This window comes from Balaenoptera acutorostrata, chromosome 2 (genome assembly GCF_949987535.1).
Source record: "Balaenoptera acutorostrata chromosome 2, mBalAcu1.1, whole genome shotgun sequence".
NCBI classification, from domain to species: Eukaryota; Metazoa; Chordata; class Mammalia; order Artiodactyla; family Balaenopteridae; genus Balaenoptera; species Balaenoptera acutorostrata.
In genome coordinates, this window is record NC_080065.1 from 7,434,766 (window position 1) to 7,506,854 (window position 72,089).

The window sequence follows — 72,089 nt, forward strand, 5'->3', positions numbered from 1 at the left end:
TAGAACATATGAGTCCCGGACCGTCGCCGAGCCCAGGATGCCCCGCTGCAATGACAACAGATGTGAGAGCAAATTAAATTTACAGCTCGCCTGTGCCCCTTTCCAGGGGCGAGCTCTCAAAATTGGTCGGTTTATGCAAGTGATTAAAAAGTGTGGAATGCCTTTCTTGGAAATGATTATGCATATTTAAGAGTCATTAGGATGTCAGAAATACATAGGTGTGAATGTCAGGATGAAGGGATGCTTGCTTCAGGTGAGTGTGCTGCCAACAGAATCCCCTGATGCAGAAGGAACAGGGACGCGGAGAGGGTAAGGGCTGTGCAGGTGGTGCCGTGTCCAGGTTAACTCAGTGCGGGGATGTCAGAGCAGCACCACGGTGGCACTGAGTGATTAAGGGAGCTCATTTCTGTGCTTCACAGCCCACACTGTCCTCCAGCCGAGGTGGGGAGACATCATGGGTGGTGTAGCACTGTCTGGGCCAAGACAGCAGAAAGAGGGGATGCCTGTACCCTGGAGTAGGGTCAAAAGGTTTCCATCCCTTTCTCCAAGCTCAGGGCACAGCAGCTCAACGGCCCCATGGGGTCTCCATGCCAGCACCTTGTGGTATCAACACAATCACTCTGAGGCTGCAGATGTGAACTCTCAACATTTCCTATGCGTTCAAAAATAACCCTCTTTTGAAATACTTTCATTGGTTTAGCGCGATGGGAGGTGGGGCCTGGGAAGTTCCCACTCTGGTGAGTTCCAGGGTAGAAATATTTCCCGAGAGGGTGTCCGAGCAGTGAGATTTTGGGCCAGGAAAGTGAAGGTCAAAGGCAGAAGCACACTCTTCTCTTGGCTGTGAGCCGTGGTGGGCCGGGTGGTGGGACGGTTGGCTGCACCGGGCCGTCTGGGGACAGCTCCCTGCTGGGACAGTCTACGTCAGCTCCTTCTCTCCCTCACACCCTTGCTCTCCAGCTCAAGATGCTTCAACCCAACTCTCAACATGGAATTTACAGAGGATACAGTCCTGAGGGTCTCCTGTTGCCAGTGAACTGGTTCTGGAATGAGGACAAGACAGCTTTGGAGTTGGGTGCTGGACCATCGTGGAGGAAGAGGGGACTGGCCTGAAGGCTTGGCCTGGGGTCCAGCAGCAGCTCTGCTGGGTGGTCTGACGGGATGGGGAGGTGTTGCTCTTTCTCTCACCCCTGACGGCAGACACTCCCAGCCTGCTCCTTGTGGCTGAGAGGTTCCATGGTGGGGACAGGTGGCCAGACGGCCGTGCTCACCTCTGGCCCTTGCAGACGCAATGCCCCACCTCACGCTTTGGAGACTTCAAGGGGCAGGTGCACTGGGATCCTAGCTGCTGCATCGCTTGGGCGCTTGAACTTCCCAAAGGGGTTGGAGCTGCCAGGTCTTCACTAAGCAGAGCTGAGATGAGGCTTGAGCTCTGCCAGACAGAAGGCGGTCTCAGGCACTCGTTGGCACTGCAGTTGCAGGAAGGGTGAGCATCAGTACTGATGATGCCAGTGGCCAAGGGACCCGCCCCCACCAGCTCTGTGTCCATACTGACCTGCATCCTGGACCAGCATGTTCCCTCGTCCTGGATTTCAATCCTCAGTCTCCGTGGAGGGAGGTGGGGCAAGGATGCAGGGCACGGCTCTCATCCCCGGATTCCTGTTGTCTTCCGTCTCTGAGCTCTCACTGCACTTTCTGCAGGGTGGCAGCTTGTTCTGCAGGGACTCTTCAGGACACATTCACAAGTCAGCCCCATGCTCTAGTGACACAGCAGACACACGGAAGGACTGCTTCCTGCCTCCTCGTGGAAGCCAGCACCGGGTGCAAGAGGATAGGAGAAGCCAGGTTTAGGCGTTTAGGGATCTCAGGAAGGGCTGGAGCAGCTGTAACAAAGCACCAGAGAAAGAGCAGCTTAAACAGCACAAATCTATTGTCTCACAGTTCTGGAGGCTGAAAGTCTGCAACCAAGGTGTCCGCAGGGCTGGTTCCTTCTGAGGCTGTGCAGGAGAATCTGCTCCAGGCTTCTCCCCTAGATTCTAGTGGTTTATTGGCAACCTTTGGAGTTTCTTGGCTTGTAGAAACATCATGCTGACCTCTGCCTTCGTGTTCACATGGTGCTCTCCTTGTGTGCACGTCTCCATGTCCAAAATTCCCCTTTTTATAAGGACATCCGTTATATTGGATTAGGACCCCACCGTACTCTACTGCGACCTAATCTAAATTTAACTAACCACATCTACAAGGACCCTATTCCCATGTGAGGCTCTGGGCCTGAAGACCTCAGTGAATTTTGTAGGGATATGACTCCACCCATAACAGGCCAAGGGCAGCTTTTAGGGCTGGGAGTTTCCTACTCTCAAGTGCATCAGTAGAGAGAGAAATGACATCACTTTTAATTCCCATAAGAGTAGAAGTGAGGTCCAAGGTAGATGAGCTTCCTGGAAGTGAAATAACTTCAATTTTTAAGGAGCTGATTGGAGGATTCTGGGATCTTACACTGTTCTCCGAATAGAGTAGCAAATTACTCTGGAAATAGTTTAAGTATGTCAGCAACTTCCTCATTCAGATTAAAGAGAAGACCAGCCTTGAGAATTGGAGTTCCCTTGCAGAATTCCTTGAGAAATGCAGTTTTATCTTTTCAGCCTGTACACAGCCCAGCTCCACAGGACAGAGGCCTGGGTGTGCAGAAGGTGTTGGAGAAAACAGGAAGGAACGAGGGCTTGTAATGGTTCTGTCAAAAGCGAATGTTGAGAACTGATTGAGGAAATGAGATTTTCAGTCACTTTGGGTAATATTTTAATTTTTAATAATTTGATAACTGCTTTCCTCATAGAAAGTGGAAAATGTCAAAATACTGGACTCTTGGACTTCACTTTTCATGAGCTTTAGTTGTATTTTTTCAGTAAGTCATACAGATGCTAGGATGGAAGGAAAGTTGTGAGTCCTTGCAGGGAGTGGGACAGAGGGTTATTGCATAAGGAAGTTCGCTGGCCGTGAACTGGAGCTCAAGATTCTCCTGGAAGCGTCCTGCACCTTTGCTGTGAAACAGCCGTTGGTTCCTTGTCTCCTTTCTCTCCTCTGTCCCACACCAGGTAGTCAGAGAGCCTCACTCGTTTTAGTTAACATTGCACATTGAATCTGTAGCTTACCTGGTTTTCTTTCCTTAAATCTCTACAGAAGATATCGTATATATGCTTCTAAATCAGATTCTATAGACACGCATGAGCACCCACTATGCAGTAGGCGGCCTTCTGGAGTGTGAGGATGTGGGCATGAATGTGACGGATTTAGATTTACTGGGGAGAGTGCAGCAGTGTGGTTTGTATGTAGGTCAGTAGGACATAGGGGAGAAGAGAATAATGCCCGTGGGTGAGGAGGGAGTTTGGCAGAGTCAGGAAGAGTGGATGATGGCTGAGTTGGGTTTTGGAAGTGAGTAAAAGGAGGGAGAGCATCCTGGGGGCTCACCAGGGTGGCCTGGACCAGAGAAGAGAGTGTGAGTGCTCCAACATTTATCCAGTGAGTGCAGGTTAACTCAACCCCTAAGAATGTTCCTGGGTGAGCAAGATATTAACAGATCAGGCTCCAACACACCCATCCAGGGTGAGAAGCAGGGCATGAGGAATCATCCTGTTTAGCTTTGATCATGTACCCTTGATAGAGGAGTATGTCAACTAATCACCTTTCTGTTTCTCTTTAGAAATGCTGCTCCATCTTACAAGCTCTGAACACTGTTATTAATTTCCATTCAAGCCACACCTGGAACTTTTTATCCAAGCATCATGAGACACTAGACAGCCACTGAGCTTCCCCCTCTGTGGGATGGGGTCTGTACCTTCTGCTGGTGGCAAAGGTGACAATGCCCATGCCTTTTTCTAAGAGCTCCCTCAGCTGGGTGGCTTGGGAGAAGAGGTGAACCCACACTCCCTTTGGGTACTTTGTAGCAATTACCTGATGGAAGTTTGAGTTCATCTTCTAGCAAGAGAGTGGGGGGCCCAGGGCTTCAAGCAGCTTCCTCTCCCCTGTGCAGAAGCCCCCCTCATGAGGGTGACTTTTCAGGCATCTTGCAGAGAAGATTAACTGCCAACGTAATAGAGGCACTGCATTTAATCATTTTCCTAATTAATGCATTTATTGCAGCTCCTTGCTGCTTTTGGGACTGAACATAATGAGCAGGAAGGAAGTGAGTGTCACAAGGATCCCCAGCATTTTCACCTAAAGGTTAATTAACCTGGATATTACCTGGGGGATGACGCCCGGCCTGCGCTGGCGAGGGCCATCGCAAAGATGGTGCTAAGCACATGCCAAGCCTTCATGTAGAGCAAGGTCACAGGAAGTGAGAGCTTTGGATGTTGGGCTGTTGCCTTTGAAAGAATGTTAATGTGGATATTGATTTAATTCAATGCTGAGCACATTACACTTGGAAGCTTCTAGTAAATGGGACATGAAAAAAAATAGAGTTGCTGAGCAGAACTATAAACTGAAAGGTGCTTCTATGCTGGAGCTTGAATGAAAATAGACTTCGTGTTAGTTTACATATTGATCTGGATTCATATGCGTCGTCAGCAGCTGCCCTGGGGCAAGTACCTCTTCAAATAAAGACACTGACAGACCTTGATGGTGAGCCCTTCCCACAAGCTGGTGGAGCTTCCTACGGTGCATTTGCACGTGGTGTTGCTGATGGTCTAGGTTCAGCTTTCAGGGGGTGCAACACCCCAGCCCCATAAAAGCCCCTCATGCTGTTTACCTACAGCAGTGCTGAAGTTCCTGTGGTCCACCTGAGAAGCTCAAGAAGAGAAGGAGTCTTGAGTCTCTGGGAAGGGGTTCCCACTGGACTAAAAATGAGTTTATTGTGGTGCATAATAGGATTAGGAAGAGCAGAAATAGGAACATCTCCCCCACCAGCCAACAAAATTAGAAAACAGGATGGGGCACATGCACAGCCAAAGTCTTTAAAATAAGCAACTGCGCTTATAAAAATGTTATCGTAGAAAAATAATCACAGATATGCATGAGTATTTGGCCATAAAGATACTCATTATATGAATTTTAGTAAAAAATTGGGGACAGCTATAGTGTTAGGATTTTTGTAAGATAAACCACCAAATGTACAGGTTTTCCACACCAAGCAATTCTCCAGTTCTCTGTGGATAGCAACCTACAATTCAGTTTGATTCTGACACTAACTACTGAGAGCTAGCACAGGTGAAGGGCCAGACCCACAAGGCTGCGCCCACTTCACGTACAAATTGCAGGTCCCTGTTTGTCACCTGTATTCTGACCAACTGGCTGTAAATCGGGGTTCCCCAACCCCTTCCTCAAGTTTGGTAATTTGCTATAAAGGCTCACAGAACTCAGGGAAAGACTTTACTTATATTTATCAGTTTATTATAGAGGGTAGAATTGAAGATATAATGAACTGCCAGATGAGGAGGTACACTGGGCGAGGTCCAAGTGTCTGAGCACAGGAGCTTCTGTCTCTGTAGAGTTGGGGTGCATCACCCTCGCTGCATGTGGATGCATTCACCAACCCACAAGCTCTCTGCACCTCGTCAGTTAAGTGATTTTTTTAATGGAGGTTTCATCAGGTAGGCACGATTGATTACTAACTCAATCTCCAGCCCCTCTGTCCTTCCTGGAGGGTGAGGAGGTGGGCGGTCAGGCTTCTAATCAAAGCTTGGTCTTTCTGGTGACCAGCCCACATCCTGGAGCTATACAGGGGCTCACCCAGAGTCACTGCATTAGAACAAAAAATGTTCCCACCACTCATGAAATGACAAGGGTTTTAGGAACTCTGTGCCAGGAATTGGAGGTAAAGACCAAACACATATCTCCTGTTGTGTCACAGTATCTATCACAACAGCCTAGTGCATGTTATCTGTGTCACACTGGGCCAGTGGCCACCCTGTATCTCAGTTTCCCCACCTGCAACTGGATAGTGCTGCTTTGAGCTTTAAGTGAAATGATGCATGTGAAGTGCTGAGAACAATGCCTGCCCTGCAGGAAGTCTATTATTATTGCTGTTGATATGATTGGTTAGACAGAGGGTGACACAGTGACCGAGGACTGAGTTGTCAAAGTGATGCTGATCCTTTGCTGAATAGAAAAAGGCTCACATTTTTAAGTGAAAAGAGTAATTTGATAAATTTGATAAGAAGGTAAATTTGACAACAAAGTAAAACATAATTATATTTTCAGACAAAGACATGTTTGTGCATATATACATACTATAAAATATAGTTATATATATTTATTTATACATATATATAAAAAGAACCACTGCTAACATTTTATTGTTTCAACTTCATATATATATTGCATACTTTATATAACATATATATTATATATATAAAGACTAAATCAAAACACTGTTAGCAGTGGTTCTTTTTAGATACGGGAAGTAAAACTGATTTTAAATTTCGTCTGTGTGTTTGCCACAGTTTCCAAATTTTCTATGGTGAAAATACATATTAATTTTCAATTAGAAAAAGTTCTTAATGTAATATCTGTTTAATTTAACTCAACATCAGATTCTGGAGCTTAGGATTGAAGCTAAAATCCATTTATTGTGAGAGAATACTGCTCACATATTTATACATAAACATATAGCCTAAGTTCTGTCTTCATTTGTGTCTAGTGATGCCACCAGGTTGAAGACAGGAGAGTGAGAGGTTGGCCTCTCGGAGAACTGGGGCAGGAGTTGGTCTGCATGCTCCTAACCTGCTCAATACTGAACACGTGTATCCACGTCCCACCGTGGGGACTGCTGGCTCTCACGACTGAGTGGAAGTCCTACAGTCCCAGGGGGCAGTGTGGCGCTTCTGGGGGTCAAAGGGATGTGGTCTGGGTGAGAAGGAGCGTGATGCTGCCTGGTCCATGTAATGGGTGTTTTTGGTCCTTTGACAGTAGCTTCTCAGTGGTTGAGAGAAGTCAAATGACATAGAAAGGCATGAATGAAGGAAAGTAAGGCACTTAGCATCACTTTTCAAGTTATTCATAAAGCACTGATTCATTAAGTGCTAATAAAGTACGCTGTTAATATTTTTTCTTAAAATTTAGTTTGCAGTGTTCAAGGTGCTCAGGGCTATTTCTTTATTTAAAAACAAAAGCAACATCTGAATGAGATCTAAAGTTTAGAAATACTAACGTTTTTTTCTCTAAGCTGATCACAGAGGACAGACTTTATTTAGCGGGATGGATGGCGGGGAGGGGCAATGAGTAGAACCAGATACAGGAAATAGGAGTGTAAACAGAAATTTAGCAAAATTAGCCTCCCTGTTGGTTTAATCCTCATTAGATACAGTTCCTAAATGAAGATAATAAAGTAAGAATAGATTTTCTCTCCTCTTCACTTATGTTAAATAATCACATCCTTAATTTAGGGTCACATGAACAAGACGTAAAGTGAATCAGTGAGAAAAAAATCAGTGAGTGTGTAAGCATCATTTTATAAAACCTTCTCTGCAAAAAACCCATCACCTTTGAGATCTTCCAAAGGATCTCATTTCTTAAAGGAAAGAATTGACAGGTGTAGAACCCCAAAGCACTCATCCTTGGGACATTGCTCTGGCCAAAGCAGGTTCTTGGTACAGAAATAGCTAATGCATCATGCTTTTATTTTTCTAGCCTCTCAAAATTAGGAGAGGTTGTCCATTAGTTTAAATATTTGAATTTATTTACTTCTCTCACATATTTCTTATGACTATACTCTTTATCCAAGTAACAAGTGTTTCACAATTCTCTTTGGGCTCAGTCTGGCTTAAGAGTGATGGTAGCCATAGGCCTCTCCTCAGCTCTCATTGGCTGCCACCTCTGTGTGGCCTTTGAGAAGTCAATCTCCTGTCTCATCCTTGGTTTCTGTACCATGAGCTCTTTGGGTTTTCCTTCCTTATCTCTATTGGTCCTTCTTAGGCTTGCTCCCCTCCTCTGTTCCCTATGATGGGGTTTTCTCCAGGACTCTATGCCTGAGCCTCTGGTCACCTCTCTGACATCTCACTTCATCCAGTGCAGTCAGCTCCCTCCTGTGTGGATGGGTCTTCTTGATTTCTGGCCCCAGTCTTTCTCCCCAAATCCAGGCCTGCACTCATGTTATCTAGTGAATACCTCCACTTGGTTCCCACTAGTATCTTCAACGTCACCAACCAAAATGGAACCTACCCATTCTTCTCATCTCTGCTCTTCCTTATTTCTTACCTGTTTATGTCCATGCAAACATCCTCTGATCCTCCAGAGTGTTACTAGTTACATTAGTAACTATGATGCTTTTACTGAATGCCTACTATGATGCAGGTCTTGGGTTAAGTCCTCGGGTTATCTGCTTCTCAAGCTTGTGCTTGCTAACACGTTATACAGCTTCTTATTTATGTTTGAGTAGGAAAGAATTCTTTCTATCAAATTTCTTTAAATCACTTTGTGATTTAAAGTCTTTGCTTTTGGGCTTCCCTGGTGGCGCAGTGGTTGAGAATCTGCCTGCCAATGCAGGGGACACGGGTTCGAGCCCTGGTCTGGGAAGATCCCACATGCCGCGGAGCAACTAGGCCCATGAGCCACAATTACTGAGCCTGCGCGTCTGGAGCCTGTGCTCCGCAACAAGAGAGGCCACGATAGTGAGAGGCCCGCGCACCGCGATGAAGAGTGACCCCCACTTGCCGCAACTAGAGAAAGCCCTCACACAGAAACGGAGACCCAACATAGCCATAAATAAATAAATAAATAAGACTTTCTCTCTATTTCACTGTCTTTAAAAAAAAAAAAAAGTCTCCGCTTTTCACTATTGATGATTAAATTCTAAATACTCGGCTTCAGGTGTTAGCTACTTTGGCCCTTTCTCTCCCATCTCACCTTTCTGCTTAATCCATGCTCTGGTCAAATTAAACAGTCTGTTACTCTGCACATGCCATGTGGGATCCCATCTCTGAGATCTGACTCACTTGTTTTTTTTTGCCTTTCCACCTGCATGTCTAAATACTTCTTGTTAATCAACGTACCTAAAAAGGCATTTCCAGAAACTGCTGTCTGATCTTTGCAAATGAGTCTCATGTCATCTGTATGCCATGTTCTTGGAAGCATCAAGACCTCTCTTGTATCACTTGCCATCATCTCCTTGGCGTCAAGGAGATTCTCTTGTCTACTTAGACCTAAGTTACTCAAGAGTAGAGTCTGTGCCTAATTCATGTTTGCATTATTGAGGGAGAGCTGTCCTCACTCAAGGATTTCTTCAATGAGTAGCACTGAGAAATGATTAGGTTAATACTGTACTTAGGTCATCAGGCTTACCAGTTAAGTGTCTCAAGCCTCCCAAGATCAGACACTGAATTATACAGAAATATAAAAGTACAATGAACAGTTTAAATATACATATTCTATTTGGGGAAGGTACTTTTGGTTAAGATGTGAAGTGTATGTTTGGGCTGTGAATTAACAAGGTCCACTGATGTGTTTTAATCATGCCTTTCTGTGTTTAAAATAAGAGAACAATTGGAAAACAATTGGGACTAGTGTTTTCTCTCTGAGAACCAGCCCTTCACCGCCTGTGTTAGGATTCTGAAGCTGGTCTCCATCTCTAACTTTCACATGTCTGACAATGCTCAGTGTTGATCACAACCAAGACCTGGGACTGTCCCTTGGCTGGTACCTGATTCAACAAAGAAAATATGAAACTGCTGTTCTCACTATTGTCTGTTACTTAATAGTCCCTTTAATGATAAGAAGTGGGGGACTTGATGGGACTAAATTAGCATTTAAAAGAAGAAAATCTTGACATTGTGATTTAATGAGCTTAGTGAAGCTATTGCTCTGAGCATTGTTGCAAAAATGATGTGAAATGGAGAAGAAGTTTGCAGCAAATCTGAATATATTAAATTCATTAAACACTTGTTTAGCCACATACATAGAGCTATATATTTAGCCATAAGGACAAAACTATTGATGACACAGATGACAAGGTTAAGACCACAGCTGTGGAGTTCAGTGCATGAGACTGCCGCAGCTTCCTTATTTTGCTGTGTCTCAATTCTCTCATCTGCAAAAAGGAACATTAGCATCAACCTTGGCAGGTTGTTGTGATAATTCAACAAAATAGTAAATGGCCAGTATGTAGCTCTGTGCCTGGCACATGCTGGGCACTGAAGGAATAAATGAAGGAATAATGAAAAGAAAATAATATAATGGTTGGGAGGGTCATAGGTAATATCATGTGAGTATCAGGCTAAGGGGTTATACATTATCTGACAGACAATGAACAGTCATTTGTGGTTGTTCAGCAGGGGGTGACTTGTTCAAAACATGATTCTATGATGACTAATTTTGTACTAGTATAAAAAAGTGAACTGGAGGGGAAAGAGGATCAATACTGGACACAATTGCAAAAGTCGATGCATGAGTAATGAATGTGGCAGTGCAAAATCAAAACAAAATGCAGATAGAAGAGAATTTAACAGAGGAGATCCTAAAATTGCTTGGTGAAAATATGAGAGGGAATCACTAAGGAAACACTTTCGATTAGGAGACCAAAAAAGAGTGAAAAATGGAAGTATTTGGAGGTAGAGTTAACTGGGGAAATGCTAAATTCAACTTTCAGAGTGTATTGAGTTAGACATGATTATGCAACATCATTGGAAGTGAATAGTAGAAAGTTTGGAGGGGGGGACTAATGATTAGGAGAGATTCCAAGGAAGGATAGTCAGATTTAAATTTCAACTCAACAGTTGGAGCCACATGAATAAATGGGAACTCTAAGAGGGAAGAAGACAGAGCAGAGCAGAGGCTAAAATGACAACAGTGAAGCTGAGGGGAACCCAGAGAGAGAGAATTGCTAGAAAGGAGGTGGTGCCCCAGTACTGTCCAGGCTATGAAAAGAAGCTCAGAAGTGAAGACTAAGGACAGGCCACTGGGTTGGTCAAAGAAAGGATTGGGAGCTGCAGTGACACTCCCAGTGCTGTCCTGCTGGACAAGAAGATACAAATTCAGATGGTGCTACATTGGGGAGAGAGGCTGAGAGGCCAGGAGCTGTCCCAGGTGCTGACCTGGTCTCCAACTGCTGAGGTTTATGGGCATTGGTGCACCTTTTGTTGTAGTTGTGGTGGTTGGTTCTTTCCTACGGGTGAGCTCTGTGACTTTGAAGGGGACACCAAGTGATAAACTTTTTTTTGAAAGCACCTATGGAAATATTCCCAGTGCTCTGCTGAATTTCCGAAGTAGGAAAATAGGTTGGGCTCCATTACCCTTTTAGAATACTGAGCTTGCAGCTAGTTTTCCCACCTGTGATACACTTGGATGAACCTTTATAATTGGACTTTAAAAAAGAATACACTATGAGGTGTGAGGTTTTTTGTTCTTTTTTAGAACAGTAAGCCCACAAGAGCAAATTCTTTTTAGAATTTAGTTTCAGTCAAGAGATTAATGACTGTGCTATATTGGGACTTGGTTCCTCTTTTGCTCTGAATGGTGATTCTATCTCTCCCCAGAGATGGTTCTCTCCCCTCCCAGATCCAGGAAACTCCCCAGGCCTTCACAGCAGCTGGGGCTCTGTTGGTTTCTGCAGGCTTCTCCCATTCTGTAGTTGTTCTGATGTATGAAGTGCTTCTGTCTTTGAAGACTGGTTAATAATCTGGATTCATAAAAGTACTGGCAGTGGGGAGTGGGCTATAATTCGTTGATAACTTATTCTCTTGATACTTTATAATAATACTCTCATACTCCTCCTATGTATGAAGAAGCTAAAAAGACGTAAACACCAGAATGAATAGCGGTAGTCATGTTTATCTTCCCTCCGACAGAAGTGGGATCAAGTACAACTTAGTGGTTGAGGGCTTATGATGCACTTTCATTCCCCAGAAGGCCGAGTGGATTTGGGTGCGATCAGGAGGGCTGGAACCCAGGCAGTACAAGTGTGGGGAGGTCAGAGAGTGCAGTTTTATTTAAAGTGCTCATTGTATGCAGCACAGTAACAAGCTTCCTACCTGATCTCCTATGGGAAGTGGTGCATCTGGCTTGCTGAAATTAGTGGAGGGGATTGTTGAAAAAATGAAACCCAAAACAAATATCCTATGTGGTACTGTGGGGTCTTGTTCACACACTAGGTGATCAGGAAAAAATTTCTACTTGACCAAAGGTATCCAGATAAAAGAGAGAAGGATAAACTGGAAATATCATCCATGTCAGGCTGAGATGGTCGTATCACAGAAACCATTCATGCAAAAACAGAGGAGGAGACCAAGGAGTAAGCAAGTGGAGTATGACATACACAAGGTATTTCATGTTCTGGGCTCTGCTGACCCTTTCACTTCATCTACTATTAGTTTCCCAGAGGCATCCTGGGTTTCAAACATCCCAGAATTTGGGGTTCCTTACCATGGGTAGAGTTTGTTCCTACTAGTTAGATGGAAATTTCCTGTCTATTTTATTGCATTGCCATCACAAGGGATAAATAGCTCACCGAGCTGTGCCTACATTTATTACATCATGTACTTCTTGCATCCTTCTAATGTGATTATTGTACAAAGACCCAGACAAATTACTGTGTCCTCCAAAATTCCTTGTGTTGTACTTGCCTACCATATGCTGAGAAGCAACACTTTCTATCACAAGTGACATTATCCAGTGTCACATTTTGCCTTATCTCTGAAGACACAATGGTTGAGTAGCTGCTTCATTGTGGGCAAGATAGGAGCCAGGCCACCATATTCTGTTACCATGGTTAGTACAGGGTGCTTTTGGATGCATGAAGGGCCATACAGATGGCTGGAATTTCAGGACCAGCCAGAGGATGTTCAGGTGGTATGTAATGTCCATTGGCTGCATCTCAGACTTTTGGTACTAAGAACAGAGTGATGCTGAGAGCAGGCAGGAAAAGCCATCTATGTGAATTCTGCTTCCAGCTGCCTGCAAGACAGGGGCAACTAGGTATGATGGGGGCGTGTGGTCTTTCTCCATGGAGGTCTCTTCCTGTCAAAAGAAGTGGGATGGATATTTTGGTGGTAGGACTGTAAATAAGCAGGTATTTTCATGATTGGGAGAGGAGTATGTCTTGTGAACCTAGCTGGCTTCCCTCCCTAGGGCCCCTCCCCTTCACTTGTCCCATGGGCTCCATACTTGTATGCTTCTTTCTGGTCATGACCCTGGTGAGCAAGTGGAACTGAGTGGTACCAGTTGGGCAGCTCTTTGGGCACACAGACTTCTGTGCAGTCCTCTCCCCACCCCAGGCAGATTGGAGAGCATGATGACCAAAGCCTAGATTTTGGAAGGGTCATTCTCAGTTCTGTCCCTTCCTGGCCATCTCACCATGAGAAAATTACTTAACCAGTCAAGGTTTCTAGTTCCTCACCTGCCATTTGAGAAAAATTCTACCACTATCTTGGTGGTGGTATAAGGATAAATGAGATGGCCCATTTAGAGATGCTTATCCACCATTTATCATTAAAGTAATGCTGTGTACTTTAACTTTCCTCCATCTGTCACTCACTGTCCCATCGTCACCGTCCAATGGATTATTTTTTAACCTGTGTAAATAAAGCTCTACTACCTGGTTGTTTAACCTTATTAAACTCTCATCATTCTTGACAGTAGCTACTTCAAGATGAAAGACGCCCCCTCCTCCAAATAATTAATCACAAATGTCAATTCAGTGTTACCATTGAAATACAAATACTACTTCTACCAGTTTGCAATTTTAATCTCATCAGTGATTTTTTCTTTTTAATTAGAGAAGCTCAAAAGGAATAAATTTTCACCACAAAAAAAGAAATGGTAATTATGTGACACGATGGAAGTGTTAGCTAACACTATGGTGGTAATCATTTTGCAATAGGTAAGTGTATCAAATCAGCACATTGTACACCTTATTTTTTTAATTTTTATTCTTATTTTTTAAAATACATTTATTATTTATTTATTTTTGACTGCATTGGGTCTTCGTTGCTGCACGCGGGCTTTCTCTAGTTGTGGTGAGAGGGCGCTACTCTTCGTTTCGGTGCACAGGCTTCTCATTGCGATGGCTTCTCTAGTTGCGGAGCACGGGCTCTAGGCATGTGGACTTCAGTAGTTGTGGCATGTGGGCTCTAGAGCACAGGCTTAGTAGTTGTGGCACAGGGGCTTAGTTGCTCCGCGGCATGTGGGATCTTCCCGGACCAGGATTCGAACCCGTGTCCCCTGCATTGGCAGGCGGATTCTTAACCACTGTGCCACCAGGGAAGTCCCTATTGTACACTTTAAATTTACACAGTGTTATATGTCACTTATATCTCAGTGAAGCTGGAAAAGATACATTTTCTGTCTGTTGCTTGCAAGCCTTCTTTGAACTAAAATTAAAAAGATTCCCAACAGACTAGAGAAAGAACTCAGAGAATAGTGGGGTCTTAGAATAGAAAGGAATCTAGGAAGCATTGTCCAGGCAATCCAGGCTCACTGTCCAGGAAAAGAAGGAATCCTCAAGGCCATAGGTCTTGATCTTGTCTGGATGTTAGAATCACCTGGGAACCTCTTAGAAATCCCAGTGCCCCGGCTATACCCCAGACCCATTAAATCAGAGCAATAGCATTTAAAGGACTCAGATGGTCCCAGTGGGCAGCTGTCAATTCAGAGGCCTGGTGATTCAGAGATGTCTCAGCTGATGGTTACTCTATCCTTGATGCAAGATCCCAGTGGTGAGGAACTCAGCATCTTATGAGTTGGTTGATTACTTGGTTAGTGTCTTAGAAAGCTCGGCCTGCTATAACAAAACATCATAAACTGGGTGACTTATAAACAATAGATATTCATTTATCACATTTCTGGAGGCAGAAAGTCAGGGATCAGAGTTCCAGCATTGTCAGGTTCTGGTGAGAGCCCTCTTCCAGGTTGCAGATGGCTGCCATTCCACTGTGTCCTCACATGGTGGAAAGAAAGCTCACTCTCTCTCTGGCTTCGTCTTTTAAGGGCACTAATCCCATTCCTTATACGGGCACTAATCCCATACTCTTCCCAAAGAGTAAAACACTCATTACCAAAAAACCTACTGTGACCTGCCCTATCTTGCTCTGATCCTCCAGAGCCACCATGCACTAAGGAAACTGGAAGTTACCCATGATCATAGGAAAGACAGATTCCTTCCATTAGGCTGACCCTGGGAGTGGGCCTGCAAGTTGTGACTTGAGGTGGGAGTGGGAAGCAGGAGGGGACCCAGAGGACAGGAATTGACCAGCTGGTGTTTGAATTTCTTCAAACAGGGGTCACTTCTTTTGGCTTATCCACAGGGTGTCTCTGGCCTGAACTCTGAGAATGCCAATAATTCAGAATACTAATGCTTCCCAGGTAAAAAAAAAAAAAAAGAGGAGCAAGGTGGGGACAGAGCTGAGTGTTGACTTCGTCACAGGTGTGCAGGTGACAGGGCCAGGGAATGGCCACAGAGCTCAGGAGAGTGATTTCACCAGGAGAGTGAGAGAGCCCTAAGGCCAGTGTCCAAGGACCAAAGTGGGATGAAAAGACCGAGAGCTCATCTGGCATCAGAGAAAAGAGGAGGAGGTCCAAGGTGGGGCACTTGGGAGAGGCTAAGGCCACATGGATAAGTGGCCATTGGTTTGGCCATTCCTGTGGCATCTTAAACATTCAACACTTGAAGTCAAAAAGTTAATCCTGTTATCTATTTCTCAAAAAAAGAATTTGATTCTTTTATTGAGAAAAGATTAAGTAGGAAATGGAAACAGGGATGATTTAAAATAAAAAGGTGGATGAAAGGAAAGGACATGAAAAAGGACATAGGTTGGGGAAATAGAAGGTCAAGGAGACACATTTCCTTCTCTACTTCTTTCCAATCCTAACCCAAGAATCTATTCTCACATCAGGTTGGGCTGTGTCAATGACCACCAGGACAAATATACCTAGTCCCCACTAAAATAGCAATAACATCTTTAATTTGCTGTGTCTTGTTCTGGAAGAATTGTTGGTTAAAGAATGTTTTAAGAAAAGTGAAGAGGATAATTTGAACTAAAAATCAAAGAAGAAGAAGAAGGGTGGGGAGGGGAGTGATAATTAGGGAGTTTAAGATTGACATGTACACACTGCTATATTTAAAATAGATAACCAACAGGGACCTACTGTATAGCACAGGGAACTCTGCTCAATATTCTGTAATAACCTAAATGGGAAAATAATTTGAAAAAGAAGAGATACATGTATATGTATAACTGAATCAATTTGCTGCACACCTGAAACTAACACAACATTGTTAATCAACTATATTCCAATATAAAATAAAAATTAAAAAAAATGAGTCCCTTTAAAAAAGTAAAGTAGTTAACCAACAAGAACCTACTGTAAAAAAAAAAAAAGTAGCTAATCTCATGATAAGAAATGTAGCAAGAATCCAAATGGAATAGATTATGCTTTCAAAATATAAATGTGACAGGGATCTTTCCACTTAAAAAATAGCAAAGAAGCAGCTCTTTGTTTGGACAGTTTGGTTGCCAGCCCTCATTGGGAAGTGTGAGTGGGGAGCTAATTTACTCAAATCACCCATTCAGAGTCTTCATCCCATATTTGTGCCTGAGTAGCCCCTACAAGTTTGAGAAGAACTGGATGCCATGCACAGTGACGTGCCCTGGGGACAGTGGGCTTGAAGGGACTTCGGATCAGTCCCAAAGGAGCCCTGGGTGTTTGGAACTCGGGACAGATGTTCAGGTGTGGAGACGGTTTAGGGCAGCTTGATCTGTTGTCTCACGCAGCTTCCCAAAGTGTCAGCTCCCATGGGGAGGTGATTTATCTGTTGTGACAATCTGGCACCAGAGCTGTTTGCTGATCCTGCTGAGCAAGGTCGACGAGGATGCTCGCTGGTACATTTGAGATGAGGAGAAGTTTTGTAGTCTGTGGCTAGGATTGAAATGGACTTTGCATTGGAAGCGTTAGGAAAGATGCCTGGTATTTGCCATTGCTTTGACAGTGAATGGGAAAAATAATGACCGCATGGAGCTCAGACTGCCCATGACAGCTCTGGTCCGATTCATTTCTTTTTGGATCTTTTTCTTTGATTAGGAGGACAGTGTGGTTGCTGCTTCTGGAGCCACTGTTGGGATCTCAGGGCACCAGCCAGCACGGTAGTCTGAGGGCCACCATCAAAGACACATTTACAACCAGCAGAGACTGAGAGTGATGTGTGAGTGGTGATTTAGTAGTGAACCAACCAAGAGAGGTGGAGGAGCACATGCGTGATAGAACAAGCCCTTCATTATCTGACTGGTCTCCTCGGAAACTCATAAAAAAGAGAAATTAAAACACACTTTCCCACCAGGCTGGCTATCATCTAATAAAAAATATTGCCTAATGCTTGGTTTCGGTGCCTGCCCCCCTACAAATGATGTGCAAACCATGAATAAAGTATTGATTTAACTGCAATGGATCCCGTCAGTTGTCTTGGGATTTGTACACGTTAGATAGAGTCTGACACATTCACAATAAGGAAAAATGCTTCCAAGGAGTGCAGGATTCTGCAGGAAGACCTGGACAGGAAACTGACAGCTGCTCCCTGGTATGAAGGACTTAGAGAGGGCAGGCCAAGGTGTCCTTGTATAGGGGGCAGATCCGTTCCCTAGTCCTGGTGGCTTTTCAGAGATTGATGCAGCGGTAGGGACATCAGCAATTGGTGTCAGGAGGGGGCAGTATCGCTCCCTTTCTGGTCGCCTCCTCTTGGCTCCTGCTGGTGCATTGCATTGACCTTGCACCCATCCATCTGCTATCAGGCAGACTCTGGACAAGTCCATGTAAGGTAAAGTGGCCGATGAAAGTGTGTTGAGCACAAGGTGACTAGCACAACTCATTAACTCTGTCATCAGTTACAGCTCGAGCTGGGGAGCCATGTGGTCAGGAACTTGGCTCACGTGACTCAGACCCTCCACAGGCACAGTGCTGGGAGACTGTGGCTCGGGTATCTGACCTCATCGCTTCTCTGTTCTCCCATCTGTGAAGTGGGGAGAGCAATAATTTTCCTGAGTTGTTGAGAGGAGCGACGTGGGACATTGAACTGTAAAATACGAAGCATGTGGTTAGTTCACAATAAATGGGAGAGGCTGCTCTTGTGGTCTGCAGGCTAGAGAAGAGGGTGGTTTCATGTAATGGAGCCCAGGGCAGTGAAGGTGGCCATTCGTGGACAGTTTGTGAGCATTCAGGATGTGTCATGCACTGAGCTAAACTGTGGGAAGATGCCCAAGAAGAAGGCCCGAGTGCTGATGTGAGGGAGCTGCGTGTTACCAGACAGCAAGAGGTACACTGTGGAGATCATGATGCCTGGGATCCTGGGGCTGCCATGACAAAGGACTACACACTGGGTGGCTGGAAACAAGGACATTTATTCTCACACAGTTCTGGGAGCCAGCAGTCCAAGATTAAGGTGTTGGCAGAGGGGTTCCTTGTGAGGGCCATGAGGGAGAATCAGCCCAGCTTCTGGTAAGGGCTCAGCATTCCCATTCCATGGCTTGTAGATGCATCGCTCCAATCTCTGCCTCTGTTGTCACATGGCCTTCCCCTCTCCGTGCCTTCCTTTTCTGTCTTGTATAAGGACACTTGTCACAGTGTTCACCCCAATCCAGGATGGTCTCATCCCAATATCCTTACCTCAGCTACATCTGCAAAGACCCTTATTAGGGTGCTGTTTGGAGGTTCCAGGTGGGCATATCTTCTGTGTGGGCACCATTCATCTCACTGCATGTGGGTGCAGTGGAAGCACCAAGGAGATGCTGGTTTCTCAGAAAGGCAGCCTCTCAGCTGTGGAAGTCCGTGGGGGGTTGACAGAGGTTGGAGAGGGGGTGAACAGGGTGTTGTGAGCAAGTCACACAGAGCACGCAGAGGCCAGGAGGAGAGGAAGGGTGTGGAAGTGAAACACTCCCCTTAAAACAACTTCTTTCTCCAACACATCACTGTGGGAAATCTTAGCGCTGCCAGGAATCTTGGGAGATCTTATTTTCTACATCTTGGTATTAGATTTGGCTCACACTTTTCTGAATTTTGGGTATCAGCCTGGGATGGTGGCTTTTGGAGGCAGGGAAGCGAGTTTGCACCTGGGCCATTCCTGGGAGAAGTCCGTTGATCTTTCTGAACTGCAATGATATTCTCCTGCAAAAACAGGGATCCTTGTACAAACATTCCGTTTTGCTGGAGTATTACATGATATAATGAAGGAAATGTTGCTGCATGTCACAATAGCTCATTTCAAGGCTATTTCCTTCCCTCCTCTTGCGTACTCTCATAGGTCAACTCTTAGGCAGCCCCTTATATTAAATTGTACTTTAAATTAAAAAATTAAAATGTAGCTATTTCCAGGAGAATGTTTCCTTGTGGATACAACCTGCTCTGTGCAACCTAATTTTATGACTTTTAGCTTCATCCCGTGAACTACTTTCTGAACCACTATTTAATGATCAATAGACAAAAAGGGTCACATAGCTGGCTGAGCACCCCACCTCCGTGGGCACAGGGGTGGGCTGTAGGGGGAAGGTATATTGCTGTGCTCACAGGGACTAGCTCAGTGAGAGATCTGTGCTTCTGGGGTAAGAATATCCTCACTGTTCATCGTAAACACAGGCCTTCCTCTTTCCTTCTGTAGAATGGATGGTTCTGCCTCATACCCACTTTCAGGTCTCATTTTCTTCCCTTATGATAATGTCAACCATGTCTCCTGTACTTGTTTTAGGGAAGAGTCCAGGAATGTTCCTTGTTGTGCACAAGGCATCTGATTTGTGCTGAAAATGGGAGAAGGTGACCCCAAATTTCCTGGGAGGATAGGACCCTTCTTTGTGGACAGTCCTTATTCAGGTTTGGCCTTAAATGACCCATCGTGCAGATTCCTCCTCACCTAGTCCTAGACTGTGGCCCTGCTGTGTTTGCTTTGCTCTCCCAGGAGCAGAGGGTCTGTCTGCGGTCACACAGCAGCACACTGTGACACAGAACCTACCTGATAAGGTGTCTTGGAGACTCTGCTGCCCAGTTCATACCCACTGCCTGTTTATGTGGTCCAGATGGTACTTCCCCTGCTAAATGGTGAATATTAAACACTGGACAGAGTCTAAAATCTTTGAACTTCAAGATAAATGTTATCTTGGTTGGAGCTGCACTACAATGAAGTATTTTCTTCCAGAATTTCTCAGCTGGCCTTGGAAATGTTTAAAAGAACACTGAGAACAATGCTTTAAAATTGCCTATAATATGGCATCATCCTAATGCTCCTGATGATGACTCGTGTCATTGGATTTTGTCCTGTTATGGGTTCTGTGCGTCATCTGATGTGACTTGTTCTAAGTTCCATTGACCCTTTAGAAAATTCTGAAGTTGCTTTGTATTTTTCAAGGTCTTTGAAAATTAATTTTTTGACTATCAGTAATCCTGTCATTTTCTGAATATAGAAACATTTTTGATATTACAGAAAACACATTCTCTGACTCTGTGACAAATATAAAAATTCAAAATCAATAAATAATACCCTGGTAGAAGACCTATGCATTAGAAATAACTATTAAAAAATGTTTTATATATCTCATTGATCAGAAAAGGAAATGAAACAAGAAATTTGGAACCAAACTATAATGGAAATGTATATATTGCAACTTTTAAGGTACAGTTTAAGAAGTTCCTGCAGGGAACTTGATTGACTCAAATCTGTATATCATAAAAAAAGAAAGATGGAAAATTAAAAAGCCAAGTATTGAACTTAAATTAGGAGAAAACAATTAGTGGAATAAATTGATGGAAAGAATAATAAAACAAAAGATAAGAAATTAATGAAATATACAATAAATAACATTACAGAAAGTCAACAACAACCATAAAAATCTGGTGCTTTACAAAGAACGTTTAAACATCAACTAATCTTGGGCAAAATCAATCAAGACAAAGACAGTTGTAAATTAATATTAAGAGTAAAATGGGGACATAATACAGACAGAGCAGAGTTTAAAAATTATAAGCCAATATCAACAGAAAATTTTATGGCATTGACCAAAAACCCCACAAAAGCCAAAAACTAAAACCCCAAATTGACACAAAAAGATATAAAAACCCTATATAGGCCCTGAATTAATTCTCAGGGCTACCCACAAAAATGTATCAGGGACAGTTGACTTTATTGGCAATTTTACAAAACCTTCATGAATTAGGTAACTCCTATCATGTACAAACTGTTCCAGAATACTAAAAGAGCAGGAAAATGTCTCAACAACTTTTATAAATCTAGGATAGCCTTGTTTCTAAATGAAACACGGAGAGTATAGACAAAGAAAAGAGTCAACAAAGATCATAGATGTAAACATTTAAATAAGACATTAGAAAACAAAATTCAGTAATGAATAAATAAAAAATGATAAATTAAATATATGTAAAAATTTTTTAAATACATGCATGCATGTGTATGCATAGACACACACACACATATACACATACCCCATTAAAGTGTATTACATATGAAGTATGGTAAATATTAGAAAATTGTGGTTATGCTATTACAAATAAGTACATATTTTATTTTATGTTATTTATTTTTTAAATTTAATAAAGTTTTATTTTTCAAAATGTACAGTTGGTGGGACCTATTCATGCATCTTCACCAGAAGTTGGGGCAGCTGACCGCCACAGCAACAGTCAGCTCTACCCACCACCAGAGCCTCCCATCAAGCCTCTTAGATAGCCTCAACCACCAGAGGGCAGACAACAGAAGCAAGAAAAACTACAATCCTGCAGCCTGTGGACCAAAAACCACAGTTACAGAAAGACAGAGAAGATGAAAAGGCAGAGGGCTATGTACCAGATGAAGGAACAAGAAAAAACCCCAGAAAAACAACTAAATGAAGTGGAGATAGGCAACCTTCCAGAAAAAGAATTCAGAATAATGATAGTGAAGATGATCCAGGACCTCGGAATAAGAATGGAGGCAAAGATTGAGAAGATGCAAGAAATGATTAACAAAGACCTAGAAGAATTAAAGAACAAACAAACAGAGATGACCAATACAATAACTGAAATGAAAACTACACTAGAAGGAATCAATAGCAGAATAACTGAGGCAGAAGAACGGATAAGTGACCTGGAAGACAGAATGGTGGAATTCACTGCTGCGGAACAGACTAAAGAAAAAAGAATAAAAAGAAATGAAGACAGCCTAAGAGACCTCTGGGACAACATTAAACGCAACAACATTCGCATTATAGGGGTCCCAGAAGGAGAAGAGAGAGAGAAAGGACCAGAGAAAATATTTGAAGAGATTATAATCGAAAACTTCCCTAACATGGGAAAGGAAATAGCCACCCAAGTCCAGGAAGCGCAGAGAGTCCCATACAGAATAAACCCAAGGAGAAACACGCCGAGACACATAGTAATCAAAGTGGCAAAAATTAAAGACAAAGAAAAATTATTGAAAGCAGCAAGGGAAAAACGACAAATAACATACAAGGGAACCCCCATAAGGTTAACAGCTGATTTCTCAGCAGAAACTCTGCAAGCCAGAAGGGAGTGGCATGAAATACTTAAAGTGATGAAAGGGAAGAACCTACAACCAAGATTACTCTACCCAGCAAGGATCTCATTTAGATTTGATGGAGAAATCAAAAGCTTTACAGACAAGCAAAAGCTAAGAGAATTCAGCACCACCAAACCAGCTCTACAACAAATGCTAAAGGAACTTCTCTAAGTGGGAAACACAAGAGAAGAAAAGGACCTACAAAAACAAACCCCAAACAATTAAGAAAATGGTCATAGGAACATACATATCGATAATTACCTTAAACGTGAATGGATTAAATGCCCCAACCAAAAGACATAGACTGGCTGAATGGATACAAAAACAAGACCCATATATATGCTGTCTACAAGAGACCCAATTCAGACCTAGGGACACATACAGACTGAAAGTGAGGGGATGGAAAAAGATATTCCATGCAAATGGAAATCAAAAGAAAGCTGGAGTAGCTATACTCATATCAGATAAAATAGACTTTAAAATAAAGAATGTTACAAGAGACAAGGAAGGACACTACATAATGATCCAGGGATCAATCCAAGAAGAAGATATAACAATTATAAATATATATGCACCCAACATAGGAGCACCTCAATACATAAGGCAACTGCTAACAGCTATAAAAGAGGAAATCGACAGTAACACAATAATAGTGGGGGACTTTAACACCTCACTTACACCAATGGACAGATCATCCAAAATGAAAATAAATAAGGAAACAGAAGCTTTAAATGACACCATAGACCAGATAGATTTAATTGATATATATAGGACATTCCATCCAAAAACGGCAGATTACACGTTCTTCTCAAGTGCACACGGAACATTCTCCAGGATAGATCACATCTTGGGTCACAAATCAAGCCTCAGTAAATTTAAGAAAATTGAAATCATATCAAGCATCTTTTCTGACCACAACGCTATGAGATTAGAAATGAATTACAGGGAAAAAAACGTAAAAAAGACAAACACATGGAGGCTAAACAATACGTTACTAAATAACCAAGAGATCACTGAAGAAATCAAACAGGAAATCAAAAAATACCTAGAGACAAATGACAATGAAAACACGACGACCCAAAACCTATGGGATGCAGCAAAAGCGGTTCTAAGAGGGAAGTTTATAGCTATACAAGCCTACCTAAAGAAACAAGAAAAATCTCAAGTAAACAATCTAACCTTACACCTAAAGAAACTAGAGAAAGAAGAACAAACAAAACCCAAAGTTAGCAGAAGGAAAGAAATCATAAAGATCAGAGCAGAAATAAATGAAATAGAAACAAAGAAAACAATAGCAAAGATCAATAAAACTAAAAGTTGGTTCTTTGAGAAGATAAACAAAATTGATAAGCCATTAGCCAGACTCATCAAGAAAAAGAGGGAGAGGACTCAAATCAATAAAATCAGAAATGAAAAAGGAGAAGTTACAACAGACACCGCAGAAATACAAAGCATCCTAAGAGACTACTACAAGCAACTTTATGCCAATAAAATGGACAACCTGGAAGAAATGGACAAATTCTTAGAAAGGTATAACCTTCCAAGACTGAACCAGGAAGAAACAGAAAATATGAACAGACCAATCACAAGTAATGAAATTGAAACTGTGATTAAAAATCTTCCAACAAACAAAAGTCCAGGACCAGATGGCTTCACAGGTGAATTCTATCAAACATTTAGAGAAGAGCTAACACCCATCCTTCTCAAACTCTTCCAAAAAATTGCAGAGGAAGGAACTCTCCCAAACTCATTCTATGAGGCCACCATCACCCTGATACCAAAACCAGACAAAGACACTACAAAAAAAGAAAATTACAGACCAATATCACTGATGAATATAGATGCAAAAATCCTCAACAAAATACTAGCAAACAGAATCCAACAACACATTAAAAGGATCATACACCACGATCAAGTGGGATTTATCCCAGGGATGCAAGGATTCTTCAATATACGCAAATCAATCAATGTGATACACCATATTAACAAATTGAAGAATAAAAACCATATGATCATCTCAATAGATGCAGAAAAAGCTTTTGACAAAATTCAACACCCATTTCTGATAAAAACTCTCCAGAAAGTGGGCATAGAGGGAACCTACCTCAACATAATAAAGGCCATATATGACAAACCCACAGCAAACATCATTCTCAATGGTGAAAAACTGAAAGCATTTCCTCTAAGATCAGGAACGAGACAAGGATGTCCACTCTCACCACTATTATTCAACATAGTTCTGGAAGTCCTAGCCACGGCAATCAGAGAAGAAAAAGAAATAAAAGGAATACAAATTGGAAAAGAAGAAGTAAAACTGTCACTGTTTGCGGATGACATGATACTATACATAGAGACTCCTAAAACTGCCACCAGAAAACTGCTAGAGCTAATTAATGAATATGGTAAAGTTGCAGGTTACAAAATTAATGCACAGAAATCTCTTGCATTCCTATACACTAATGATGAAAAATCTGAAAGAGAAATTATGGAAACACTCCCATTTACCATTGCAACAAAAAGAATAAAATACCTAGGAATAAACCTACCTAGGGAGACAAAAGACCTGTATGCAGAAAACTATAAGACACTGATGAAAGAAATTAAAGATGATACCAACAGATGGAGAGATATACCATGTTCTTGGATTGGAAGAATCAACATTGTGAAAATGAGTATACTACCCAAAGCAATCTACAGATTCAATGCAATCCCTATCAAATTACCAAGGGCATTTTTTACGGAGCTAGAACAAATCATCTTAAAATTTGTATGGAGACACAAAAGACCCCGAATAGCCAAAGCAGTCTTGAGGCAAAAAAATGGAGCTGGAGGAATCAGACTCCCTGACTTCAGACTATACTACAAAGCTACAGTAATCAAGACAATATGGTACTGGCACAAAAACAGAAACATAGATCAATGGAACAAGATAGAAAGCCCAGAGATTAACCCACGCACCTATGGTCAACTAATCTATGACAAAGGAGGCAAAGATATACAATGGAGAAAAGACAGTCTCTTCAATAAGTGGTGCTGGGAAAACTGGACAGCCACATGTAAAAGAATGAAATTAGAATACTCCCTAACACCATACACAAAAATAAACTCAAAATGGATTAGAGACCTAAATATAAGACTGGACACTATAAAACTCTTAGAGGAAAACATAGGAAGAACACTCTTTGACATAAATCACAGCAAGATCTTTTTCGATCCACCTCCTAGAGTAATGGAAATAAAAACAAAAATAAACAAGTGGGACCTAATGAAACTTCAAAGCTTTTGCACAGCAAAGGAAACCATAAACAAGACGAAAAGACAACCCTCAGAATGGGAGAAAATATTTGCAAATGAATCAACGGACAAAGGATTAATCTCCAAAATATATAAACAGCTCATTCAGCTCAATATCAAAGAAACAAACACCCCAATCCAAAAATGGGCAGAAGACCTAAATAGACATTTCTCCAAAGAAGACATACAGACGGCCACGAAGCACATGAAAAGATGCTCAACATCACTAATTATTAGAGAAATGCAAATCAAAACTACAATGAGGTATCACCTCACTCCTGTTAGAATGGGCATCATCAGAAAATCTACAAACAACAAATGCTGGAGAGGGTGTGGAGAAAAGGGAACCCTCTTGCACTGTTGGTGGGAATGTAAATTGATACAGCCACTATGGAGAACAATATGGAGGTTCCTTAAAAAACTAAAAATAGAATTACCATATGACCCAGCAATCCCACTACTGGGCATATACCCAGAGAAAACCGTAATTCAAAAAGACACGTGCACCCAAATGTTCATTGCAGCACTATTTACAATAGCCAGGTCATGGAAGCAACCTAAATGCCCATCAACAGACGAATGGATAAAGAAGTTGTGGTACATATATACGATGGAATATTATTCAGCCATAAAAAGGAACGAAATTGAGTCATTTGTTGAGAAGTGGATGGATCTAGAGACTGTCATACAGAGTGAAGTAAGTCAGAAAGAGAAAAACAAATATCGTATGTTAATGCATGTATGTGGAACGTAGAAAAATGGTACAGATGAGCCAGTTTGCAGGGCAGAAGTTGAGACACAGATGTAGAGAATGGACATATGGACACCAAGGGGGGAAAACTGCGATGAGGTGGGGATGGTGATGTGCTGAATTGGGCGATTGGGATTGACATGTATACACGGATGTGTATAAAACTGATGCCTAATAAGAACCTGCAGTATAAAAAAACAAACAAAACAACTAATACTAAACTTTCATTGGGTTATTTGTATGGAAATATGTTAATATAAATGTTTCAGACATTACATGAAATTTCTAAAAATCTTATATTTGTATTTGTATGGAAATATGTATGGAAATATGTTAATATAAATGTTTCAGACAGTACATGAAATTTCTAAAAATCTTATATTTGTATTTGTATGGAAATATGTATGGAAATATGTTAATATAAATGTTTCAGACATTACATGAAATTTCTAAAAATCTTATATTTGTATTTGTATGGAAATATGTATGGAAATATGTTAATATAAATGTTTCAGACACTACATGAAATTTCTAAAAATCTTATATTTGTATTTGTATGGAAATATGTATGGAAATATGTTAATATAAATGTTTCAGACATTACATGAAATTTCTAAAAATCTTATATTTGTATTTGTATGGAAATATGTATGGAAATATGTTAATATAAATGTTTCAGACATTACAGGAAACGTCTAAAAATCTTATATGTTCTGGTATAATGTTATAAGTAATAATCCTAGTTATTACTTTAAAATGTATATCTCAGAAATAACTAATTTTCTTGTCAACTGCATTATTATGAACTTTCATCAAATCTTTAACCATGGTCATTTTTAAGTCTTTTGTCATTTACAGACAGTTCTGGGTGTACTCTGATGATTTTGCAAATATGTTCCTATAAAAGAGTTTCATCTTCAAGAAATTCATGGAAAAGACTCTGACAAGTACAGGTTTCTGGTAACTGACTGTACTGCTGAACTGAATGAATAAGCATTTTCAGAACTCTAATGAAAAACTGATGAACTCATAAAAGTGCTAACAAAAGATCAAGATGAAAAAAAAGAAATTAATTACATGGGACTGAGTGAACTGATGAGGATGAGTATAATTTTTGTGACTTTCTGTCTGAATTAAAAAAAAAAAAAAAAAAAGAAGTTGGGGCATCTCCACCCTTGGTGTTTCTGGTGTAAATTACTTGAGCTCTGTGCTTTGAAGCCGGTTTAATAAGTCCTTTACTAAGGAGCTCCTGAAGGGCTGCCCTGGCCAGGGAACCATGAATCTTCAGCTTCTCAGAGACGACAGCTGGAGTTATAAGCTTACAGTTGGGAATTTCTTTACAGAGTTTGTCATATGTTGCTTTGTCAAACAAGACTAGGTTACTGAGCTTGTCCTGAACTTTGCCTTTGGACCACTTCTTCTTTTTGGCCTTTCCCCCAGATTTTTTCACTGGGTCTTTGTCTTTCTTGGCCGACTTTCCAGCATCTTTCTTCTACCTGTCGTCCTTGGGTGGCATAGTGAAGCCAGGAGAGCAGCTGCTACCATTGCGCCTCACTAAGATGTCAGACAAAAGGTGTAAGTATATATTTTAAAACAATCTAAATTTCTATCAATTAGGGATTTGCTAAAGATATTGAGATACATTCTTGTGATGGAATTTTTATGGAGCAGGTAAGATGAATACATTATATCCACAAATATCAATGTGGATTTATCTAAAAAAATAGGATGAGAAAGCATTGCTTTTGGAAAACAGTATGAAGTTTCCTCAAAAAATTAAAAATAGAACCAAGATATGATCCAGCAATTCCATTTCTGGCAATTTATTCTATTTATTCAAAGGAAACAAAATCACTAACTCAAAAAGATTATCTACGCTCCCATATTCACTGCAGCATTATTTACAATAGCCAAGATATAGAACAACCTAAATATCCACCAATGGATAAAGAAGGTGTGTGATGTATACACACACACACACACACACACACACACAATTGAGTATCATTCAGCCATAAAAAAAGAGAAACCCCTGCCATTTGTAGCAACATGGGTGGAGCTTAAGGGTATTATGCGAAGTGAAATAAGTCAGACAGAGAAAGACAAACACTGTATAATCTCACTTATATATGGAATCAGAAACAAAAAACAAAAGGAGACCCTCCCAAAACAAACTCATAGATCCAGAGAACAGATTGATGGTTGCCAGAAGTGGGAGGTAGAGGGTGGGACAAATTTTTAAGAAAAAGGAAAAAATTGTTTTTCTGTTCTATTGGAATGGAGAAACACATTGCAGAAGAACACATTTAGAATAATTTGCTATTCACGTAAATTTAATGACACACAAGGCCACTCTATCATCTATGCACATGAAAATATAAAATAAAAAATTTAAATATCATGAATGATAAATATAATTTTCAGAATAGTAGTGACTTTTACAATTGGGATCAAAAAGCAGTTATAAAAGCTGGTATTAAATATATTGATTTTTTAAAAAAATCTTAAATAATTATGGTAACTAGTCAATATTTCTTGACAGAATAATGTTAAACTGGTGTTTGCTATCTTTTTTTCTACTTTTTGTATATTTAAAATGTTCTAATATTTAAAAAAGACAGAGAAATACTAAAAGCGCCCATATATTTGGGTTAACTTTCTTTTTTCTTTTGTAATAGAACAGTCATTAAGCTGCTCGTGAATCCTTGGTCATATTGGCAGTTGTCCTTGGGATCTAAAAATGACTGAAAGTAGCTCAGTGGTGATTTCCACCAGGTACATCACTGCCACATGGTTTCCTCCTTCCCAGCCTTGGATAGAGGAAAGGCACTGTAGCCTTCATGGGGTGACTGATTTTATGACACTGCCAGCCCTTGGATGGAGAAATGAATCTATTTTGGATGCAGAGTGTATATTCTGTGTGTGATGAACTCCTAGCCTTGTCCCCTACCTTTGAATGCTGACCTCAGGAAAAGTCTAGACTAAGGTCAGAGGTTTTAGGTCTGTGTCCCTACCCTGCTGCACAATCCTTACTCCATCTCCTGGTACTGAGGTATTGTCCCTGAAACCAGAACCCTTGTGCACTGTTGGTGGGAAGGTAAATAGGTGCAGCCACTGTGGAAAACAGTACAGAGGTTCCTCAGAAAATTAAAAATAGAAATACCATATGATCCAGCAATTCTACTTCTGGGTATTTTTCCAAAAGAATTGAAATCAGGATCTCAAAGAGATATTAGCACTCTCACGTTCATTACAGCATTATTCACAGAAGCTGAGATGTGAAAACAACCGCAATGTTTATCCACAGATAAGTGGGTAAAGAAAATGTGGTCTATACATACAATGGAATACTAATTCCAGCCTTAAACAGGAAGGAAATGCTTCAACATGAGAAAACATGGATGAATCTTGAGGACATTATGCTAAATGAAATTAACCAGTTACAGAAAGATGAATACTGTATGATTCCACTTAAATGGGGCATCTAAAATAGTCAAATTTATAGAATCAGAGTAGAATGGTGGTTGCCAAGGGCTGGGGGAGGGGGGAATGGGGAATTACTAACCAAGGGGCATAAAGTTTCAGTTAAGCAGGATCAGTGAGCTCTAGAGACCCATGTACAACACTGTACCTATAGTCAACAATAAAGTATTTCACACTTTTAACATTTAAGAGGGTGGATCTCTTATCAAGTGTTCTTACCACAATATAGTAAAATTTTAAAAAAGGCACTTGGGGGGCTTCCCTGGTGGCGCAGTGGTTGAGAATCTGCCTGCCAATGCAGGGGACACGGGTTCGAGCCCTGGTTTGGGAAGATCCCACATGCCGCGGAGCAACTAGGCCCGTGAGCCACAATTACTGAGCCTGCGCGTCTGGAGCCTGTGCCCCGCAACAGGAGAGGCCACGATAGTGAGAGGGCCGCGCACCGCGATGAAGAGTGGCCCCCGCTTGCCGCAACTAGAGAAAGCCCTCGCACAGAAACGAAGACCCAACACAGCCAATAAATAAATAAATAAATAAATTAATTAATTAATTAAAAAAAAAAGGCACTTGAAGGAAATGTGAAGGAGTTGGTGTGGGGCTTGGAGATTTCAGGCTGCAGAGTCTTTTCTAACAGCCTTTCTCTTAAATCAAATCTCTCTGTTGTCATTTTTTCTATTTCACTCATAATGATCTAGGGACCCCAACACAACCCTCTGGTCTTTGATTTGGGTAATTTGAAAACAGATATACACATATACAAATACATCCGTGTCCTGGCTGTCTGGGAGACTTTCTGCAAAGATTTCCATGTTTCTAAACCATGAACAAAATTACATAGCTGACAAGTTGTTACCATTATGGTTGACAAGAGAGAAAATATTTTAAAAAATATAATTAAAAATGTTTCTTTTCAGGTTTTGATGACAAGTTTCTGGAGACCATGAGGAAAATAATCCTGTCAGTTGGAAATAAGAGTCACTTACTTTTTGGAGACGATGGACCAAAGTAGATCCAACACCTCAAATAGGATAGAATTTTAGCAAGTGACAACAGGAAAGAATTAAAACAATCCATTTGGACTCTTGGGTAATTAGAAAGCCATTTATTGATGATTCAGTGCTATGTGTAGGCAGGTATTGATATTTTTATGAAGTAAGTATGTCATGCTGGTGACTTTAATTTTGCTATCTCAGTTGTTTAGAACATCATTCTGTCTTTTTCTCTTGTGAGTCTTAGACTACGGAGTATTAGAATCAGTAAAACTTTGAGATAAGTTGTAAAAACCAACTGCAAAATCAAAAGTAGTGTTTTTCCTTTTATGGGAGTGATGATTACTAAACATGGACTAGCTTCACACCCAATGGCTTAGGTTGGGTTCCTTAAAAGCAGAGTTCAAAACAGGGATTTGGGTGCTCATGATTTATTGAGGGAGTGGTCTGCAGGAACATCATCTGGAAGGAAGGAGGTTAAGCAAGATAAGAAGGAGAGAGAGCCCACCAAGCCTGTGGTCCCAGGCAAAGTCTAGCTTTGGTCTGACCTTGGGGTGAGGGGTGCATTCTGGAGCGTAAATCAGCTGCTGACTTGTACCCCCTTGAGGCAAGGGTGCCAGATCCTGTTCCCTCATATCAATCATGCATTAGTTAAGGGCTGCACCCAGGAGGGGCTTGTGTAGCTTCCCAGATGGAGCAGCTCCAGTCAGCAGAGGATACTTCCTCAGTGCAGGGGGTAGCTGTGAACTATCGGCGGACACATACAGCAGCTGGGGGATGGGAGCTCAGCCTGGTAGGGGGTCTGGTGGGACACCACATTGCCTATGACAGTCTACCCTATGCACTACTCAAATCCACTGCCTCCGATAGCTTCTCTCCGCCTACGATTCTGTGGTCACAAGTCTCCAGGAAACATACCAGAGTCAGGTTGCTGGAGAAATTGCACCCACCACGGACACTGATGGCCGCAGCTGAAAACGTTGAATGACTGATCCTCAGGGGGGAAATCTATAAAAGAGTAAGGGATTCAGAACAGGGAAGGAGAAACTGAGCAGGGTGTGGTTTCAGGGAAAGATCCAGGTTAGGGGGCGGGGCATTGGAACCTAAATAACACCATCAAGTTTCCACCCCTTTGAGGCAGGGGAATGTCTTGTGCCCTGTATCAGTAAGCCATTGACTGTGGACCATGGGGCTGGGGGACATCCCACCAGCAGCAAAACTCACAGCAGCTGGTAGGTTGGTACCAGACTGATGAGGGGGACCTGGGTGAGGCACCATAGTGCCTACTAAATCCGCGTTGTGTGCATTCACATTCTAATTACACTACTACTGATTGTGTGAATTGGGCAAATTAGTTAATCTCTGTGCCAATTCTATAAAATGTCACACAATAAACTCTCAGTAATGTTAGGTTTTATTGTTGTTACTTGTTTTTATTGGCATTGTTGCTATTCATTGTTCATTTAATGGAGTTTTCCAAAATGCTGAGTATGAACCAATATTTTGATTCATGGGAAATTAAGAAAAATTAAAAATTTGAGATTAAGAAATGGATGAGTTTTCACTATGTACTGCTGAATACTTAAAGGCACAATTAATACAAGGTCAGTTTTAAAATTCCCTATATTCATTTATTCTTAAAAGATGATATAATTACTCAATACTCATGCTGAGTAAAATAATTAATAGCCTCTTGAATGGAATTTCTCATTCTATACACATAGGAGATAAACATGAGATATATCAACAGGTCTGGTTTATAGGTGAGGAGAGTTTTGTCCCATGCCCAGATCCATTCCTGACTCACTGTAAGAAAGACCTTGGAAAGATGACCGTCACCTCCGTCCCCCTGAGGCTGTCATATTAAATGGGGACAGGGAGAAAACTGACATCTTTGAGTGTTAGCTAAACCTGGGGCTGGTTGGTTGTAAGAAACAGAAACCCATTTAAACTATCTCAAGCAAAGGGAGATTATTTTAATTGTATTGAGTTCATCAAATCCTGTAATTTGCCATCAGGGATGTTTGTTATGATTCTTTGCAAATAAAATTCAAATTCTAAGACTCTCAGTCTCTGTGTCTCTTAGATCAAATCCTCAAGAGACAATATGATTGGCAGCTGATCGGTCAAATCTGCTGCAGCAGGAAGAGGGTCCATGTGGTGGAGCCCCGCTGTCTTGCTCAGGGCTGTGAATGGGATGTGATCTGGTGTATGACATTAAGCGCAGCAAATAAAGCTGATTACCAGCTCTGCTTCGAGAGCATTCTATGTGCTAGTCACATTCTATGTGCTGTCTGCTTTCTTCTTGGTAATCTTGCTGGGCATAGGTAGATGAGCTCATTTTATAGTTCTGCAGACTTAGGGAGATTAGGTTAACTTCCCAGATCTGCAGTTGGAAAGGCAGAGCTGGGAGAGCTCATTCCTTCAGGTTCTGTGGATGACAGCCCATGTCCAATACACCTCTTCTAGGATTTACCAATGCTGGTGTCTCTGTGAAGTGGGCGAAAATGACTGATCCCCGTGCTGTGATAGGAGACTGTCATCACACCAGCCTGTATGAGCAGGTTTTTCTTCTGGGTGCCTGGGAAGCTTGCCTTTTGGCTATCAGGAGCCCTTGTTCGCTGCTGGAATACACTGAGACAATGTCCCACGTCTCATCTTTGCCTGTTTCATCCTTGGGTCTCCCACGGCAGATCTTCCCTACATACAGGAAATAGTTCTTCTAATGTTAACTTGGGGCAAACTAGGGCACAGTAGTTCAAAAGCTAGAAGTGACACAGCTATTCTACAAGTCTTGTATTAATTACTCCATGGGTGGCCCCAAGGTTCCGCATTTTCCTTACTCTTGATGCCTCAGATCATGTGGTTATTCTGGAATACTTCTTGGAAAACTCTAATTTTTTAAATCATCTTGCTTTATGCTTACATTGCATAGGGGGTCTTTAGCTCTGTTGGTTTTCCTTGTCAATCTCATCACAGTTGATCACAACTTCCAGAAATTCCTCAATGTTCTGATCTTCCCATGAAATCATTTTATTTTCCATGACCAATATGCATTTGTTCTTATTTTGGAATTCCTTCCTTAATTCGATAGGGTTTTGGTAGAGGCAGAGGTAGATTTGTGTGCTTAGCCATCTCGAAGTGGAGGCCCTGGATGTCAGTCTACATTATTGATAAATGCCAGAAACAAAGCTTAGCTCTTCAACACATTCTGAGTCTTCTGCTTATGTGTAGCATAATAATTTTAATCAAGTATTTTCGTCTGTTAGTTTTGGTCTTAGGTGTTGGTGGTTTCCATCCCTTTCATGATATTTTTTTTCCATCAGTGCAACATCATAAACACAGCCTCTGAAAAAAATGAGACATGAATTTTTGATAGCTGTTCTTTTCTTTTCATCTTTTTTTAATTGCTCCATTTCTGATTAATAATGGTTTCAAGGAGAAAGGTAGATTCTGTTTCTTCTGCAGAAAAAACAACAAGAAAACACTCTCTTTTCTTTGCAAGGCATCTGTACATATCAAGTACCATGTTCCCTCAGGTAATGTTCTCAGAGTGAGGAAAGTAGTGGCTCCTTTGCACATGAGAATGTAGAGTTATCTCCATAGATGGCAGGAGGTAAGTACTGAGACAAAGCCTCTGGCTTTTGGTCAATAGCAAATTTTATGAGTCTCCAGTGTGATAAGGCTGATGAAAAATAAAATGTGATCTTAAACGGCAATAAACAAAGTGCACTATACTTCGAACATTTCTCTGTTTGTCTTTTTAAAAATCATCATAACAAATTATTATAAAGCAAACAGCCAGCAGACACCACCCAATCAATAGAGCTTGACATGCTCACCTGGAGCTCCCCAGTCCCAATCACCAGCTTTCCATCCTTTCAGAGGTAATTATTTCCTTGACTTTTATGGTAACCAGGTCCTTGCATTTCTTGGTAGTTTATCACCTGTGTGCATATCTAGACACTGAGGATTTTTATACGTATTTTATATTTATTTTAGTCTCAGTTTTCCCCACCATCCCGTTCATTTTCTTGCCGGTTGTCTCTTTGAAAACAGAAATTCACAGTCTGGAATTTGAGAATTGCATTGTTGTCTTGCAGGTTAACATTATCTTCTGTCCTTCGTGTTCCCTGCAAATAGGCAACTGAATTTGGAGACCTGCTGAGACTCAGATTCTATCCTGGCAGCAGGAGGAATAATGACCCCTCCCTGAAGATGTCCATGTCAAACTCCTTGGAAGCTGTGAATATGTTACCTTACATGACAGAAGGGACTTTGCAAATTTGCTTCAAATAGGGATTTTGAGATCGAGAGAGTATGCTGAATTATTCAGGCGAACCCAACGTAATCACAAGAGTGCTTATAAGAGGGAAGCAGGACAGCCAGTCAGAGAAAGAGCTGTGATGACGAAAGCAGAGGTCAGAGTAATGGGGCCACAAGATAAGGGACGTGGAAGCCTCTAGAAGCTGGAAAACAGAAATAAACAGATTTTCTTCTAGAGGCTCCAGAAAGAAACAGAGATCTGCTGCCACTTTGGTTTTAGCCCCATAAGACTTCTGACCTCAAGAACTGTAAGGAAATAAACTGTGTTGGTTAAGTCACTAAGTTTGTGGCACTTTGTTATACAACCATAGGAGACTAATGGGATCCATCTGGCAAGAGCACAGGACGTGGGTGACATGGTCTGTCAACAGCAGACACGTTAGGTCTGGGTTCTCTCTTTTTGTCCTGTCAGCTGAGGCAATGCTCAAGGCTTCAATCTATAATCCATTGGGGTTGCAATATGGTGTTATTCTATTTCCATCATTTTTTTGTTCATTTATTAGCTGGAATACTTCTATAAATAGATGTTTCTACATGGTATTGTTTACATAGGAAAGGAAAGATATATGCTCACATTTCCCCTTTTACTTACCAGGTTATTAGATAATGAATCATTTCCTTCCAGGCTCTGAAAGTGATCAAGTCAGGTTTTTAATATAAAGGATTTATAAAGAGTTCAGTCCCTTACAAACCTGACCCTCAATGAAGATCAAGTTGTTCTGATTTTGGCCAATGGAAGACTCTCAAGGTGGCTTCTGAGTCTTTTGATGTGACCTTGTCAGTCTTTGATTCTAGAAGGTTTTTGCTTTCTAAAATAACAAGGTATTCCAGAATCATCTTGTGCATTTTCTGTCCCAGATCTGGAATCTGTAATCTCAGGAAATCTTGGTTTCTTTTAGTGGAAAATGAAATTTCAAAAACACAGTCAAGGGTCTAAGTGGTAATAAAGCTACATTACCTAGGACTCTGGTGTATCCTTACAGATGATGATTTGATTGACTATATTTGTTAAATGACTTTTCTAATTTTCTTATAAAAGATAATTTTTAGCAATTCCTTTAATAGAAATAAAATCAACTTTTCATCTACCTAAAGAATAATATTGGATTAATTGATACATCTGAGCTAATAAAATTTAGTCAAAATTTTAATAGTATGATTTTGATATTTAATATACACCACTGGGTGTTCTAAAGTTAGGAAAACACATCTTTTTGAACCCAGATTTACAAGTCTTGTAACTAACATTTCTATATTATCAATATACCCTGCCTACTGATGAATATTTATTTCTCTAAAACAAGTTGACTATATAAATCCTGCTCATCACTCCCAGCTCCCTGTTCTCCACACCAGTTAAAGTCTAAATCCCTTGGTCTGGCATTCAAATACCCCAGGGCCCCTTTGATTTTATTTTAAACCAGCTTATTTCCTACCATTATTTCTAAGACACCTTCAGAATGTCTCAGAATCCTCCACCAGGACATTGGTTTCGGTGCCTGACAAACGGGAGTTTAAAACCACATCTGGGTAAAATGGGATGGTTTATAGTCCTTGTGAGACTCGTTTTCCATCTGAGGACAGCATCCCTCCTGCAGAAGGAAGCGCCGGCTGAGGATTGGATGGAGAAACGTGCGTTGGGCACAGCGCTCCGCGCAGACGGAGCCCCAAGTCATGCTAGTTTCACTGTCCTGGCTATTCTCACCCATTTAGTAGCTTCCCCACATTCCCTGCATTAATCCAAGTTTTACCCACTTTTCAAGTCCAACCAGACTCCACTACTTCCTCAAAGGTGCTGCTCACTTCAGTCCATAAAGATCTATCCCGTTTCTGAGCAAGCATGGAATGTTCTAGTCCCCGCCCCCCAGGATGTAGCTGCCTTAGGATTAACATTTAAAATTAATTACCTTACATGCATTTAAAATTACACTCTTCTCCAGAGTCGCCTTTCCCTGCTTGTCTCCTAATTTTCTATGAAGAAAAGGAAAGATTTACATTTGTCAAGTAAGCGCTCGCTGTGAGGCTGGCAGTGTGCCCAGGGCTCTGCACACCTGTGAGTGTGGTCAGGTGAGCTGAGCCATGATTATCATGGACACACACACACACACACACACTCACTCCCAGAGCTCCGGACTGTGTGGAGAGGCTATCGTGAAGTGGTAGACAGTGACTTGGGGATGCTGATTTAGCTGGTCGGGGAGGCCCTTCAGAGGAGACCCCGGTGCTGAGGGTGATGCAGCCCCAGGCAGCCCCAGGAGAGCGAGCCTGCCACGCAGAAGGAACAAAGAGTGCAAGGACCCTGCGAAAGGTTCTGCCAAAGTGACAGGCCTGCTGCTTCCAGACTTGAGAAGCAAACTCAAGAGTGATCTGCAGGAAAACGAAAGCACAAATAAAAATCTAGTCTGCTGCAGTCCTACAGAGCAGGTCTTACTGGGAGAACGTCAGTCTCACTACTACACTATGTGGTTGCTCTGTGCTTCAGCCCTAAGGGCGTGGCTTCCCACCACCATTCTGTCCACAGAGGGCATTTCTCACTGGTATCTGGTAGGACAGCTGGAAAGGTATTATTTTACCAAAATAAACTTTTTTGATTAAAAGTTATGACTGCACCTGCAATACAGCCCAGCATGTGGCATGTCAGCTTTGTTGTACATTATATTCCTATTACTGTTCCAGGAAAGATCTCTACCAGTGACTGCCTGCAGAGTAGGGAAAAAATCCAAAATGGAACGTTGTAACTTATAGCCTAGAGGATACAAAAAGAAAAGAAAAAACAGCAACAACAACCTGGGGTTCCATATCCTCCTTTCCCTCAGGAAAGGGAAAGATTTACCTGATTTTGAGTAGCTTAGTTCGCATATGTGAGGCTATTTTTATGTCTGTGAGAAAAGGAAGTGCTGCATGCAAGCAAATTTTAAATGCAGTTAAAATGTGGACGGATATTGCCAAATTACACGCCAAAAAAATGCCTTACGTACATGACCTCTCAAGTCTTACCCAAACTGCATGCAATTCATCCCCCATGCCGGCTCGTGTGCAGGCTTGGGAGTCTGTGTTTTTCCCTATACTTTCTCCCTGTCCAACCCTTTGTCCTTCTAAAGATTTAGCTTAACTGGTCCCTACTCAGAGACACCTTTCCTCTGTGGTAGGAAGGATCTCGCAGCTCCGGGGAAGTGGAGGGATCAGTGAGGCTGGGGTGTGGGGATGAGCGGGACAGACAGGCACTTCCTGAGGGACATGGAGACCGAGGGAGGGCCTGTGCATTTGAATTTGGTTCTGAGCTGGCTGGGAAGTCAGTGGAGGGTGGGACACACAGCCTGATGCTTGCTCTGGACGATCCCTCGGCTGCTATGTGGCGATGGGCTGAAGGAGCCAGGGTGAAGCCAAAAGGCCAGTTAGGGAGCTGGTGGTAACTCGGGCGGTGGCTACAGAGCCTGGGACAGAGGGCGGCTCTGGCAGAGATGCTAAGTGAGAGGATTCGGGTTATACAGAACGTAGGTGGGTGTGAGAGAATGGCGACCACCAGTGATGCACCATGGAGTTTTGGCTGCAGCAGGTGGCAGAATGATGCCGTCTACCAGCGGAAACCACTTTCTCGCGGGTCTGTCGGTTACATTTTACAGGAGCCATCCCAAAGCAGGGTGAGGCAGGTGGGAGATGTGGCACGTTTCATCTGGGAGCAGTGCTGCCGTGGGGAGGGGAAGAGGTTGAGGGCATTCTGTTCCCACAGCTCAGGTTCCAGGGGGGCTGGCCGTACAGGACTGGGGCTGTCCCCCAGGTGCCTTAGCTCCACCCTGGAGAAGGCACAAGGACGTGACTTGCAGTGCTAACCCTGTCCCATCGGGCCCTTTGCCTGCTGGTTGGATGGGAGTGTGCAGTCATCTGTGTATAGTCATGTGATTAGCATGTCCTTTGGCCCATTAGCTCCCCTGGGACACTTGTCTAGTTCACATCTTCTTGTCTGGATGTTCCCTCTTCCCTTCTGTGGACCCTACACACCACTGCCCTGTATAACCCAGACTAGTTCAACATAAGACCTCATTTCCCCTGCTTCTTCTTGTCCCAGAATGGAGTCCACCACTCACCTGGGACAGGTTAGGTGGGAGCTGGGGTTCTGGGTGGGACTCAGGCAGGACAGGGAGTCTGCAGAGCTGACGTGAGGGCCCACGGAGGGTAACCATGGCACTGTCTCTGAGCTGTGGGCAGACCACTGACCAGCAGCCTCAAATCTTCCAATGGCTGCCCACCGCCATCACCAGGAAAGCCGCGGGTCACCCATCACGCAGGTCCAGGCTTCCCTCTGTCTCAGCCGTTGTTCCCAGGTAGGTTTTAGAGTGAGCTCCATCGCAGTCAAAACACAGATTTGAAACTCAAAGAACAATTCAAAAGAGAGATTTGAAACTCAAAGAATAATTTGAAACTCAAAGACTCGGGGCCTGGGAACAAATAAGCACACAGGCCCACTTGCCCTGTCAGCTCAGAGGAAGGAGTGTGAGCCATTTGTGTCCTGAGACACAGCTGTTCCAGGCTGTTTCACCTCCCGGCTTTGTGGGTGTCGGGCGTGGATGTCTGAGGCTGCACTGTGGCCTCGCTGGGCAACCGGACCTTCTGATTGTGAGCACTTCGCTTAAAATGTGTTTGCACAGACTTTGAAGATTATAACTACTTGTAGAATTTACATCTTATTTCAGGACTGTAATAGCCAGTTAGACTGTCTTCAGTACCAGATTCTTGCAGAAAGACGTTAACAGTGACATTTTCACTTGTGCTCCAGGAGTCACCGTGAAAATAATTAGGGTGCTGAAGTGTTTGCTAATAATACGTTAGGTAGGGAAACGACCGCTCTTTCAAGGAATCTCTGCACTAGAAAAGTTGCTTTTTGCTTTAAAGATTACATTTTCTCTCATCATTTTAAGTTATTAATTCTAGGACGAATTTAATCTAGATGGAATAAAGCAATTTTGTTGATTAAAAAAAATCCTACTTCCCCAAATTTCTCTAGTCTAGGGATTATAATAGCAGCATCTTTTCTAGAAGGTCCCAGCTTGTTCAGGGAGTGAGAGCCAGTAAACCTCATTCCCCTGGAACAGAGGACACAATCCTTAATCTTAGCATCTAAGACTTTTGTGATCAGGATACATGTCAATTTTCAACTTTCAGGCCTTTTGGAAAACCAGAGGTGCAATTGAGAATGCGCTTGTATTGACCAAATCAATCCTCCTAGCATTGGCCTAGAAGAGTATGTCTAAATGGTACCAAACCACGTTTGAGGCGGACACAGGCTGCTGGCCTTGGTTGACTGCCCATCACTGGGACTCGCCACCAGAACAAATTACGCCAGCTGGTGAATTCCCACAACGCCCTCCCTGGCTGCTTGAAAATTATCTGTTGGACAGTGAAAGCAGGACACTGTTTCCTTGCCAAGTTTATTGCTGTGTGAAACATTGATTTATCCCCCATCTCATCACACATATCGTTTGTGAAATGAGCTGATAAATGAAGCCGAGTCATTAAAATTTTCCATCATCTAAATACTTTCTATTCATTTATTCATTGAAATGTGTAATATTTTACTAGTGGATTGCCACTAGATGCAAGACATTTCACTTTGTGCTCTGGGATCGGTGGGGCAAAGGACCAGATGAGAATCCCTAGTTGTGTAGATGATAAACCTTGTGTCTTCAAGAAACTTACACTCTAATGTGTCTTCTGCTGTGGAAAACCTGTTTGACTTAGCTTTTCAAACACAATATAGATATTTTGTTTTATTTTATTTTGGATAAACACCTAGGAGTGGAATCATCATGTCACATAGTAAGTGTGTTTATTTATCTGGCCATGCCACTCGGCTTGTGGGATCTTAGTTCCCCAACCAGGGATAGAACCCGGGCCCATGGCAGTGAAAGTGCCAGATCTTAACCACTGGACCACCAGGTAATTCCCACAATAAGCATGTTTAGTTTTATGAAAAACACTGACAGGTCTTCACCTAAAGTGTTTGTTACATTTTACATTCCCACCAACAGTGTATGAGAGTTCCCATTAGAGCAATCCTTTCAAGCATCTGTATGGTCAGTCTTAATTTTAGCTGTTCTAGGAGGTGTTGAGTAGTATCTCTTTGTGGTTTTCATTTGCATTTCACTGATAATGATAATGAAAACTTTTTAATGTGCCTACTAATTATTTGTGTATTTTCTTTTGTGAAGTGTCTAAAAAATTTGCCCTTCTGATTGGACTGTTCCTCTATTTATTATTGAATGTTTTATTGCTGAATGTTATCACTTGAATGTAAAATAGGGGTATGTATACCTGGGTTTCTGCAAAGTATCAAGTGTTCTCTGATTCAAGCCTCCTGGTCTGAGTTAGAATGGAAGCACCGAGAGCTTCCTAATCAAATATTTTTCATGTGTTCATATTGATTCACTCACAATGTTGCTCATTGCTCCAGAAACCATTTTTGTAGTTCTTCTGTAGGCTGATTCTGAATGTATTTTAACTTGATAGTTTCAGTTAATTTTTTTTTTTAACTAGACTGCTTAATGATATGAGAAACATGTTTGTTTCACATTAAGGAGTAAATTTTACCAAACAGTAGGCAAAATAGAAATTAATGTTTGAAAATTTTAAAAAAAGAAGAAAAAAATGAATGGAACAAAGATTAGAAATATAAATTATGTTATCACAGTAACCACTTCTAAGTATATGTATAGCTCATCTTCATTTTCTTCCATTTTATTGCCTGCCAGTGCAAAAAATTTATACCAATGCATGTGTACTGTTGTGCAATAAGAACTAAATTTATTGTTAAAATCAGAAAGAAAGAGAAAATATATTCGTGACCGGTTCCATTTTTGAAAAGAAGCTTCCTACTACTAATGACTGATCTGTTCTTGCATTTTTTAAAATTAAAATTGTGATACGTCAAATATGTAGTCATATGTACATGGAATTATGTAATCATTCACTAATTAAAAGACCTTGGTTTTGTTTTTTGAACACTCACTATGAAATAACATCAAAGTACGGACAGCAAGTGCTTTAAACAAGATGGGAGCTGAGCCTGTTAAGAAATAAAGCACGAAAGCCTTCCTTTGCCTTTGCGGCAAGCAAGCAGCTCTCGTGGGTATCAGTGATGTTGATTTCAAAAGGAATGTTTGGGCTTCATCACAAGAAGCTATTAATCCAGGCAACCTCAACTCTTTCAGGTACTGCAGTGATTTTCCTCACAGATCTATTCGAGATGCTGCCAAACTTCTTCCTGGCATTTAACCAGGCCCATCAGCAGTCGTAAGACTCCTTTTGCATGGCTGGCATCAGCGTCTCCGCTCCATCTCTCAGACCCAAGGAGGGGAATGAGCCCATGCACGCCAGGAACCTGGGTGACTCACAGCTGCAGCTCCAGTGGCTATGTGTTCGGTGGTCCCTGAAATGTGCGCTTTTTCTAAGATGCAATTTTCCCTAAAGAAAGGCATGCTGTTGGCTTGTCTGAAGACATTCTGAAAAGGAAAAGTGTAGACTCTGTCCCCCTCTAGGAAGCTTTATGGTTGTGATCTGTAAGACAATTTCCCATCACTGGCTAACCCTGAAATAAATGAGAAGCGAAAGCACGTTCCATTCATATATCGCCATGGTTCCCTGACCTCATTACCCTGGTCCACTGACTCCTCAGATGCCCTTCTTTTTTTTTTTTTTTTAACATCTTTATTGGAGTATAATTGCTTTACAATGGTGTGTTAGTTTCTGCTTTATAACACAGTGAATCAGTTATACATATACGTATGTCCCCATATCTCTTCCCTCTTGCATCTCCCTCCCTCCCACCCTCCATATCCCACCCCTCTAGGTGGTTGCAAAGCACTGAGCTGATCTCCCTGTGCTCTGCGGCTGCTTCTCACTAGCTATCTATTTTACGTTTGGTAGTGTATGTATGTCAATACCACTCTCTCACTTTGTCCCAGCTTACCCTTGCCCCTCCCCGTATCCTCAAGTCCGTTCTCTAGTAGGTCTGCTCAGATGCCCTTCTTAACGTCACACTTTCTCAGTGCATTAAAAAAGCACTTTACAGTACAGGCTTTCTTTGTATAAGTTCTAGCAACCTTGGAAGATAAAGAATGATAACCTCCAAACTTAAATAATACAGTGCCGTGTATGTGTGGTATTGAATGCATACTGTTTCTCTGGGCGTGATGCTACACTGTTGTTTATGTTTTGAGAAACCTCCTTGCTCCAGGAATCACACACACTATTCTGGAAGTTTCTATGCATCAGAGGAAGTCCTTTTCTTTCCATAAGTCACACCTGTCTTGCTGAGAATACTGCACCTGCAGGAATATTTGACTTTGCATCCAGTGCAGTGGACGGAGGCCAGGGCGTTCTCAAAGTTTGTAATCGTAGGGTCTGTCTGCTGTTGTGGACACAGCAAAACAAAAACCAACAAAACAAAACAAAACTAAAAAACAACAAAACAAAACAAAAGGAAGGATGGGCATTTTTTTTTAATTTAATTTTATTTATTTTTTATACAGCAGGTTCTTATTCGTTATCTATTTTATACATATTAGTGTATATATGTCAATGAAAATCTCCCAGTTCATCCCACCACCACCACCCGCCCCCTGCCACTTTCCCCTGTTGGTGTTCATACGTTCTTTACATCTGTGTCTCTATTTCTGCCCTGCAAACTGGTTCATCTGTACCATTTTTCTAGATTCCACATATATGCGTTAATATACGATATTTGTTTTTATCTTTCTGACTTATTTCACTCTTTATGACAGTCTCTAGGTCCATCCACATCTCTACAAATGACCCAATTTTGTTCCTTTTTATGGCTGAGTAATATTCCATTGTATATATGTACCACATCTTCTTTATCCATTCATCTGTCGATGGGCATTTTTGTGAGTGTGGTGCCCCTGAGGGTTCAGATTCCATCTGGCTCCACTTAATCCCATCACCTAATCACCTACTCCTCCGGACACGGGGTGTTCCATTGGCCAAGACCTTCTGTCAACCTTCCTTTGTAGCAGGTTTCTATAAAAGCATGGGGAGAACAGATAATCCTTTCCCATACACAGCAGCCCCAGAGGCATGGAATGGTCCCCGGGCATGGGAAACCTGATACTTTTTCTTCCCGCTGCATATTTTTATGGCATCTTGGGGGTATGATGTGACTAGTGGTCTAGCCTCTCCCGTTTGTCTCTGCATCTAGATGTAAGGGGGTTGGTGGCATTGCAGCCTGCTTTGTACAAATAGGGCAAATGCTTATTTCCACCACCTTGTGGTGTCCTCAAGCCCCCCACCACGCTGGAGCACCACCATGGTCAGGTCTCGCCTGCCCCAGGACGCCCTCGGGCAGCCCTGACTGGATGCGGCATCAAAGGCAGTGACCGGTGGCTTGGGGCAAGGTCTCCCTTCCTTCCTCCTCCACGTGCTGATGTGGACCCATGGCTCCCTCCCGAAAGCTGCCATCAGCTGAGCCCCAGCAGGCATAGGAAGGGCCACCTGACTTCCTGGGCTCCCTGCGTGGGCAGCTCCCTCAGGACCTCTGGCAGTGTGGGCAGGGTTGCCCAGGCCCGGATGGCTTAAATAATCAACATCTCCTCTTATGATCACACCCTTTGGACTTTCTCAGGACTCCTCCCCATGAATCTGCACATTGACCTGAGGTTCTGGATAAGAGTGAATCACGGTGCATGCACAGCCCCTATTCCAGTCTCATCGCAAAGAAGCACTTCTGTGTCTTTTCACTCTAAGGAAAGGCAACAAGCTGGGTGACAGCTCAGGGCCCCTGTGAGAGTGGTAATCTCTGGTTTACTTAGTTGAATGAGATTTAGACAACATGTATATTACAACACATTCCTAAGGGCATCCTAATTATGTAGTTATCTTGAAATTTAATTGTACTGGACTTTATTTTAAGTAAACCTGTGAGTAAGACGTCACAGCCCTTGAGTCTTTCCCTAAGAGTTGTGCATCAGCAGCGGCTGACTGGTGGTGGAGGTCGAGCAGATTCGGAAAGAGCAGCACTCTCACTGGACCAAGAACATCCCTTTTGACCAGCGCAAGCTTGTATAAGGAGGGCAACCCATGGAAGACGTGCCCGATTATGAGGGGACCATGGGTGTTTTGAGAGCATATTTAGAGATAGCAATAAACCAAGGAGATGGGAGCTGTCTGTGGTGGGGAAAGAAGCTGCATCATTAGGTCTTATAAGCAAGGAGAGAGAAGGGACAGGCATTAAGTGTTACTGAGAGCTCCTGATCGCTAAGAGTTGGCAGGGTGCCTTTGGTCACTTTTGTCCTTTAGTCCTCTCCGTGACAGCAGGAGACGGGTGAGGGAAGCTCCACATTCGAGGCTTGGGAGAGTCTGGTTAGGCACCCAAGTTCATGCAGGCAATGACTGGCGGGTTCCTGCAACTCTGGATCTGTAAGTCATTAATTTGCCTCTTTCAGAAGCCACATCCCAGAGGCTGCAGCCAAGGATGCCTGCCTGGGGCGTCAGCACTGCCCGCACCTGGGGCTGGCATGGCGGCAGGAGTCGGCCTCATTTTGTGCACGGGGACCACGGGGATTCTTCTGTCTTTAATTCAGCCACTTCCGGTCCAGCTCCTGGATACTGTACAGCCTCCTGGATTCACTCTCACGGGCAGAAAGACGACATACCTGGGGTCCTTCCCTCTCTGCTGGCTTGGTCAGGGTACCCCGAGAGCTGGGTCTTTCTATTCAAGTCCTTTCAATACAGGTAAGTGGACATACTGAATATTTATGGAATGTCGTGTGTGTGCAATGTGCTGAATCCAACTCAGAGACTTTCTCACCGTTACTCTCGGCCTTTCCACTTTGATGGTGGTCTCACCATCATTATTACTGCCAATAAGGAGAGTAACACCAACACAGTGTGTTCTGCATCTATGGATTCAATCAACACTGGATCGAAAATATATGAAAAAAAATTCCAGAAATTTCCAAAAAGCAAAACTTTAACTTGCTGCAGGCTGGCAACTATTTACATAGTCTTTTCATTGTACTGGGTATTACAAGTGATCTAGAGATGATTTAACGTATGCAGGAGGACATGTGTAGATTATATGCAAATACTACACCATTTTCCATAAGGGATTTGAGCATCCGTGGATTTGGGATACTGTGCTGGTCCTGAAACCAGTCCCTGAGGATACTGAGGGATGACTGACCTCATATTCAAATAGTTTACAGTCTACCAAATGCTTTCCTGACTGCTCTCTTTGATATAGAACTCTTCCTTAGATTCTGATCCAGAATCACCCTTCATGATGATTGGTGATTTGGGCCTAAAAAAAATGATCTATAGGTTAAAAACTAGACAGAGTTTTAGGGCTGGGAGCAGAACTCTTTAAAAATGTGAACGTTTTTGATTGCTTGTGATCGATAAATGGGATTTATAGGGCTGAGTTTTGGAAAACAATATTTACTACATTACCATCTTTGCTTTGGAAAATTGGACTTTCTTTTCCTTTCGCACCAAAATGTACAGAAAGAACAGGCCTTGAAAGGAGAATGAATCAGCAGATGAAGCACAGAAAGCAGAAAAAGCTTTTACAGCAAGGGCTATTTGGGGAATTTGTTTTTTTTTTTTTTTTCCTTTGTGAGGTTAATTTATCATTTCTCTCTCTCTCTTTTTGTGCACAGCATTTTGTTAAATGGCATTTTGGTAAATTACTGGCTTCAAATGTGATTAGAAAATGATTGTTCTGAATTATAACCAGCCAAACACCTTTACTGTGAGACAGACATGTGAATGATGAAGAACCAGCTATTATCGACCAGTAATTATGGCCAACATCAATTTGTAGTCCTGCCTCGGCTCTGGGAGAATGTCCACTAGGGAGGTGCATGTCTTGTGTGTCTACATGTGCTCCCCGATTTCACCTCCCCTGTCCCTATCTCTGTGAAGATGCTAGAGCTGAGGAAGCAGAGCTCAGGGATACAGGCAGACTGAAGACTTTCCTGTCTCCTTGAGGGGAACCAGATTCTTGACTGAGCTCCTGGAGCTCTTTCCCAGGCCATCAGGGCATGCACAGACCCTAAGTTCTGTTGGTCCCACCTAGAAGGCTGCTGTCTGGGTGTCCTCCCAGGTCAGGGAGCTAGAAAGCACAGCCACACCGGGAGGACTGTGCAATCAATTGCTTCTACTCCCTCCTCCTTAAATGGAAATAGGGCTGCCACTAGCTGACAAGAGATGCCCTTGTGTGAACCAGAAAAGCAATCTCCTCTAGCACCAGGACTGAGTCCTATGATGGGCACACAGCCTGTGCACATGTAGGCAGCAGCCCTGAATGAGCCTGGTGGATGTTGGGATGCAGGGCCCAGAGCCATCTTCTGGACAGAACGACCTCCCATCTCAGGTGCTGGACTTGCTGCTGGGAGCAGCCTCCCATGGTGCCTCACCAGAGAGAGCTGCCTTGCCCAGAGTCACACCCATTCTTGTGGTGACCTGCATTCAAGGGCTTAGAGATGCTCCAAGTTTAGGCAAACATGAAGGGCATTCCCAGTTGCAGGATTCCCTCCCTACAGGTGGGCTGGGGTTTCCACAGGGACCACATTCATCCCAGTTTATCCCTCAGCCCAATTCTTCTCATAGGTCAGGGGTCCCCAACCCCCGGGCCTTGGAAACGTACTGGTCCGTGGCCTGCTAGGAACCGGGCCGCACAGCAGGAGGTGAGCGGTGGGCTAGCGAGTGAAGCTTCATCTGCGGCTCCCCATTGCTCCCCATGGCTCACCACCGCCCCCCCCCCCCACCCCGTCTGTGGAAAAATTGTCTTCCACGAAACCCGTCCCTGGTGCCAAAACTTCTGGGGACCGCTGCTATAGGTCACGATTGCAGCAACACTTGCTAATAAACTGCTTGTGTGCTGACCTTTACCCAAAGCCATGTCTAGGAAACCCAGCCTACAACAATGGACATGGCTCATAGCATTCCCCCAGCTCTTAGCTCGAGGTCTGCACCTCAAAAAATGCAGTCCCCATCTGTTTTCCAAATGTAGCTTAGTGATATTTGTAAAATGCTAGTTCGACCATGGTGTCCCTTACTTGGAATCTTTCATTAGTTTATTTTTGTTCTTAGGGACAAACAACAACCTCCTTCATGTGGCTAAGTAGTTTGATCAAATTTGCCATCCAAAATGGGACAGTTTTGGGAACACAAGAGAGGAAAAAATATAACTTAATTTAAGTAATTTTTAAATGCTTATTTACTGAATGAGAGTTGATTTTATTGCATTGATGGGCCTCTAAAATAATTCTATTAAGCAGCTATGAAAAATTGTGTAAACATTATGATAACATATACACTAAAGGAAAACTTAATCTTCATATTGATAATCTGAACATTAAAATAACATTAGCAGAATTATTATTTTGGTACTTATTCACAAATTTTATTGGTTATTTAGGATATTTGTTTTTAATATTAGGTCACTGATATTTTTCTGTACAATGTATTTTTATTATGGTATTATTTTTTGTAATATTTTCAAAAAATTAACTGCAATAATACAAAGCTTCATTTTATGGTAAATAAATTTGAAGTCGTTGATGTTCTTAATTGACCCTTCTCTATAACCATAGCATTTTTAACTGAGAAAATATTCTTCCTACAGATGTTGATATACTTGGTAAGTTCAGAGCAAATTCCTTAGCAGAGGAGGATATTCTTTATTCTAATTTTATTTTGAAATTGTTTCAGGTCAAATACCTTCATAGTTTCAGTAATTATGGCCAACATCAATTTGTAGTCCTGCCTCAGCTCTGGGAGAATGTCCATAGTTTCAGACTTTCTTCCTCCATTCAGAGTACTATTCTCTGATAAATATTTTTAAAAGACAAAATTTATTAAATATTGATAAATTGTCCTTATTTAGGAATCTTTTAAATGTTTCACCAAATTTCGATGTTGAAAATTACAGGTCTGATTTCATCCCATTCCAGTACTAGATATATATTTATGCAATTAAAAGTTCCACCAAAAATCCTTCACAAAAGCTGAGACATAAAACTTCAAAATTATATTTTGAGCACCATATAAACTCTCATCTTTTAATTTGTTTAGTTGCTCAATTCCTCTTTAGGGTTAACATTGTTGTTGTTTTTTTTTACTAGCTTTCTTTTAGATAATATACATTTGCTAAAAGCTTCAAAAGCTGAGGTTTTCTTGCTCTACGTTAATAAATACTCAGAGCTAGAAATTTTCAGTTTTGTTCAGAGGACTTCAAAACATTCAATCTTTTTTCAGGACACTGGTGATTGACAAACATAGTGCTTCAAAGGCACAGATCTCTTTTGTGAAAGCTTTATATTGATGTATGTCATATTTAAAGTGCATAAATTTTATATGTACAGCTTGATCTTGATGAATTTTAAAGAATTAACACATTTGTATAAACACCACCTAGGTAAAGATTTAGAGTATTTCCACCCCCCACTCCTCATAGCCCATGCCTCTCCCAGTCAACATTCCCACAATGGTGCCCCCTATTTGATCTCTATTCCCCCATGGTGGGCATAAGAATGGTTTCCAAAGATGTCCACATTCTAATCCCTGGGATTTGTGATATGTATGTCACATGGCAAAGAGGGATTAAGGTTGCTGATGGAATTGAGGTTGCTAGTCAGCTGACCTGGACACAGGGAGGTGATCCCGGGTTCTCCAGGTGGGCCTGATGTCATCATGAAGGTCCCTAGATGTGGATGACTGAGGCAGAAAGTCAGAGTTAGAGGTGCCATGTGAGAAAGATTACAGGCCAGGACCAGCTCTGAAGATGGAGGAAGAGGCTGGGAGCCAAGAAATGCAGGTAGCCCCTAAAAGCTAGAAGAAAATGTCTTCTCCCCAAGAGCCTCCAGAAAAGGATGCAACTCTGACAACAACCTGATTTTTATCCCAGGGTGACCCATCAGACTTCTGACCTCCAAGATTTATGTTGTTTTAAGTCACTAAATTTGTGATAATTTATTGCAGCAACAATAGAAAACTAGTATACATTTTCTTAGTCAGTTTGGGCTGCTATAACAGAATAACACAGACGGAGTGACTTAAAAACAACAGACAGGGCTTCCCTGGTGGCGCAGTGGTTGGGAGTCTGCCTGCTAATGCAGGGGACACGGGTTCAAGCTCTGGTCTGGGATGATCCCACATGCCGCGGAGCAACTAGGCCCGTGAGCCACAACTACTGAGCCTGCGCATCTGGAGCCTGTGCTCCGCAACAAGAGAGGCCGCGATAGTGAGAGGCCCGTGCACCGCGATGAAGAGTGGCCCCCGCTTGCCACAACTAGAGAAAGCCCTTGCACAGAAACAAAGACCCAACATAGCAATCAATCAATCAATCAATCAATCTTTAAAAAAAACCAAAAACAACCAAAAAAAAAACAACAGACATTTATCTCTCACAATTCCGGAATCTGGGATGCCCAAGATCAAGGTGCTGACAGATTTGGTGTCTGGTCAGAGCCCTCTTCCTTGTTCACAGATGGCTGTCTTTTCAATGTATCCTTACCTGGTGGAAGGGGCAACGGAGCTCTCTAGGGTCTCTTTATAAGGGCATTAATCCCATTATGAGGGCTCCACCCTCATGACCTAATCACCATCCAAAGACCCACCTCCTAACACCATCAAATTGGGGATTTGGTTTCAACATGTGAATTTTGGGGGGACACAAACATATAGCCTATTATATATTCCATACATTAAATTGATCTGTTTTTGTTACCTTGTTTTTGCTTTCCTGTGTAACTTTAGGTAAAATGAACAAATAATAAGCTTCCATTTTGATAAGAGTTGGCAATCAGCACCACAAGCAACCACCTGTGTAACCAGCATCCCAATCAGACGTAGACTTGTTCCTGTATCGCAGAAAGTCCCCTCAAGCTGCTTTCCAGTTAATCCCTATCCCCACCCCCAGAGAGGCCACTGCTCTGATTTCTATCACCATGAATTACATTGCCTGCTATTGAACTCCATATAAATGGAATCATCGGTGTGTACTCTTTTGTCTGGCTTCCTTTGCTTAGCATAATGTTTTATCCACTCTCCGGTTGGTGGATATTGGATGATTTCCAGTTTGGGGCAATAATGAATAAAATTTCCATGAATATTATTTTACAAGCCATTTTCTTGTCATCATCTTTCATTTCTCGTAGATACATACCTTGGAGTGGAGTTGCTGGGTTGCATGGTAAAAGTATGTTTAACATAAAAAGAAACTGCCTATTTCTCCCACTGACTATATTTTGCCATGTATGAGAGATCCAGGTGCTCTAAATTCATAAAACTTGGTATTGTCAGTCATTTTAATTATTGCCCATCTAGTAGGTGTAGAGTGGTACCTCACTGTGATTTTAACATGCCTATCTCTGATGACTAATGATATTGGGTTCCTTTTCATAAGTTTATAGACCAGCATATATTTTTTTTTTTTTTTTTTTTCCACACACACACACTGTATTTTATTTTTACAAGAGATAGATAGACTGACACCAAGCATTGTACATGGATGACCACAACAAAAGCAACAATGATTGCAATTACCAAACATGAAACACACTTATACTATGTCATAACATTGACATTCAGTCCAGTAATCCTCCACTGTAACAGCTCCTTTACTTTGCAGTGAAAATTGATTTGTATATTCTTTTCCTCTGAGTCCTTGTGGGATTTTTTTTTTTTTTAATTCAGACAGAAAGTCACAAAAATTATACTCATCCTCATCAGTTCACTCAGTCCCATGTAATTAATTTCTTTTTTTTCATCTTGATCTTTTGTTAGCACTTTTATGAGTTCATCAGTTTTTCATTAGAGTTCTGAAAATGCTTATTCATTCAGTTCAGCAGTACAGTCAGTTACCAGAAACCTGTACTTGTCAGAGTCTTTTCCATGAATTTCTTGAAGATGAAACTCTTTTATAGGAACATATTTGCAAAATCATCAGAGTACACCCAGAACTGTCTGTAAATGACAAAAGACTTAAAAATGACCATGGTTAAAGATTTGATGAAAGTTCATAATAATGCAGTTGACAAGAAAATTAGTTATTTCTGAGATATACATTTTAAAGTAATAACTAGGATTATTACTTATAACATTATACCAGAACATATAAGATTTTTAGACGTTTCCTGTAATGTCTGAAACATTTATATTAACATATTTCCATACATATTTCCATACAAATACAAATATAAGATTTTTAGAAATTTCATGTAATGTCTGAAACATTTATATTAACATATTTCCATACATATTTCCATACAAATACAAATATAAGATTTTTAGAAATTTCATGTAATGTCTGAAACATTTATATTAACATATTTCCATACATATTTCCATACAAATACAAATATAAGATTTTTAGAAATTTCATGTAATGTCTGAAACATTTATATTAACATATTTCCATACATATTTCCATACAAATACAAATATAAGATTTTTAGAAATTTCATGTACTGTCTGAAACATTTATATTAACATATTTCCATACATATTTCCATACAAATACAAATATAAGATTTTTAGAAATTTCATGTAATGTCTGAAACATTTATATTAACATATTTCCATACAAATAACCCAATGAAAGTTTAGTATTAGTTGTTTTGTTTGTTTTTTTATACTGCAGGTTCTTATTAGGCATCAGTTTTATACACATCCGTGTATACATGTCAATCCCAATCGCCCAATTCAGCACATCACCATCCCCACCTCATCGCAGTTTTCCCCCCTTGGTGTCCATATGTCCATTCTCTACATCTGTGTCTCAACTTCTGCCCTGCAAACTGGCTCATCTGTACCGTTTTTCTACGTTCCACATACATGCATTAACATACGATATTTGTTTTTCTCTTTCTGACTTACTTCACTCTGTATGACAGTCTCTAGATCCATCCACTTCTCAACAAATGACTCAATTTCGTTCCTTTTTATGGCTGAATAATATTCCATCGTATATATGTACCACAACTTCTTTATCCATTCGTCTGTTGATGGGCATTTAGGTTGCTTCCATGACCTGGCTATTGTAAATAGTGCTGCAATGAACATTCGGGTGCACGTGTCTTTTTGAATTACGGTTTTCTCTGGGTATATGCCCAGTAGTGGGATTGCTGGGTCATATGGTAATTCTATTTTTAGTTTTTTAAGGAACCTCCATATTGTTCTCCATAGTGGCTGTATCAATTTACATTCCCACCAACAGTGCAAGAGGGTTCCCTTTTCTCCACACCCTCTCCAGCATTTGTTGTTTGTAGATTTTCTGATGATGCCCATTCTAACAGGAGTGAGGTGATACCTCATTGTAGTTTTGATTTGCATTTCTCTAATAATTAGTGATGTTGAGCATCTTTTCATGTGCTTCGTGGCCGTCTGTATGTCTTCTTTGGAGAAATGTCTATTTAGGTCTTCTGCCCATTTTTGGATTGGGGTGTTTGTTTCTTTGATATTGAGCTGAATGAGCTGTTTATATATTTTGGAGATTAATCCTTTGTCCGTTGATTCATTTGCAAATATTTTCTCCCATTCTGAGGGTTGTCTTTTGGTCTTGTTTATGGTTTCCTTTGCTGTGCAAAAGCTTTGAAGTTTCATTAGGTCCCACTTGTTTATTTTTGTTTTTATTTCCATTACTCTAGGAGGTGGATCGAAAAAGATCTTGCTGTGATTTATGTCAAAGAGTGTTCTTCCTATGTTTTCCTCTAAGAGTTTTATAGTGTCCAGTCTTATATTTAGGTCTCTAATCCATTTTGAGTTTATTTTTGTGTATGGTGTTAGGGAGTATTCTAATTTCATTCTTTTACATGTGGCTGTCCAGTTTTCCCAGCACCACTTATTGAAGAGACTGTCTTTTCTCCATTGTATATCTTTGCCTCCTTTGTCATAGATTAGTTGACCATAGGTGCGTGGGTTAATCTCTGGGCTTTCTATCTTGTTCCATTGATCTATGTTTCTGTTTTTGTGCCAGTACCATATTGTCTTGATTACTGTAGCTTTGTAGTATAGTCTGAAGTCAGGGAGTCTGATTCCTCCAGCTCCATTTTTTTGCCTCAAGACTGCTTTGGCTATTCGGGGTCTTTTGTGTCTCCATACAAATTTTAAGATGATTTGTTCTAGCTCCGTAAAAAATGCCCTTGGTAATTTGATAGGGATTGCATTGAATCTGTAGATTGCTTTGGGTAGTATACTCATTTTCACAATGTTGATTCTTCCAATCCAAGAACATGGTATATCTCTCCATCTGTTGGTATCATCTTTAATTTCTTTCATCAGTGTCTTATAGTTTTCTGCATACAGGTCTTTTGTCTCCCTAGGTAGGTTTATTCCTAGGTATTTTATTCTTTTTGTTGCAATGGTAAATGGGAGTGTTTCCATAATTTCTCTTTCAGATTTTTCATCATTAGTGTATAGGAATGCAAGAGATTTCTGTGCATTAATTTTGTAACCTGCAACTTTACCATATTCATTAATTAGCTCTAGCAGTTTTCTGGTGGCAGTTTTAGGATTCTCTATGTATAGTATCATGTCATCCGCAAACAGTGACAGTTTTACTTCTTCTTTTCCAATTTGTATTCCTTTTATTTCTTTTTCTTCTCTGATTGCCGTGGCTAGGACTTCCAGAACTATGTTGAATAATAGTGGTGAGAGTGGACATCCTTGTCTCGTTCCTGATCTTAGAGGAAATGCTTTCAGTTTTTCACCATTGAGAATGATGTTTGCTGTGGGTTTGTCATATATGGCCTTTATTATGTTGAGGTAGGTTCCCTCTATGCCCACTTTCTGGAGAGTTTTTATCAGAAATGGGTGTTGAATTTTGTCAAAAGCTTTTTCTGCATCTATTGAGATGATCATATGGTTTTTCTTCTTCAATTTGTTAATATGGTGTATCACATTGATTGATTTGCGTATATTGAAGAATCCTTGCATCCCTGGGATAAATCCCACTTGATCGTGGTGTATGATCCTTTTAATGTGTTGTTGGATTCTGTTTGCTAGTATTTTGTTGAGGATTTTTGCATCTATATTCATCAGTGATATTGGTCTGTAATTTTCTTTTTTTGTAGTGTCTTTGTCTGGTTTTGGTATCAGGGTGATGGTGGCCTCATAGAATGAGTTTGGGAGAGTTCCTTCCTCTGCAATTTTTTGGAAGAGTTTGAGAAGGATGGGTGTTAGCTCTTCTCTAAATGTTTGATAGAATTCACCTGTGAAGCCATCTGGTCCTGGACTTTTGTTTGTTGGAAGATTTTTAATCACAGTTTCAATTTCATTACTTGTGATTGGTCTGTTGATATTTTCTGTTTCTTCCTGGTTCAGTCTTGGAAGGTTATACCTTTCTAAGAATTTGTCCATTTCTTCCAGGTTGTCCATTTTATTGGCATAAAGTTGCTTGTAGTAGTCTCTTAGGATGTTTTGTATTTCTGCGGTGTCTGTTGTAACTTCTCCTTTTTCATTTCTGATTTTATTGATTTGAGTCCTCTCCCTCTTTTTCTTGATGAGTCTGGCTAATGGCTTATCAATTTTGTTTATCTTCTCAAAGAACCAACTTTTAGTTTTATTGATCTTTGCTATTGTTTTCTTTGTTTCTATGTCATTTATTTCTGCTCTGATCTTTATGATTTCTTTCCTTCTGCTAACTTTGGGTTTTGTTTGTTCTTCTTTCTCTAGTTTCTTTAGGTGTAAAGTTAGATTGTTTACTTGAGATTTTTCTTGTTTCTTTAGGTAGGCTTGTATAGCTATAAACTTCCCTCTTAGAACCGCTTTTGCTGCATCCCATAGGTTTTGGGTCGTCGTGTTTTCATTGTCATTTGTCTCTAGGTATTTTTTGATTTCCTGTTTGATTTCTTCAGTGATCTCTTGGTTATTTAGTAACGTATTGTTTAGCCTCCATGTGTTTGTCTTTTTTACGTTTTTTTCCCTGTAATTCATTTCTAATCTCATAGCGTTGTGGTCAGAAAAGATGCTTGATATGATTTCAATTTTCTTAAATTTACTGAGGCTTGATTTGTGACCCAAGATGTGATCTATCCTGGAGAATGTTCCGTGTGCACTTGAGAAGAACGTGTAATCTGCCGTTTTTGGATGGAATGTCCTATATATATCAATTAAATCTATCTGGTCTATTGTGTCATTTAAAGCTTCTGTTTCCTTATTTATTTTCATTTTGGATGATCTGTCCATTGGTGTAAGTGAGGTGTTAAAGTCCCCCACTATTATTGTGTTACTGTCGATTTCCTCTTTTATAGCTGTTAGCAGTTGCCTTATGTATTGAGGTGCTCCTATGTTGGGTGCATATATATTTATAATTGTTATATCTTCTTCTTGGATTGATCCCTGGATCATTATGTAGTGTCCTTCCTTGTCTCTTGTAACATTCTTTATTTTAAAGTCTATTTTATCTGATATGAGTATAGCTACTCCAGCTTTCTTTTGATTTCCATTTGCATGGAATATCTTTTTCCATCCCCTCACTTTCAGTCTGTATGTGTCCCTAGGTCTGAAGTGGGTCTCTTGTAGACAGCATATATATGGGTCTTGTTTTTGTATCCATTCAGCCAGTCTATGTCTTTTGGTTGGGGCATTTAATCCATTCACGTTTAAGGTAATTATCGATATGTATGTTCCTATGACCATTTTCTTAATTGTTTTGGGTTTGTTTTTGTAGGTCCTTTTCTTCTCTTGTGTTTCCCACTTAGAGAAGTTCCTTTAGCATTTGTTGTAGAGCTGGTTTGGTGGTGCTGAATTCTCTTAGCTTTTGCTTGTCTGTAAAGCTTTTGATTTCTCCATCAAATCTAAATGAGATCCTTGCTGGGTAGAGTAATCTTGGTTGTAGGTTCTTCCCTTTCATCACTTTAAGTATTTCATGCCACTCCCTTCTGGCTTGCAGAGTTTCTGCTGAGAAATCAGCTGTTAACCTTATGGGGGTTCCCTTGTATGTTATCTGTCGTTTTTCCCTTGCTGCTTTCAATAATTTTTCTTTGTCTTTAATTTTTGCCACTTTGATTACTATGTGTCTCGGCGTGTTTCTCCTTGGGTTTATTCTGTATGGGACTCTCTGCGCTTCCTGGACTTGGGTGGCTATTTCCTTTCCCATGTTAGGGAAGTTTTCGATTATAATCTCTTCAAATATTTTCTCTGGTCCTTTCTCTCTCTCTTCTCCTTCTGGGACCCCTATAATGCGAATGTTGTTGCGTTTAATGTTGTCCCAGAGGTCTCTTAGGCTGTCTTCATTTCTTTTTATTCTTTTTTCTTTAGTCTGTTCCGCAGCAGTGAATTCCACCATTCTGTCTTCCAGGTCACTTATCCGTTCTTCTGCCTCAGTTATTCTGCTATTGATTCCTTCTAGTGTAGTTTTCATTTCAGTTATTGTATTGGTCATCTCTGTTTGTTTGTTCTTTAATTCTTCTAGGTCTTTGTTAATCATTTCTTGCATCTTCTCAATCTTTGCCTCCATTCTTATTCCGAGGTCCTGGATCATCTTCACTATCATTATTCTGAATTCTTTTTCTGGAAGGTTGCCTATCTCCACTTCATTTAGTTGTTTTTCTGGGGTTTTTTCTTGTTCCTTCATCTGGTACATAGCCCTCTGCCTTTTCATCTTCTCTGTCTTTCTGTAACTGTGGTTTTTGGTCCACAGGCTGCAGGATTGTAGTTTTTCTTGCTTCTGTTGTCTGCCCTCTGATGGTTGAGGCTATCTAAGAGGCTTGATGGGAGGCTCGTCTCACTGTGGCTTCTCCTCTGTCCTTGGACGTGGGGTGTCCTCCTTGGTGAAGTCCAGGGTCTTCCTGTCAATGATTGTCCAGCAGCCAGTTGTGATTCTGGTGCTCTCGCAAGAGGGAGTGAGAGCACGTCCTTCTACTCCGCCATCTTGGTTAATCGACCAGCATATATTTTCCTTGGTGAGTTGTCAGTTCAAATTTTTTGCCTCCTTTTTTTTTTTTAAATTTTTATTTATTATTTATTTATTATGTTTCTTCATTTTTGGCTGTGTTGGGTCTTCGTTTCTGTGTGAGGGCTTTCTCCAGTTGCGGCGAGTGGGGGCCACTCTTCATCGCGGTGCGCGGGCCTGTCACTATCGCGGCCTCTCCTGTTGCGGAGCAGAGGCTCCAGACGCTCAGGCTCAGTCGTTGTGGCTCACAGGCCCAGTTGCTCCGCGGCACGCGGGATCTTCCCAGACCAGGGCTCGAACCCGTGTCCCCTGCATTTGCAGGCAGATTCTCAACCACTGCGCCACCAGGGAAGCCCTGCCTCCTTTTAAGATTAGGTTGTTTGTTTTTATTATTGATTTGTTGGAGTTAAAAAGATAATATACTCTGGATACTTGTCTGTTGTCAGATATATATGTATTGTGAATATTTTCCCCTGGCTATGTCTTGCCTTTCCCTTTTCTTAACTGTATCTTCTGAAGAGCACAGATTAATAGTATTGATGAAGTCCAATTTACCGTTTTTTTTTCTTTTCTGGTTAGTGCTTTTACGTCTGTAGTTTTTCTGAAGATGAAAGCTTACATTTTGTTGTACAAACTCTGTGGTTTTAGCTTTATATTCAAGTCTATAAGCCACCTTGAATTAATTTTTTTCCTTGTATTTTTTTTTAAACATCTTTATTGGAGTATAATTGCTTTACAATGTTGTGTTAGTTTTTGCTGTATAACAAAGTGAATCAGCCATATGTATACATATATCCCCATATCCCCTCCCTCTTGCATCTCCCTCCCTCCCACCCTCCCTATCCCACCCCTCTAGGTGGTCACAAAGCACCGAGCTGATCTCCCTGTGCTATACGGCTGCTTCCCACTAGCTATCTATTTTACATTTGGTAGTGTATATATGTCAATGCCACTCTCTCACTTTGTCCCAGCTTACCCTTCCCTCTCCCTGTGTCCTCAAGTCCATTCTCTAAGCCTGAGTCTTTATTCCTGTCCTGCCCCTAGGTTCATCAGAACCATTTTTTTTTTTTTTTTTTTTTAGAATCCATATATATGTTTTAGCATACGGTATTTGCTTTTCTCTTTCTGACTTACTTCACTCTGTATGACAGTCTCTAGGCCCATCTACCTCACTACAAATAACTCAATTTCGTTTCTTTTTATGGCTGAGTAATATTCCATTGTATATATGTGTCACATCTTCTTTATCCATTCATCTGTTGATGGACACTTAGGTTGCTTCCATGTCCTGGCTATTGTAAATAGTGCTGCAGTGAACATTGTGGTACATGTCTCTTTTTGAATTATGATTTTCTCAGGGTATATGCCCAGTAGTGGGATTGCTGGGTCATATGAGAGTTCTATTTTTAGTTTTTTAAGGAACCTCCATGCTGTTCTCCTTAGTAGCTGTATTAATTTACATTCCCACTAACAGTGCAAGAGTGTTCCCTTTTCTCCACACCCTCTCCAGCATTTATTGTTTGTAGATTTTTTGATGATGGCCATTCTGACTGGTGTGAGGTGATATCTCATTGTGGTTTTTATTAACATTTCTCTAACGATTAGTGATGTTGAGCATCCTATCATGTGTTTGTTGGCAATCTGGATATCTTTTTTTTTTTTTTTTTTTTTGTCCAGAACTTTATTTTATTTATTTTTTTTCATATAATGTCTGAAACATTTATATTAACATATTTCCCTACATATTTCCACACAAATACAAATATAAGATTTTTAGAAATTTCATGTAATGTCTGAAACATTTATATTAACATATTTCCATACAAATAACCCAATGAAAATTAAAAGCTTTTGCACAGCAAAGGAAGCCATAAACAAGATGAAAAGACAACCCTCAGAATGGGAGAAAATATTTGCAAACGAATCAACGGACAAAGGATTAATCTCCAAAATATATAAACAGCTCATTCAGCTCAATATTAAAGAAACAAACAACCCAATCCAAAAATGGGCAGAAGACCTAAATAGACATTTCTCCAAAGAAGACATACAGACGGCCACGAAGCACATGAAAAGATGCTCAACATCACTAATTATTAGAGAAATGCAAATCAAAACTACAATGAGGTATCACCTCACTCCTGTTAGAATGGGCATCATCAGAAAATCTACAAACAACAAATGCTGGAGAGGGTGTGGAGAAAAGGGAACCCTCTTGCACTGTTGGTGGGAATGTAAATTGATACAGCCACTATGGAGAACAATATGGAGGTTCCTTAAAAAACTAAAAATAGAATTACCATATGACCCAGCAATCCCACTACTGGGCATATACCCAGAGAAAACCGTAATTCAAAAAGACACATGCACCCGAATGTTCATTGCAGCACTATTTACAATAGCCAGGTCATGGAAGCAACCTAAATGGCCATCAACAGGCGAATGGATAAAGAAGTTGTGTTACATATATACAATGGAATATTACTCAGCCATAAAAAGGAACGAAATTGAGTCATTTGTTGAGAAGTGGATGGATCTAGAGACTGTCATACAGAGTGAAGTAAGTCAGAAAGAGAAAAACAAATATCGTATATTAATGCATGTATGTGGAACCTAGAAAAATGGTACAAATGAGCCGGTTTGCAGGGCAGAAGTTGAGACACAGATGTAGAGAATGGACATATGGATATCTTCTTTGGAGAAATGTCTATTTAGGTCTTCTGCCCATTTTTGGATTGGGTTGTTTGTTTTTTTGGTATTGAGCTGCATGAGCTACTTGTATATTTTGGAGATTAATCCTTTGTCAGTTGCTTCGTTTGTAAATATTTTCTCCCATTCTGAAGGTTGTCTTTTCATCTTGTTTATGGCTTCCTTTGCTGTGCAAAAGCTTTTAATTTTCATTAGGTCCCATTTGTTTATTTTTGTTTTTATTTCCATTTCTCTAGGAGGTGGGTCAAAAAGGATCTTGCTGTGATTTATGTCATAGAATGTTCTGCCTATGTTTTCCTCTAAGAGGTTTATAGTGTCTGGCCTTACATTTAGGTCTTTAATTCATTTTCAGTTTATTTTTGTGTATGGTGTCAAGGAGTGTTCTAATTTCATTCTTTTACACGTAGTTGAGCAGTTTTCCCAGCAACACTCATTGAAGAGGCTGTCTTTTCTCCAATGTATACTCTTGCCTCCTTTATCAAAGATAAGGTGACCATATGTGTGTGGGTTTATCTCTGGGCTTTCTATCCCGTTCCATTGATCTGTATTTCTGTTTTAGTGCCAGTACCATACTGTCTAGATTACTGTAGCTTTGTAGTATAGTCCAAAGTCAGGGAGCCTGAATCCTCCAGCTCCATTTTTCTTTCTTAATTTTGCTGTGGTTATTTGGGGTCTTTTGTGTTTCCATACAAATTGTGAAATTTTTTGTTCACACACACAGCCAACATCATTCTCAATGGTGAAAAACAGAAACCATTTCCTCTAAGATCAGGAACAAGACAAGGTTGCCCACTCTCACCACTATTATTCAACATAGTTTTGGAAGTTTTAGGCACGGCAGTCAGAGAAGAAAAAGAATAAAAGGAATCCAAATCAGAAAAGAAGAAGTAAAAATGTCATTGTTTGCAGATGACATGAGACTATACATAGAGAATCCTAATGATGCTACCAGAAAACTCCTAGAGCTAATCAATGAATCTGGTAAAGCAGCAGGATACAAAATTAATGCACAGAAATCTCTTGCATTCCTATACACTAAAGATGAAAAATCTGAAAGAGAAATTAAGGAAACACTCCCATTTACCATTGCAACAAAAAGAATAAAATACCTAGGAATAAATCTACTGAAGGAGACAAAAGAGCTGTATGCAGAAAACTGTAAGACACTGATGAAAGAAATTAGAGACAATACAAACAGATGGAGAGATGTACCATGTTCTTGGACTGGAAGAATCAACATTGTGAAAACGGCTATACTACCGAAAGCAATCTACAGATTCAATACAATCCCTATCAAACTACCAATGGCATTTCTACAGAACTTGAATTAATTTTTTTTACACATCATGATGTAGAGGTCAAGGTTTGTTTTTATTTCCCTAAATATCTAACACTTTTCCACATTTAACATCATCCTTAACCAAAAAATATATGGTTTAGTTTATCTGTGCATATAATAAAAATTTGTACATCTAATAATCAAGCTCCTGCTTTGAAGTAGAATATCTTCAGCTGTTTTGAATGCAAATATGCATTATGGATGCACTATAATCTGTTCAAAGTGAAATTCTGATTCATGGATTTTTATTTCCGTAAGAATTTTGCTTTTGCCATGATGTTTTCCTCCCCCAAAATTTGTCTTCACATCATTACACACAAAAAAATTCTATGTTCAATGTTAAATTCCTAACTGAATATACCAGAACATTAATAATAATGTTTCACCTTCATCAAAATAAACTTCCAAAAGCTTTTTATTAACTTCATGAATTGCATAACATGTTTAACAGTTATTATAATTATCTTGTTTTCTATTTGAATCATCTGATGACTCTGATATAAAACTGCATCATTTAACTGTTTGCAAAGTTTTTCTATTATGGAGCCAACCTATTAATAGATATTTCTTCACTTTTTTTGTTCAGGCATAAGACAACTTGGAATTGAAAATGGGCAAAATTAATTTAGAAAACAGCCATTCGATTTAAAGTCAATGTACTCAGAGTGAAAAGTAACTTTACTTTCTGCAGCTGCTTGTGTTAAATTGGCACCTGCAGGCATCATGTTGTTAAAATCATTGATACTCCCCAGTAGGTAGATGTCTTTGATTTTCGTGTGGGCTGTGATGTCACCATGTCCTTCATGAGCATGCAGGTGATAAATATTGGTAGATATGTCATGCATGGTACACATTTACCAGCAGTATTCTTGAAAAATAGGAATAATTTTTCACCAGACATGCACTGCTATTTTTTAGCTCATTGCTGCTGGATGCATTTAATAATTAAAAAAAAAAGTCAAATAAAGTAAACAGATAATTGTAGATTTTTATAATATATTAGGAAGCTGCAGTAGCAAGAGCATTCTGATGCTCTAGGTCATGTGATTCTCCCTCTTCCTGCACCCATAATCTATGATTTCCCACATTCATCACTAACCTTGCTGATGGTAGGTTGGTGACAGGATGCATCTTGCAGGCTTCAGCAAGCATGTGACAAAATTGGCTGGTAAATCAATAGGTAGCAGGAGCAGCAGGTTTAAGAAGCAGGTTTAAGAAGTCCTTGAGAGAAGGACTTAGCCACTCCTGGTTGCTTGTGACTAAACATTTTTCCCAGCAAGTGCCCTGCATGCTGCTCTTGAAAAGGAGGTTATGCAAATCCCACGTGCTTTCTAACTAGATCAAGCCTGTAGCTGGAACTATAAAGAAGAGCGATACAGAACCCTTTTAACTTTATTTTGGTGCAACTAGCAATAGAGATACATTGCTAAAAACTGTCAAATTTGAGACAAATACTAAGTCAAATGGGAAGACAGAGCAATGGACACAATCAGGACTTTCCTTTCCTAACTGGGACCAATGGCCACCCTACACTGTGATGTGGCAGGTTCTGGCCCCTGCTGACTTCATTCCCCTCATGATAGAAGCACATGTCACCCATGAACTGGGGCCTTCATGGGAGCATTTGATTCATGGCTGTCTGCATTGCTAGCCTTCAGTTCTGTGGGTACAGTGATCATGATGGATTTGATTCACCATCAGGTCCCTGTGTCTGACATATGGAGGATGCTAAGGAAGCAAGATGAACTTGCAGATGCATCCCAGAGACCAAGAGACAAACTAAGTGTCTTCTTCTTTTTTTAAAAAAAATATATTTATTTATTTGTTTATTTTTGGCTGCTTTGGGTCTTCATTGCTGCACGCAGGCTCTCTCTAGTTGTGGCGAGCAGGGGCTACTCTTCATTGCGGTGTGCGGGCTTCTCATTGTGGTGGCTTCTCTTGTTGCAGAGCATGGACTCTAGGCAGGTGGGCTTCAGTAGTTGTGGCACTGGGCTCAGTAGTTGTGGCTCAGGGGCTCTAGAGTGCAGGTTCAGTAGTTGTGGCACATGGACTTAGTTGCTCCACAGCATGTGAGATCTTCCAGGACCAGGGCTCAAACTCATGTCCCCTGCATTGGCAGGTGGATTCTTAACCACTGCGCCACCAGGAAAGTCCCTAAGTGTCTTCTAATTACTCTTTTTCATTACTTCACTTCCACTTATTAAATATTTTTGTAATCATAGTACATGAATAGTACTGAATGTAGAGTGTCAGGTTCTAGGGGAAGCTTGCTCCAGGTACAATCTAACTCCATGGTCTCCTTCCCTCTTACATCCAAACAAACAGACACACACACACACACACACACACACACACACACACAGTAGCATGATGATGTTCTGGACATAATTTCCAATAGATTTAGTTACCAGAAACTCTTTTCAAATTACATATATAAATACGCACCTATAAACAAATATATATATATATATATATATATATATTCAAGTAAAGTTAATATGTGCTGCAGTAACAAATTCACTCTGAAATCCCACAAAATCAGATGTGGGCTTTGGGGACTATGTCTATTTAGGGTGGTGCAGAGCTTTGTCAGTCTTCAAAGTGCGTGGGCCCCAAGTTCCAAACAGTCCCCTGCTTTTCTAGGCAAGATCATGGTTCATATGGCAACGTAATTCCTGTGGAAACTTAGTGGACTCCTGGTCTGTTTTCTGTAAACATAGTCACACTTCCTTTCTAGCCTGCTATGGAAGAATTGCACTGGGCAGAGTTAAAAAGGCAAAGAAGATTTTATTCAGGACTATTGCAGTCAGGGAGAGAGACTGGACTCAATTCAGGATACAGCAAGTCCAGCTGGGGATTTAAAGTCTAGGGCCAGAATGGCAGGGTCCATATTTGGAAAATCACTAAGACAACTGGTTAGATATCAAGGGTGGGGAAAGAGGAACTTGATTAGATATCAAGGGTGGAGGGGATTCCTGATGAACTGGCTCAGCAGGATTTTTGCTAAAACGGGGCTCAGTGGACCAAAGACTAGGTCTAGTTAAAAGGAGAGCTCAGAAGAGCTGAGTAGAGTTTGGTCAATGATGGCATTCTTGTCAGGGCACAGATCTTGTGTGTACTATATTCCTTTGCTTTATCATCCCAATGAATATTCCTTTCCCTAATGGAGGCTGCTTTGAGGTTTTATTGTATTTTCACCCCTCAGTCTTTTAAAGTCCCATGTTTTACTCTTTGGAGTCTAGAAATAATCAGGTCATCCAACGTTCCAAGGGCCCCAAATTCTGGACTCATTATTTTCTCTCATCTGTGCTTGCAAATTAGCTAAGTCTTTCTGGCTCAACTGTCTTTCTTGTAACACTCTTTTGAACCCGATTAAAAGCTAGTACACCTTACCCCTTTTCTATTTTGTAAAATGGATCTCCCTTGTTTTAGCTTCTAGAATTAGTTCTCTTGCCATATACTATCCTACCGTTGAGTCAATGTCATGTATTTTAGGTTTTTATTTCTGCAGCACTCCACCTTTGCACCAAAATTTATAGTATTATAATAGCACTGTGGTCTGCCATGTTAGCAGATAAATCCTCAAGTTACACTGGTTTGACACAATGAAACTTTATGTCTTGCCCACAGTACACATACTATGCAAATAAGTGAGATGATGCATGGCAGGTTTTGAGGGTCGTCTGTTGAATTAGATTACACCTACATGGAGCTGCACACGTGGGACAAACAGCCATTGTAGCAGCCATGGCAGGAGAGAGGGAGCTGGAGTTTCTGAAACTTTTGACTGCTTTAGCCTGGAGCTGATGCCATCACTCTTCGCACGTCCTATTGGCCAGAAACAATTACGTGGCCCAGAGAGACTGGACATTGGCAGGGGACTGAGAACTGTTGTGAAGCAAATGGATAGTTAATAGGTCTATCACACTAGGTTTCAAAAATATTATTCATAAATAAATATATACAAGGGTGCTCTCTCTCTTTTGAAATAAGCTTTGTGTACAGGCCATATTTAATCAGTTGTATGCTATCTATCATATTTTAACATGGGTGGCAGATTGCATTTTCTGAGGATGGCCTCAGTAGACTCCCATTGCCATGATGTTGCCCCATCCTCACCCTTCACAAGAGCTTGCCCACTCATACCTAAATATAGGCTGGCCTTAGTGACTCACTTGTCACCAATAGAGGGGGCAGGAACGATGCTGTATGACTTTCAAGGATAGATCAGAAACGCCTCTGTAGCCTCTGCCTGTTTCTCTGGAGTCTTAATCTGGATTCTTCCTGCTATGGACTCAATGTTTGTGTCCCTTCAAAATTCATATGTTGAAGCTTAATTCCCACTGTGACAGTATTTCGAGGAGGGGCGCTTTGGGAGGTGATTAGGTTAGAAGGGTGGGGAGCTCCTATGAATGGGCTTCATGTCCTTATAAGGAGATGAAGAGACCAGAGTTCTCTGATCTTCATCATGTGAGAACAAAACAAGAAGTAGTCCATCTGCAAAGGAGGAGGAGGGTGCCTGCTGGCACCTTGATCTTGGACTTCCCAGCCTCCAGAGCTGTGAGAAATGAATACCTGTTGTTTAGGCGGCCCTGTCTTTGGTACTGACATTATAAGCAACCTGAACTGACTAAGACGCTTCCTTTTGGAATGATCCCTCTCAGATCCCAGCTGCCATAAGCCACCTGGAAAGGCTATATGCAGGTGATCCAGTCAGCTGTGCTAGCTCAACCCAGCCTTTGAGTCTTCCCAGGCCAGACTCCAGGCCAGTAAAAATCCTTCCCGACTATTCTAGCCCCTGGCTGTCCGAGTCACTTCGAAAAGCTTGAGGCTTCCTAGTTGGGGCCCCAGACATTGTGGAGAAGAAACAGGCCTTCCCTGCTGCGTCCTGTGCAAGTTTCTGACCTACAGAGTCCAGGAACGTAATAAGTGGTGGTTATTTATATCACTGAACAACATCTCTGAAATTGAGATGAGTCTGACATTTAATGACGTCTTACTTTTTTTATTTTAACATTTTAACAACTTTGCAGTTAGAATGCATCTTAGATATGATGAAATATGGTAACAAATGAAAATGAGTATAGTCGAGGTGGAAATGTAATGGGGAGCATTCCTCTATTTTTTGCTTTTCTCCCCATTATATCATAAATGGCATTATACAACTGTATAAATATACATGTACACTACACATACATTTTATCTATATTATGCATTATTAAGTAATGATATATAAATGTACTGGTGATTCTTTCTAATCCTTTTCATTAAGCTTGCATATTGGAAAAGCCATCCCTGGCCCTTGCTGGTTCCCTTCGACTGTGACCACTCACAGTCTCACTCCACCCCCAGCCCTGGTTCACTAACAGCTTCTGTGTGGCCGGGGCCATGACCTGCATGACCTGCCATGTGCCTGAGAAAGACAAGGCCTCGCCCACACAGAGTTAGGGTGCAGCAGGGAGACACATGGGAAATCAACAAGCACGAAGCAATCATGTGGTCACAAGTTTGCCACCAAGAAAAACAAGAGGGGACCCTGAGAAACGGGTGGAAAGAAGACATCCTTTTGGGTGGTCAAGGAGGCCTCACTAAGGAAGCCGATGTGGGTTGAAACTTGAAGACCTCTGCCCAGCCAGGGGATGGGGGTCATCCCAGGCTGAAAGAAGAGGGTGAGGGGGCGGCTGGAGGCCCGTGTGGCTGCAGCCAGGGAGGGGTTGAGGGTGTGGGCAAGAAGACAGCCAGGCCGTGGAGTGAAATGACGCATCTGTGTTTGTAAAAGGTCTTTCTGAAGCAACCAAGATGGCCTTCAGTAGGTGAATGGATAAACTGGTACATCCAGACAATGGAACACTATTCAGCCCTAAAAAGAAACAAGTTATCAATCATGAAAAGACATGGAAGAAGGTTAAAGGCATATGACTAAGTGAAAGAAGCCAATCTGAAAAGGCTACATGCTGTATCATTTCAGCTATGTGACATTCTAGAAAAGGCAGAGCTGTGGAGACAGTAAAAAGCTCAGAGGTTGGGGAGGGAGGAATGAATAGGTGAAGCACAGAGGATTTTAAAGGCAGTGAAAATACTCTATGATGCTGTAAGGATGGATACACATCAGTAAACATTTGTCCAAACCCACAGAACGTACAACATCAAGAGGGAACCCTAATGACAGCTACAGACTTTGGGGGATTATGTTGTGTCTGTCAGTGCAGGTTCATCGATTGTAACAAATGTTCCATCTGGTGGAGGGTGTTAAGAGTGGAGGAGGCTGAGCAGTTGCGGTGGGAACTCTCTGTACCTTTCACTTTTGCTGTGAACCTAAAACTGTTTTCAAAAATTAAGTTGAAAGGAAGGGAAGGAGGGAGGGAGGGAGGGGCCTTCCCGGTGGCCTAGCAGCCTGAGCTGTGGGAACAAGTAGGGCTCTGGGAGAGCCTTTTCTCATAGCCAGCAATTCTGTGACTTCATTCATTCATGCATTCGATTCTTCATGCCAGTCAGAGCCTACGGATACAGAGCCTGATGGCCTTGTACACAGGCCTGAGGACTTTCTGGGACCCACCAGGGCTCCGCAGTCCCACACTCTAGGGCTATTTTTCTCCAGCAATGTGGCTGGTCCATTGTTGATAGGATATGATGCCTTATCCTGTGGTAAATAACATGCAAATGCACAGTGAGCTCCACGCAGGGACCCCTGGCCTCCTCTGGAATATTGGTCACACACATGACCAGTCTAATGTTTCTGATTATGGGGAAATTTAATTCTGGGTCTTGTACATATCTGCCTTTGTGATGACAATGAGAATCAAGTATTCCAGAGTTTTCTATTTCAAATAAGTTGTCCGTTCTCCTGGGGTGCAGAGATATCAATACATTCTCTGCAAGCTTTCTCGCCTCCTCTGTGGTCCTCTCCTAATTAGACACAAGACAGGGCAGAGGTGTCAGACAGGACTGGCCGTGGAGGGCATGTCCAGTCTCTATTTTCCAAAAGAAAATGCACAAGGCTGAGTCACACATCCCACCTGGCACCTCCTATTCCTATTCACTGGTGCTGTCCCAGCTTGTTGCAAAGTGGGCCAATGCCACAGGAATCGCCACTTAGCAGGTGATTGCAATGATCTAGAGTTTCCTGTAGACGTTCCTGAGGCCCCAGAAGCACCCGAAGAATGCAAACCTCTCAGAGAAGGAGGGTACAAGGGTGGATCATGCAGCGTCCTGGGCTGACCTTGGCTCCAGGTGCTGGACTTCGCTTTGCTCTGTTACAGGGACATTGATGCTGCATTTTGTTTGTAACTCTGAGGTCCCGTCAGGTGTCTGGCAGCCTCCACACCTGGGGAGAGCAGACAAGCTGAATAAATCTTCGCATGTGGTGGAGAGCAGCCAGAGGAAGTAAACAGGGGCCGTTCCCGGCAGCCCACAGGGCTTGGAGGCTGGATCCCTGGCCCTGGGGCAGCGTCATGCTCACCTTTGCACCAAGGTTTAGGGCATCAGCCAACCTGGGGAAGGGCCCTTTCCAGGGTATTGAAAGTAGTAACGCTCATTTCTCTTTAGTCCTCACAAAAACTCTGGATGCTTCCACCACCTCAGCTTCTGAGCTCGGTAAACAGACCATCTGAAAACTTTGTCTGGCTTTTCTGGTTGTTGCCTGAGCCCTGCCTACCTCTTTTGTACCCTGCTTTGCTGTGAAGGAAGGAGTGCTCGGGGGTGGCTGGCGAAACGGGTCCAGGGAGATCTTCAACATAGAACAGCCCGCACAGGCCAGGACAGGGTGCTGGTGGCATGGAGGTAAAAGCAGACCCTGCCCCCAGGGTCCCCAGGCTGCTCGGGGACAAGACAACACCACGTGCGAGAGCAGAGTGGAGGTGGGCACCCAGCTGGGGGGTGCAGGGGAGGAGGTGGACGGGCCTGCCTTTGCACTGAGACCCTCATCCCTCAGACGCATGTGTGTGTGTGTGTGCTGAGTGTGCCTGTTTGTGTCCACGCTTCCCTATGCAGGTGGAGACATCTGGGCATGTCTGTGTGCTCTGTGTGCCTATATGCTGGTGTGTATCCATGTTTGCATGCTCACATGTGTGAATGTGCCATGGTGTAAATCGTGCATACACACCTGTGTGCATGGCAGTGTGTGTGCGTGCACAGGTGTGTGGTGTGGGCCAGCTATACTGAGACCCTGGCTCAACTCCTAGGCTGCTCTGACTTAACCATGAACACACACACCAGGCTTCATGGGCTTCCCTTTAGTGACAAACAAGAAGGGATTATATATTTACTTCTTGAGCAGATCATTTACACCTGGAAAAGCAGATTCAAGAAGCAAAGCCCAGGCACCTTGCAAATCTCCATCCCACATCCAGCTCTGGCTTCTCAGAACCCGGAGGTTACCATGTGCTGTGAAAGGCCAGCTACACGATTCTAGCTCAGGATTAAAGAAATGTTATTAATTGATTCAACACGATTTGCTAGTTTGGAAGCATGACTTCCTTGCGGGGTGCTGGCTTGAAAGGGACCATGAGAGCTCATTGGAACGCTGTCTCTGAGGCCAGACTTTGCCCAAATTGGCCCAGGCGGTGTTTGTTCTGACTTGGCTCTGATATCTGTGGGGGAAGACCCCTCACAGCTCCCCTGGTAGGTGTTTCAGTGGCTCAGCTCTTCTCATCACAGGGTCTCCTGATGTTCACTCTAAATCACTGTCATCCCTGTGAGTAGTTACCCTTCCGGAATCGTTCCCAGGACTTTTCCAATAGGAGGAAGGAGGAGGGTCTGTGATACCCTTGAGAGGCAAGTGTGGCCACCACATGCACGCCACAAGGTCACGTCCTTCAGGGCGGCACTCACATCCTGCCACTTTCATGCGTTCTCTCTGAAAGCTTGTGCCCCAGAGGGACTAAACGGTGCTGTTTTCAGACCTCTATTCCTAGCAGACACTTCCTCCGAGCAAGCTCCTGGGATTGCGTGCTTGACTTTCAGGTTGACAGCTGCTCCTGCCAGGGCCCTAGAATGTCATCCTGAATGTTCAGTCTCTGCAGAACGTGAAGGCATCTTTGAGATTTTAGTTAAGAAAGAAGGAATGACAAGCTGGATCCTAAGGTTGTCATGGTTGTATTTTTTATTATTATATTTTTATTTGTGATATCTACTCACCATGATTTGATGAACATTGCAGACTATCTTTTTCCTTTCTTTCTTTTCCCTTTTTGGGACTCCAGGCTCAAAGGATCCTCAATCTCTCTCTCTCTCTTTTAAGGCTCATATACAAATACAGGTGCCCTGACCTCTACTCTAAGACCCTATTATTGCCTCCTTTTCAGTTCTCTTTCTTGGCCATTTCTTCATACCCATGGCTTCATTCAACACCCTGTCTCTAACCATTGTGCTCATAACAGATGGCAGAAGAGGAGGAGCCGAGAAAGAACCCTGGTAATGGCCTGCCTGTGAGAGGGGTAGCAAATCACGGTGTTGGGAAGGCCAGAGGGGTGGGAGTTATAGCACAAATGGCCCTGAACACAGGCACTTTAGCAAGTCTGGGTGATTGGAAACCTGCAGAGAAAGGTTTTAATCAAGCGATGGTGACAGAAGCCACATGACTTTAGGCCAATGAAGGAATGAGGATAAGAGGAGACAAAAATGTTGCCTTTCTTCCCCACCGAAATATTGTGGACAGCACGGCTTCAGACCGAGACCCAAGTTCTTGGATAAGGGAGAGCAGCAACGTGCACTTGCCGATGTTACCATATGCCCTCCCCGGGAGTAGTGGGCCCCGTAGGATGGCCAAATGAAGACACTGTTACAGTAACATTGGGAGACCACGCTCTGAAAGGACGGATTCTCTCTCA

At 41.6% G+C, this 72,089-nt stretch overlaps 1 pseudogene; it reads right to left on the reverse strand.

Moving 5' to 3' along the window:
• Positions 1-400: 400 nt before the first annotated feature.
• On the reverse strand, positions 401-28,023 carry LOC130707073 (40S ribosomal protein S25-like; annotated as a pseudogene).
• Positions 28,024-72,089: the final 44,066 nt, after the last annotated feature.